Consider the following 59,282-nt stretch of genomic DNA (forward strand, 5'->3'; position numbering starts at 1 on the left):
CTAAACATTCCGTCAACATATTTGACCATCGAACAAGGTTGTGTAACGTCACCACCTCAATCAACTCAATAAAATTAAAGGGTGGAACCACACATCGAATAAAATTAAGTGAAAGAACATGCACATGTAATAAGTGGTAGAGTTATAGAATCCCCTGTTCTCACGCTATGGCTGCGTGTAAGACCATTGGGTTAGACTACTTTTACTACATTAAAGACTATTACAAAATTCCCACTTATCCGGCATGTTATTCACCCCAATTCGAGCCCATCCCCAATAAAAAGTGTTGGTCTGATCCTAACTTCTCCACTATTTATCCGGACAAATCACGAGTTAGAAAAGTTGGCAGATATTATACTTCTCGCATGCAAAACGAGATGGATTGGAGGGAACGTTACAAGACACGGTGCACAATTTGCAAACAAAAAGGGCATAATACACGGATTTGTCTCGATCGAGCTCGTGATGCGATTTAGTTATTTATTTTTAATTGTCCTTATTGATTGTAACTTTTTTTACTTATTTATTTATTGACTCATTCTTGTAACTTTTTTTGTAATTAGTAACAATAAAGGGTGTATTCCTTATTAATTGTCATTATATTTATTGATGTAATCACATTGATTTTTAGTAAATATTTAAGTTAAATTTAATATTGTTTTTATGGGATCAGATGGACAAGGATGTTACCACAAGGCCATACAACGACTTGGTTTTGTACTTATAGTGCAACCATAGATCTGAAGCTGTTTGGGAAGATGAAGACGAGCAGAAATACACGTCATCTTACACATTTTATTCAGAATTATGAGGGCTGTTAAGCAGAATATGCCGCAATTATGTTAGGAATTCATGAGAAAATGATTTTGCATCGTTCAACATTAAGAATCTCGGCTAACCTACTATTATGCGTTATTATGCGTTCAATTGTTTATCTTTATAGCTAACGCAGAAAGCAGATACATACGCGGAAGCTGGGCTACCGCATAAACGACCGCATGCAGAGAATTTCTCCATCGCAAAGGCGAATGCATACATTCAACGCATGGATGTTGCGGTAATCGACCGCATGCGTCCATTACATAAGAATTGCAATCGTCAAGCGATTGCGGTCATCGCGTAGAAGTTGTGGTCATCAAGCGAATGCGGTCATCGCAAGATTGCAGCTACACGATGATAACCATAATAGAGGGATGAACGCAAGGTTAGTGGAATGGAAGCATCAACGCATATCTTGGGAAAATCAAAAGATGATGTTGAAATTTCACCTACCACAGCGTTAGCAGCAGAGATCAGAAAAGGACCATCGCGTCGCGAATATCAGAATCAGAGCAGGTCCATTAATGTTGTCGGCGATCAACCTCTATAAATAGAAGCCGGTGAGTAGAATTTCATTTTATCCAAGTTTCTACCTTCGGGTGGATCCTTGTGATCCAGACCAAAGCGTTAGAAGAAAGCTTGAGAGTTCTTCATCTCCTTCATCCATTCTGAGTGACGACCGGAGCCTTCGCCGGAGTTAGATCTCGAGAGAGTCAGCTCCACTGCCCTTCCATGGCATCACCGGCAGCCTTGACACATATTTGCTAGAAGCAAGACATTGCTTCCAGCTAGCCTTTTCCATTTCTCTTTTTTTCTTATATTGTATTGTATTACACTTTGGCTTAAGAAATTAATACATTTTATGATCAATGCATTTCTATATTTCCTTCGATTCCGTCTCCATCTTCCTTTACTTAGCATCCTTAATCTTCATTGCATCACTTAGTAAGATTGTTAGAGTATTGCATACTTAATCATGCGACATAGGAATATGAAGCATGTAGCAAACCATCGGAAGGTGTGCGTTGCGTGAGTGTTGTGAGAAAACCTTATTTACTTAGTGTGAAGCTGTAGCAACGCCTGTCTATAGGCGGACACAATGCTTGTCTATGAGTAAAGTCAGCAACAACTAACTGCCCGGGAGGGTAAGTGGTTGGTCGCATTAAGCAATGTAAGCAAGTATTCATTAGAGATAGGAATAATCTTACGTCAGTCAAGTTTATGCGGTAACCTTGTCTTATGAGCGCATCATTCATCATTTAGGCATACTTGGGAGAGTAGTCTAAAAACCAAATCTAAGACTCAAGAGAGCAGATTGGAATGCATAAGCAAGAATGGAGAACTTAGAGATAAGCTCTGTTTGCTATTACACAGCGTATGCACCCTACGGAGAGGATATTGCATACGTCCAAGAAGTAGGATACGGTGGTATGCAGTCATCTTGTTTATGTGTGGAAGCACATGAGTAGGAATAGAGACTTAGAAATAAGGCCTCTCGACACGTCGCATATACATCGCATGCGTCCTAGAATTAGGCTCAAGTGTGTGTAGCATGATCGCATAGCTTGCGTTGGCTGAGGTTGCCCTTGCGTCAAGCCTAGGGTTGTGATGAAGACATCCTCACATTTTATCTATTTTTCCATGCATTTCTTACACGTCAATAGTTGCCGTGTCTCTACCTCTCATTCATACTTTCAATGCTTTGTCTGTTAGTTAGGAGTAGTTATTAGCCTATACCCTCCATCATTCTTTTATTCATCCGCAAAAAACACATCACCGCATACGTTTAGCTACAAGTCCCTGAGTTCGACCTCAGATCACCTGAGAAACTTGCGTTCGCGTTATACTTGCCATGAGCGCAAGAAAACTTGTGACAGGAACGCAAGGTCATCGCATATAAGAGTAACGCATATTTTGATTCTAATGCATGACCACTGACGCATGATAATAAACGCATGACTTAAGACATGCATCGCGTATTGCGTCCACATAATTTTAGTCATCGTCTTTGACGCCTAATTTCACGTCATCAAGTTTTTGGCGCCGTTATCGGGGACTTGGCAGCTAATTGTTTATTGAGTTTTGTGTTTTCACAGGCAACCTTTTTATCTTGGGAGTATTGCAGCTTTTGCGATCAAGTTGCAACCAATATTGAAGTGTAGGCGATGCACCGAAAGCCAGTATTGACCCCAAGATAGAAGGGCAAGCAGTCACATGAGCTAAAGGCAGTTCTAAGCACATGGTGGCCAACATGCGCTCAACAATTTTCGGAAGTTCCAATGGTCAAGGCAAGCCCCTTGACCTAAGCAGTTAAGAGCAATCTCCTGCATGGGAGACTCCTTGCGGTGACATCACTCCAATCTCTCTAGGGACATCTTCTACTCTATCTTTACCTTACTTTCTTAGTTAAGTTTATTTTTATTTTTATTGTTTTTTGGATATACAGCTACTTCCTTGGTTGTGGTGCATTTGCTCCTTGTAGGTGCGACAATAATTCTCCTCGGTGTGCAGTTACAACGGAAGAATTCCCTCCATCTTTTAACGCATTGCTTCGATCACATGAACTACAAAGCATGGTCGCATGCATTATTCCGCTTAAGGTTATTTTCTTGTTATCTTTTATGCATTATCCTTTTGAAATTCTCCTTGTTTGATTGTGTTTTTTTGCGATGCATCTATGATGGTACGTATAATTTACCGCATCCTCTAACTAAGCATCACAAGGCTCTCCTTACTTTTAATAGCTTCTTCAAATTTGAAAGTCTTAAGTTTTATTATGTGTAAACCTTTGCTCAAATATTTATTTACCGTATTCCTGTTGAGTTTGTTTTTATCTTTGCGATGAGAGCGCTGCCAACCTCTAAGTTTGGGGGTGGTAGCGATCCCGGAGAATTGCGTTCATTACATTGCGATCATTTCCAAAAGAGAGAGAGAGAGAGAGAGAAAGACCCATGTTGATAAGAGTTAAGTTGTGAAAAGCACTTACCCGTAGTTGGATGTCCACATGACACACGTAGGGGCAAGCCAAAATGAAGGTAAGTCGCCAGGATCAACGCATAAGCGCAACTCCTCTGTCGGACGCAAGCCAAATTAAGCAAGACAAGAGTTGAGTTGAATATGAAACACAATCAAAGTTGGATGCCCGCATGACACACGTGGGAGTAAGCCAAAACGAAGAGCGTAACCAGGTTCAATGCCGCATTCGAATAAGTAATCGCAAAGTCTTGAATTGTTTTGAATGAACGCATTCTCAAAAGCTAAACGCAAAGTTGCGAAGAATGAATAAAATGTTTTCGAGCAAAGGCTTGCCGGATTTAAACTTAGAAAAGATCTTTTTGAAGAAGCAGCCGAAGTGGAGGAGAGCGTTGTAGCCATGGTCAGAGGTATGAGTAGATTATATTATGAGAGACTAGTCATCGCAAAGGAAAGCCAGAAGGTGAGTTAAAATTTCTTGAGTATAACACATGCTTGAGGACAAGCATGATTCTAAGTTTGAGGGCGTGATGACGGGCATAAATGCACGTCATCTTAGGTCTTTTATTTAGAATTATGAGGGCTATTAAGTAGAATATGCAGCAATTATGTTAGGAATTCATGAGAAAATGAGTTTGCATCGTTCAACATTAAGAATCTCGGCTAACCCACTATTATGCGTTCAATTGTTTATCTTTGTAGCTAACGCAGGAAGCAGACACATATGTGAAAGATGGGCTACTGCATAGACGACCGCATGCGGAGAATTTCTCCCTCGCAAAGGCGAATGCATACGTTCAACGCATGAGTGTTGCGGTAATCGACCGCATGCGTCCATCGCATAGGAGTTACGATCGTCGAGCGATTACGGTCATCGCGTAGAAGTTGCGGTCATCAAGCGAATGCGGTCATCGCAAGATTGTGGCTACATGATGATAACCATAATAGAGGGATGAACGCAAGGTTGGTAGAATGGAAGCATCAACGCATATCTCGGAAAAATCAAAAGATGATGTTGACATTTCACCTACCATGCCGTTAGCAGCAGAGATTCAGAAAAGGACCATCGCGCCGCGAATGTCAGAATCAGAGCAGATCCATTAATGCTGTCGACGATCAACCTCTATAAATAGAAGTCGATGAGCAGAATTTCATTTTATCTAAGTTTCTACCTTCGGGTGGATCCTTGTGATCTATACCAAAGTGTTAGAAAAAAGCTTGAGAGTTCTTCATCTCCTTCATCCATTCCGAGTGACGGCCGGAGCCTTCGCCGGAGTTAGATCTCGAGAGAGTCACCTCCATCGCCCTTCCATGGCACCACCGGCAGCCTTGACACACATTTGCTGGAAGCAAGACATTGCTTCCAGCTAGCCTTTTCCATTTCTCTTCTTTTCTTATATTGTATTGTATTGCATTTTGGCTTAAGAAATTAATACATTTTGTGATCAATGCATTTCTATATTTCTTTCGATTCCATCTCCATCTTCCTTTACTTAGCATCCTTAATCTTCATTACATCACTTAGTGAGATTGTTAGAGTATCGCATACTTAATCATGCGACATAGGAATATGAAGCATGTAGCAAACCACCGGGAGGTGTGCGTTGCATGAGTGTTGTGAGAAAACCTTATTTGCTTAGTGTCGTGAGAAAACCTTATTTGCTTAGTGTGAAGCTGTAGCAATACCTATTTATAGGCGGACAAAACGCTTGTCTATGAGTAAAGTCAGCAACAACTAACTGCTCGGGAGGGTAAGTGGTTGGTCGCATTAAGCAATGTAAGCAAGTATTCACTAGAGATAGGAATAATCTTACGTCAGCCAAGTTTATGCGGTTACCTTGTCTTATGAGTGCATCATTCATCATTTAGGCATACTTCGGAGAGTAGTCTAAAAACCAAATCTAAGACTCGAGAGAGCGAATTAGAACGCATAAGCAAAAATGGGGAAATTAGAGAACGCAAGCTCTGTTTGCTATTACACAGCGTATGCACCTTACGGAGAGGATATTGCATGCGTCCAAGAAGTAGGATACGGTGGTATGCGGTCATCTTGTTTATGTGTGGAAGCACATGAGTAGGAATAGAGACTTAGAATCGACACATCGCATGCGTCCTAAAATTAGGCTCAGGTGTGTGTAGCATGATCGCATAGCTTGCATTGGCTAAGGTTGCCCTGCGGTCAAGCCTAGGGTTGCGATGAAGACATCCTCACATTTTATCTATTTTTTCATGCATTTATTACGTGTCAACAGTTTCCGTGTCTCTACCTCTCATTCATACTTCCAATGCTTTGTCTGTTAGTTAAAAGTAGTTATTAGCTTATACCCTCCATCATTCTTTTATTCATCCGCAAAAAACACATCACCACATACTTTTAGCTACAAGTCCCTGAGTTCGACCTCGGATCACCAAAGAAACTTACGTTCACGTTATATTTGGTGTGAGCGCAAGAAAACTTTTGTCAGGAACACAAGGCCATCGCATATAAGAGTAATGCATATTTTCATTCTAACGCATGACCACCGACACATGATAATAAACGCATAACTTAAGACATGCATCGCGTATTGCGTCCATATAATTTTTGTCATCAAGTCTTTGACGGCTAATTTCACGTCATCAGAAGACGAGCATATTGATGTTATACATTGTTGGTGACGAGAGGCTGTTATTCGAAGGCAAGAGGACCCAGACCCTCGTATATTGATTTATCTACGAGCTGTAGGATTCTACGGAGTCTCCTGTATCAAATTTATACAACTAGACTGGTATTTGATAACGATATTAGTGGAACGATGGCGGCAGGAGACACACACTTTCCACATATTGCATGGAGAGTGTATGATTACACTTCAAGATGTAGCTATCCAATTTGAAGTCCCGATTAATGGAAGACCATTGATCGGGTCACTAAATTATGACTGGGAACAACTTTGTACCTTTTTTTAGGCATAACCACGAATGACGTTGTTCTTAAGGGAGGTCATCTTAGCATGTCATGGTTAGCTGATCAATTCAACAACTTTGCCCATCTACCAGATAATGCAGATGAAGAGGACTTTCAACGATATGCTCGAACATATATTCTCACGTTTATTGGAGGATTGGTATTTCCCGACAAATCTAACATTAGAGTGCACCTAATGTATCTTATTCTCTTAGTAGATTTTGATGTTGTGGGGACATACAGTTGGGGGGCTGGATGTCTTGCATGGTTATATAGGCAACTATACAAGGGTGCAGTTATAGATGGTAAAAACATTATAGGCTCACTTCTATTGCTGCAGAATTGGGCATGGAATTAATTTCCTCTTTTAGCGCCTTGACAACTCCATCGATATGAGAACAACTTAGGTGACAGACCACTTGCAGTACGGTAGGCACATTTACCTCATTATTGTTGTGTTCATTATGAAATACTAATAGCTAAAATTCAACTTGTGATTGTTGTAGATGGAATGACAACTATTCTGTAATTAGAGCACCGACGCATGTTCTACCACAACATAGGTACATACTGGATACACATGCTTGACTAGGTAATATTTTATTCATTCATATATCATATATTGATAATGTTTCAATCTTCTTGTTCATTCATATTTTGACACATATGCATGCAAATTATTTGGGAGCCATACAATCATCTCATCCAACTATTGCCGTCATATTGTCTCGATGGTATTGAGATATGGACATTCAGATGTCCACTCATATGTTTTTTCGTTGTGGAGTGACATTATCCAGATCGTATGATGCATCAATTTGGGATGTTGCAACAAATTCCTCAACCTTGCAATACAGACGCCCAACTCTATTCACACGAACTAAGGGGTAGGCATAAGCGAGACTGGATTGCATATTTGGCTCATCAAGTTTCAATATGGGAAAATCGTCAAAGTTTGATTGTTAATGGATCTCATATTAACAAAGTTGTAGATACTGGGCTTGGATATATTGAATGGTATTCCACTGTGAGCAGAAGATACATAACAAAAGCATGAGCATTATATCACTTATTAGTATGAGTTTATTATTTACTAGGATTGTTTGATTTTATTTCTTCATTACATATCAAAATAAATTTTAAAGTCATTAACTTGTTATTCAATTCTTTTTCAGGCCGAGCTTCCAAATTTGACATTATCTACTAAAAGAGTCTTGCGTAGACTCACCTCTATATATCGAGTGCGATATTTTGATGATGATGTTCCAATGGAAGAATAAGGTGATCCAGCAAGACATCCGGATGTTCCTATTCGACCTAATGTTCAGAATGAATATCCAGCAACCCCATTTGATCATTTTACACACACTTCAATGATGCCCTCTCCTTCAACATTTGAATTTTTCGAGCAACCCTTAATACACTAAGTATGGAAGAAGGACAAACTTCACACGTTCATCCAAATGTCCATGACCAGTGTGTGACATACCGACATCGTGGTGAGGGTATACACATTACAGAGGAAAGCCAACCATCAAGTGTAAGATTTTGTAGCGATCGTGGACACTATTGACTCAACATGATCGATCTAGGCGTAATAGAGGATCTTCTTTTAGTCGTGAATAAAGAAAATTGTACATATAATTAAATTTATTAATAAAATTCAAATACGAAAATGCACTTGCAGCTACAACACATCCTAAAAAACCTTGAATATTATTTACAATAGTCGAAAGTTAATATATATTTTTGCATAAGTTTCTAACAACTTTAAACAAAAACAATGATTTGAAATTAAACTAAGAATACTATTAAAATTAATATTAACTATATCAAATCAATCATAGAAATTTCTTAATTCTCAAAGTAACATTATTGTTTATATTATTAAAAATTAGTAATATTACTATTACAATAAAAAACGAGATTAGTGAGATAGTTGATTTTAGGTAACAATGATTTATAATTAAACAAATGAAATATTATGAATTGGAAAAAAACATAAGTTGTTAAAAGAATATAAAAATATATATATATATATATATTTTACCCAAATTGTATACGTCTCTTTAATTTTTTAATTATTATTTATGAATGCGTCTCTTCAAGAGACACATTCTTAATTTTTTTTTTTTTTTTTTTTAATGAATGCATCTCTTAGAGATGCGTTCAAGTCCGAAAAAAATAATAATATATTTCAAAATGTGTCTAAATAAGTTGAAAAGTATCCTTTTTATCTAATTAAAATAAAAATTAACCCTGTTTTCACGTAATTTATGTACCCACATAATTACACACATATTTTGACCTGACCTAATTCAATAATTAATGTGAATACTGACCTAAGAGATCAAAATTTGAAACTACTAAATTATTAACCATAATAAATAAATAAATTCAATTTAAATCTATTTTTAAAATGTTTTATTAATTTATTAATTTCTTTACTTTGGCCTCACATTTTTCAAAATAAAATATAGCGAAGTTTAAAATATCCTTAAATATTTTTCTTTTTATTATTTTTTTTTAAAAAATAATGCATGAAAGTGGGTGTAGACCGTAAATTAGTCAAAACATAATTAAAATCAAGAAAAAATAAATTTAAATTATGACGTTTGATATGACATGGGGTGGAGTGGAGGCCGACCTGATATATTACTGGCACGTCAATGTCAATGTCAATGGGCTTTTAAGCGTTGTGCGCCATTCACTAAGTCAATCCTCATCATAGCCACGTCATACATAGTCAACATCTACTCAGACGACAAGCTCCACTCACACGTGGAAATTTCCGTTATTTATGCCAACACATATCCACGTCCGCCGAAAACCAACCTTTTAAAGATCCGTTTAATAACTTATTTCTCGTTTCTCGTTTTCTCTTTTTTTAGAACAATAATTATAAATATGTATAATAACTATTCGTATTATCTGTTTCTTAAAAGGAAAAAACAAAAATCAGAAACTTGTTTGATAATTATTTATTGTATTTTTTTTTTACTTTTTTTTTCATATTTTATAGTTTAAATATAACCTAATTATAAAAAATAAAATAAATTATATCATGCATTAAAATATAAAAAATAATTATCAAATATTTAAGGTCTTGTTTGATATCCATTTTATTTTTTGTTTTTTAAAATTAAGTCTATGAACACTATTTTCACCTCCCAATTTCTTTCTTTATTATCTACTTTTCACCAATGGTTTTAAAAACCAAGTCAAATTTTGAAAACTAAAAAAGTAGTTTTCAAAAAGTAGTTTTTGTTTTTTGAATTTGGTTAAGAATTCAACTATTTTATTTAATAAATTGTAAGAATTGAGTATGAAATGCGCTTAATTTTCAAAAAAAAAAAAACAAAATGTTTATCAAATGAGACCTAAACTATCAAATACACATGAGCCTCGATGTAAAATTAACATCAATACAATTGTTTGTATCATTCATATGTTACTACAATTTGATTTACAACATTATTTCTCACTAAGTCATTTGTTTTAAATTTTAAATGATGTAGATTCAAATCTAACTCAATTATATTATTATGTAAAGGTCGTGATTGTAAAAATATTAAAATGAACTTAAATGAATATCTTAGTAAATAAAATTTATATTATTCTAAAATTATAATTAGTTTCGAATTTAAAAAATAAATAAAAATGCAGATTACAAAATTTAAAATTCAAAATAAAAAAATATTTATACATACATATTGAAAAGGAAAATTATTTTAAATGACAAAAATATTGATAATATTTATAAATAATAGCAAAATATCACTGTTTATCGAAATTTTGCTATATTTGTAAATATTTTAGTTCATTTTTCTATATTTAAAAACAACCCTATTGAAAATTTGAAATTTAGAAATCAAAATAATATATAAATCTAAATATTTGAAAATTAAAAATTAAATTTACTATATTTGTATATATTTTTGTTCATTTTTCTATATTTAAAAACAATCCTGTTAAAAATTTGAATTTTAAAATATTTAAAAATTCAAAATTAAATTGAATTAACATATATATACATATAAGAGAAAGAAATATAAAAAGAAATATAGAGAAAAATGAAATATAATAAAGAAAGAAGAAAATAAATATAAATAAGAGATATAACTATAAAAAATATATATAAAAAAAGAAAGAAAAAAGAAAATAAAAGATATAAATAGTTCTAAAAAATATAAAAATATATATAGAGAGAAAAAAGAAATTTAGAAGAAGAACCTGCCTTCAAAACATATTTTAAACATTAAAAATAAAACTATTTTAATCAAATACTTTCAAGTTTGTTAATTCTGGTTCATCCACTTTTAAATTCAATCTTAGCTCATAATCTTTCAGCAAACAATTTTAAATATAGTCTCTATTATTAGTTTATTATAAAATAAAATTTGTTATTCATAGTGATTTGTCTAAAATGTTCCAACATAATATTCACACAAAAATTATTATTATTGTTTAGCAAATTTTGAAAAAAAAATCAGGGCAAGATGCAAAATCTTCTAAAATATTAAGGTAGTTGTAATTATATTATGAAATTTTCAATTATTAACAATGAACTTTAAGAATGTGTTTGGGACACATTTTCAAGTGTTTAATTTAAAAAAATAAGGGTGTGTTTTGGAATACATTTTAATTTAAAAAAGAAATCATTTTGAAATAAACTAAAATATTTGATAACCACTCAAAATAGCATTTTGATGTGTATTTTCAACCATTTTTGTCAAAAATATTTAAATAAAAATAAGATTTTGAAAAATGTTTTTTATCAGGTTAATCCAAACGAACTCCAAGTCATTTTTTAAGAACTTGAAGTATTGATAACGACTTAAAATAGCAAATATGTCTTAATTAGTTTTTATCAAAAGTATTCAAATAAAAATGATTCTTTTAAAAAAATATCTTTTTCTCAAATCGTCCTAAAACTTATATTGTACTCAAATTGGATTCTTAAAAACTTTAAAAATATAGAAATTAAAATAAAAAAATTAAGATGAAATCAAAATAATATTTTAATCTATTTTACAATTTTGGAAAGCTCGAGAAAGCACGATCATACAGGAACAAAAAGTAAGTCAACTTTTAAATGATTGATAATTTGAAAAAGGGTATTAATAATTTATTTGCTGTCTTTGGTTAAAAATTAAAAAGGCCGTAATTGTGGAACGTGAAACTTAAAGAATGTTCTAAATTCGAGGCGGCTTAATTTTTTTAAAATTTTGATACAACTTTCTCTTATTTTATTCCTTTCCAAATATAAATATATTTTTATGAAACATTTCCATCACTGTTCAAGATGTAGATGAATCGGGGGCGAAATCAATCAGGAGAATTTATGCAATTTTAAATAAAATTTCCGCTGTTTCCCACCAACCAATTCAGCTTGTCTTCTTCTTTTCCTTCCTTTTTCATTTTTCTTCTGTTCAATAATCTCTTAAACAACTAGAGACTAATGGGGTCTATAAATTTGGTGGCACTGGTTTGATTTTTGAAATGTATAAAGCCTTCACGTTGAAAAAATTCCCTCTCCAACTTCCGAATTCAACCGATTTCATCAGATTTCGTTACCCATTTTCGCCAAATCTTCATTTTCAACTTCATCGTCTTCCATTTACCTTTCCTCTGTGTGTTTCCAGGCTAAATTTTGGGGGTAATTTTAGAAGGTTTTCCAGTTTCAATTCGAAGATGACGATCACGACCTTGCCCAGCATCAAAGATGGGCGCCTCATCGTCGGCGATAAGGTGGTTCTGACAGCCGTACCGGCGAATGTTGGTGTCTCTCCGGTGACCCACCGGTCAGCTTTCATCGGCGCCACTTCTTCTACTTCAAGCTCTCGTCATTTGTTTTCCGTCGGTGTTCTTGAGTGAGTATTTTTCTCTCCCTCTTTCTGTTTGCGATTTAAGTCTATGGTAGTCAAATCCCCTTTTCCCGCATCCTCTTGCTTTTGATGTTTTGATATGATATCTGAAAAACAGAGATTTTTCTACGGATGATCCAATCCCAACGGCGTTAACATTGAATGACTCAATCCAACTAATGAAAACTAGCATTCTGCTAACATCATAGAACACTTCACCGTCGCTTGAAAATGGTCGGAGCCCTAAAGTGATTTTTATTTTAAACCGTCGGTTTGTCAACAGTTGATTTTAAAAAATCTGGATTCAAATGAATATCACATCAGGCCTCCTAACACGATAGTGCAATGCAATGTCAGTATAATGTTAATTTTCATTCATTTTTAGGATTGGATCATTTCACATTAATACATCTAGAGATGAGTCATCCGTTCAAAAACCTCTAAAAACGAATAGAGAAGCAGAACTATGCATTTACCGGCATTGACTAGACGTTAATTTTTCCTTTTGGGGTTTTGGGGGTGGGTTTTTTCAATGCAGAAGGCACGAATTTTTATGCCTATATAGATTCAAAATGTGGTGGATGATACCAAGACTTGGGAAATCAGGCAGTGAAGTTCCGGTGGAAACCCAAATGCTTCTTTTAAAAGTGGCAGAAGAATCTGCTTTGAATGATGAAAGTTCAGCTGATTCAGATACTGAGAGATCACTTTACATCCTTTTTTTGCCAGTCTTGGATGGAGTATTCCGTGCAACTTTGCAAGGAACCTCAGAAAATGAGCTTCAATTATGCATTGAAAGTGGTCAGTTCTGTTTGCTTTTTTTAGTTCAAGCTTCAGGTGTTCCTTTTGTATATGTTTGAATTGGATCTGATGTTGGTGTTTTCATTTAGGGGATGTTAATGTTCAAACTTCAAAAGCAATGGAAGCTTTATTTATAAACTCAGGAGATAATCCTTTTGAGGTCATTACAGATTCTATGAAGTAAGGCTCTCTCTTTTTCTTGTGATTTCTAAAACAAGTTAATAGCATGGCCAAAATTCTCTAATTTCACCGTGCATTCTGGTGTAGGGTATTGGAAAAGGTCAAAAGAACTTTTAGTCGTATCGACAACAAGAAGGTGATCAAAGTCTAAAAGTATTCTTCTTAGCTGTATTGTTATTGCAGGAATTAATGCTAAAACCTCGAATCGTATCCTGTTTTTCTTTTGATAGATGCCTTCACATCTAGACTGTTTTGGTTGGTGCACTTGGGATGCATTTTACACTGATGTTAATCCACAGGGAATCAAGGAAGGTCTCCAAAGGTAAAATAAAAGATGTGAAACTTTGTACATATCCTGACGACTATCCCTTCTACATGATCCATTTAAGAGATGAACTTTTCGAATTATGTTTTCGGCTTTGTGTATCTTTTTAGTTTCTCGGCTGGAGGTCTTTCACCGAAATTTCTGATTATTGATGATGGATGGCAAGAGACTGTAAATGAATACCGCAAGGAAGGTGAACCGGATATTGAAGGGATACAGTAAGCATACGCCTTTCTGCTGAAACTTAACAACCTCTTGTCAAGTAAAATTTTTGGTCTCAGCCACTCTCTTAATACGAATCTCTCTTAATACGAATTTTACTTCTTGAACTTGAACTGTAGGTTTGCTACAAGACTAGTGGACATCAAAGAGAACAAGAAATTCAGGGGTTCTGGTTCAGATGATTCTCTAAAGAAGCTTGTTCATAGCATCAAAGAACAATATGGGCTTAAGTGAGCTTACTTACAATCATGATAACTCTCTTCATTCGTTTATGGTAAAATGAATGTTTCCAAAATATTCTTGAGGATGGTATTATTGATATCTGCACTATTTGCTTTATAACATTGTAGATATGTCTATGTATGGCATGCTTTAGCTGGTTACTGGGGAGGAGTGCTCCCATCTTCTGAATCAATGAAGAAGTACAACCCTAAGATTGAATATCCCATCCAATCACCGGGCAACGTTAGCAATCTCAGAGATATCGTCGTCGATGTCTTGGAGAAATATGGACTTGGGGTGATCAACCCTGAGAAAATTTATGAGTTCTACAATGATCTCCATGGTTATCTTGCAAGCAGTGGTGTTGATGGCGTCAAGGTGGATGTCCAAAACATAATGGAGACCTTAGGTACAGGGTATGGTGGACGTGTGTCAATCACTAGACAGTATCAAGAAGCGTTAGAACAATCAGTTGTAAGAAACTTCAAAGAAACTAATCTGATTTGTTGTATGAGTCACAACTCAGACTCAATATACAGGTTTGTCAATTTGTTTATTCCTAGACGCTTCGAACAAGCTTGCAAGTTTTTCGACATACATTTTCTGATTTGTTAATTTCTGTTATCAGTTCAAAGAAGAGTGCAGTTGCTAGAGTATCAGAGGACTTCATGCCCAGAGAGCCAACATTTCAGACTTTACATGTTGCTGCTGTGGCTTTTAATAGTCTTCTATTGGGGGAGATTGTTGTGCCAGATTGGGACATGTTTCAAGTAAGTTGTCCAATCCTACCCTGTTTTTTTTAGTAAAAAACTGCAGCATGTTTTACTTCCAAAGTCACATTTGCTTATCTTTAATATTCATTGGAAAGCAACACTTCTAACTGGAAGATAGGAATGGAAAATTTTTGGTACTGTTTGATAAACATCTAGTTTTTGGTTTTTTTTTGTTTTTGAAAATTAAGCCTATAACACTTATTCCACCTCTATATTTCTTGTTTTGTTATCTGCCTTTTATCAATGTTTTAAAAAACCAAACCAGTTTTTGAAAACCAAAAAAATAGTTTTAAAATTAGTTTTTGTTTTTTAAATTTAGCTAAGAACTAAACTCTTTTACTTGATAAAGATGAAAATCATTTTAGGAAACTAGGAGGAACTAGACTTAATTTTCAAAAACTAAATACCAAAAACAAAATGGTTGCCAAACAAGGCCTTAGTGAAACAAGGAAAGTATAAAGCTCCTGTGCAATCATCCACAATATGTCTTAACACTATGATATCTAAAATGTTGCATTTTTCAATTTATAGAGCAAACATGAAACAGCCGAATTCCATGGTGCAGCAAGAGCGTTGGGTGGTTGCGCTGTGTATGTAAGGTAGTACACTTGTTTATGACAAATTTCTAATCTGTATTAGCCAATCTCTTCAAAAGTGTTTCTTACCGAAACTAACATCATAACAGTGACAAGCCCGGGAATCACGATTTCAAAATACTAAGGAAGCTAGTGTTGCCTGATGGATCAGTCCTAAGGGCAAGACATGCAGGTCGGCCTACTCGAGACTGCTTATTTCGGGACACAGTGATGGATGGAAAAAGGTATGGAAAAAATGTCTGTAATCGATCTCATTAGAACCAGTGCACAGAATTTCCAACCCAAGCATGATTCATGTCAAATATATTACCTTTTCGCATTGGCTTCCTGCAGTGTGCTGAAAATATGGAACTTGAATAAGTTTACTGGGATCGTTGGCGTCTTTAATTGCCAAGGAGCAGGACATTGGCCATTGATGAAAGTAGCTCAGAATGAACATACCTCAACTTGTACAAAATTAACTATCACAGGTAGTGTCTGTCCAGATGATGTAGAATTTCTTGAAGATGTTGCAGGTGAAAACTGGGATGGAGATTGTGCAGTTTATGCCTTCAACTCAGGTTTGATTTCCACTTCATTTGAATATTTTTTCCCCATTTCTCTCTGATAAACCAGGCATTTAAGCTGAAAAAAGTTCCAACTTATGTTTGTAGGATCTCTTTCTAAATTGAAACGAAAAGAAAGTCTTGAAGTTGGATTGAGAACTTTAGAGTGTGAGATATATACTATTACTCCAATCAGGGTCAGTAAAGCTCATACATATTAGATTTCAGTAAGTTATGAATATCATCACTTCAAGACTAATTCTTGATTTATTTTATGTGATCAGGTTTTCAGTAACGATGTTCACTTCGCACCGATAGGATTGCTCGACATGTATAATTCAGGAGGAGCCATTGAAACTTTAAGTCATAGTATGGAGGATCTTTCACAATGCACCATCAGAATGACAGGACGATTCTGTGGCCGATTTGGAGCCTACTTGAGCACGAAACCAAGCCGATGTGTAGTTGACATGAAAGAAGAGGAGTTTATCTATGAATCTGGAAGTGGACTATTAACAGTCAAACTTGAAAATGGTTCCATTTCAAGAGAGATAGAGTTCGTATATTGATATGACAGACCATGTAGAGTGATTGTGAGGATGTTCTGCTTGCGGCATGATGGAAATATGAATCTCAGTCATTACTTTTGGCTCAATTTTATAAAAGAATCACACTATTTCATTGAAAAAGTTATTTTTGACATCATTCCAAAATAATACAGACAGTCATATTTTGACTAGAAATCCTTTTAACTTCGCAGTCATAGGTTTACATCTCGCATTAATATCATATTACAAAATTGCTCAACTATTTTAACCACTGATTACACATTAAAATATCAATCCAAAGGATAAGGCATCAATTAGTAAGTTTCATAGTTTAATCTCCTACCCTCACGATTAGATTAAAACAAGATCTATTGAGCTTTCAAAATTTCTATCAATTTTTTTTTTCTTTTGGAAGTTTAATAGTTTGAAAATGTATTATTATTCTTAATAAAGTTGAAGTGTGAGTGATCAAATTATGAACTTCGAGATGATGATAAATGTTATATCAAACTGACTTTTTCAAATTATTTAATACTTGCACATTTTTCACTTGAATCCCCATAAAATTTAGTTAAAATTTCAATTTATATCTCAGGTTTTATCAATTTAAACCCTAAATTAATAATTATATCAATTTAAACTCTAACTTTTTATAAGTATATCGATTTACGCTCTAAAATTTTGTAAGCATATCGGTTTACGCCATCCATTACGTTTCGTTTGGAAAACAATGTGAAACTTATAATTGTATCAATTAAGCCTCTGAACTTTCATAAACGAATCAATTTAGACTCTTAAATAAAATTTTCTTTTAAAACCGGATATACATTTACTCTAATCGTTTACATGTCTTACTAACTTTAATGCATGACTGACTTTCGAAGGTAAATTGATATTTGGCCGAGAATTTCACAGTAATGGGATTGTTCGTCCTGCCCGGATTACAATCCTAATTGGAATGTTGAGAGAGCACTAGGGACTAGGCAACTGAGCCTGTGGTGTGGCCCAAAGAAAAATTTGGGCCCAAACTCATGTAAATGGGCCTTGTGCAAAGCCCAAAAATTTCAGCCTTCTTTATGCTTTCAAGTCGAGTCGCTGCGATATTTTGTTTGGCGATAAGGAGGAGACAGGCCATCTCTTTCTTCACTGCCCCTTATCCTCACCTCTTGGGTGTTAAGGCCTTTCCTCTAAAACCCTTCTTCCTCCTCCTCCTCCTCCTCCTCCTCCTCCTCTTCTTGAATCTCTTCCTTTCATCTCCTTGAGATTCAGTAATGGCTTCTACTTCAGCAACTTCCATTTTGAAGCCTTTATCCAAGCCAGATTCCTGCTTTCTCTCTTTGCCTTCTCTATTCACCGGCAGACCCCCACACACTTTCCTCTCTTTCCCTTCAAAATTCATCCCCTTCAATCTTTCCTCTTCTCATACTTCACTCTTTTCCTCTTCAAAGAAGAAAACCCATCTTCCCTCTGTAGCTCAGACTTCCGACTGGGCTCAAGAAGACGACACCATCACCATTGACCCAAAACTCGGCGACGACGAAGCAGCCGAAGAAGGTCCTCATTGGGAAAATCAAGAGCTCAGTGAAACTGAGTCTCGTATTTCTGATTGGGAAGGTGAAGCTGAAGGTGAAGATGATGGAGGAAGTGAGGCCGAAGGAGATGAGGAAGAAGGCCCTTATGAAGAGCCAAATGAAGATGCTAAATTGTTTGTTGGGAATTTGCCTTATGATGTTGATAGTCAAAAGTTAGCAATGCTTTTTGAGAAGGCTGGGACTGTGGAAATTGCTGAGGTGAGCTTTAAAACTTAGCTAAATTTACAATGTTGTGTCTTCTTTTTTGGTTATGGATTTGGTTTAAGGTTTTAATCTGCTTGTGGTTGTGAGGAGTGTAGGTTATTTACAACAGAGAAACAGATCAGAGTCGTGGTTTTGGCTTCGTGACAATGAGTACTGTTGAAGAAGCTGAAAAAGCTGTGGATACATTCAACCGTTATGTAAGCTTTTGATGTTCAACCTTAATTAACTTTTTTCGTAGACATGATTCAGCCATATTTGATTATCATGAATGAAACCTTATCCTCATTCTTACTTTTCAGTGGAAGCATTTACCACCATACTTATCTCTGCATTTAACCATTTTATTTTATTCTGAAGAGTTTAAATAATCTGTTTTTCATGAATCTGAGGGCTTATTAGTCTAGGAGTTAGCCATTAAGAGTTAAGACCAACTTCTGACTGGTGAGTTTGTGGAATTGAATTGTAACATCTTCTGTAATAATTTGCTTGTTTGAATGTTTGAGGATGAGATTAACTGCTTGTTTGAATGTTTGAGGATGAGATTGATTTTGTTAGCAGGATAAGCTAAGGTTCCCCTAGAGGCCATGTTCTTGTGTGGGCTGTTACTAGAGTATCTCAAACATATGTAATTGTTTGTTTTCATTTATTGAGATGCCTCTTGACTTTTGCCTGGTACTTAGTTAAATTTTTTATAGCATCTTTTTCATTGTCAGTTCATTTCTGGGAATAAAATGTATTTTCTGGGTTTATAGGAGTTATCAGGGAGGCTGTTGACTGTTAATAAGGCTGCCCCGAGAGGTTCAAGGCCAGAACGACAACCTCGAACATTTCAACCCGCTTTCAGAATCTATGTGGGCAATCTTCCATGGGATGTGGACAATGCACGCCTGGAGCAGGTCTTTAGTGAACATGGTAAAGTAGTAGAGGCCCGGGTTCTTTACGACCGGGACAGTGGCCGTTCTCGTGGCTTTGGCTTTGTGACCATGGCTGATGAAACTGGAATGAATGATGCCATTGCTGCTCTGGATGGACAGGTATGTTCGAGTTAACCCTCATTGTAGAATCTGAATTGGATAACACTTTTAGGAACAGCACAACACAAATGATGAAGTTTTTTTTTAGATGGAAACGGTGATTGAATCTTGTCAACTGCTAACAAAACATGCTGAAATTTGAAATGTGCAGAGTCTAGAAGGAAGGGCGATCAGAGTAAACGTTGCAGAGGAAAGACCAAGGCGCAACTTCTGAACTGAACCAAGATGAATTCAAGGCCCTTTTTTTCCTCTTGTTCTATGTTACTTTCATTTTTCCTTTTTGTTTCCCAGAAAATGTAGGTGAGTTTTGTAGTGCAATTGTTTAGCCACCTTATTACAGTGTAATTTGATGTCTTTTATGCTTCTAAAATTTCAAGTCTGTTATTAATTTGGATGATGTGTGAGTTACAAGTTCCGCAAGTACTATACCCTTATTTTTTTACCCTTCCCCAAATCAACTTTAACCGTGTCAATCTTTTGATACTAGCAAAATGATTGAAAGCAAAGGATATAACATCCTTATTTGTACTAAATATCCACGTCGAGGAGGAATTTACAAGGCTGACGTTCGAAGCACAAACAGTGTCTAAAAGTTTCTATACAACATTCTTGATAATAGAAGCAAAGCATCTGAAAGTGATGCCCAAAGCAGATCAATTGTCACGTAACTGAGCTTCTCGACTTGTAAGAGGCACGTAACGAACAGAAGTCTCATCGTGGATGTTAACAGAGCCATCACTATCTTTGTCCACAACCTTCAAATCCTGGAATATGTTCCCAACAGGAATCACCATTCTCCCGCCTGGCTTTAACTGGTCGATGAGAGCCGGTGGAATTTCAGCAGCTGCTGCTCCAACATGAATGGCATCGTACGGCGCACACTCGGGCCAACCCTGCCTCCCATCTGCAACATCCAATTGGTTGACAGTGAACTTTCATTAAAACCATCCTATTTTTGGCAAGTTAGATTCTCTGACCCTTATTGACCTTGATTATTCTACTAAGAACATTGTTAGGAGGTGGCGCCTATAGATTCCTGAAGAAGAATTGATTAAATTAAATCTAAGGATTCTTCCAGAATGACGTTCAGTCATCTAGCCAAAAGTACGTTAACATTTTTTGAGAGTAACTTGAGAGAATAAATTAATGTTTTGTCGTGTTTCACTCAAAAGGTAAAGCACTACTTTTAAAAGGTCCCTTGAACTTGCCATGGCAGTTCAAAACTAAAAATGAGTGCAAGATGGTTACTTAACGATCACTTCACTACGTTCTTCTTACGGTCAACTAAACTAAGGATAATAGTTCATTTTAGATTCAAAGAGAATCTATGGCTCTAGAAAAGGGAAAGAAGACAAACGTACCACCAACATGCACAGAGAGGGAACCTTCTTTCAGTAAAGGAGCAGCAGCACTTTTTTTAATATTCTCCATTGAGGAAGCAACCAGCTCCGGAATATGTTCCACACCAACTGCACGACCTTCAGGTCCAACCATTAACGCAAAGCATGCTGTCAAATATCCCGTTCCTGCCAAGGGGATCAATCATGTAAATTCAACTCAACTATAGAGGCAGTCAGGAGTACGTCGAGGAAACAATATTTCAAACATAAAAAGGTAGTAAAATTGTATCTTCTTAGAGCAGCAGTTGCACAATCCCAGAAAAATAAACTTCAGGAGGAAGTTAGTTTGTTAGTTTGTCTTTTCGAACAAGCATATTTAACCCGATTTGGGAACCAAGTAAATGGAAAAATCACATCTTGAAGAAGAAAGACTACGACCACTAACAAGAAGTATCAAGTAATGATGGGGCAAACGTCAAATCCTTAAAGAAATGCCCAAACTGAAAGAAGATTTTTGATGAAATTAGCAGTACCAAGGGGACAAAAAACAAAAAAAACAAAAACAGGTCACATAAATTTGTTGGTTGTAAATCGAGCCATAATGTCTTAAGTTGCTCAGAACTCAAACATAGTTGGGGGCTTCTTAAGAATGGTATAATCTTAGAAACACAAATATGGGTACAAGTAAGGATATAGAACATGGACCCGGTGACACGTTATCTTATAAAAATCTAGGACACGGACACAACACTTTATAAAAAATATGTATCATTTTTATACCAGAAGAAAATTTAAAGTCGTGGAAGATTTTTTTTACATAGAAGATTTTGGTTAGATGGAAAACCTGAGCCAACGTCCAAAGCCCGCATTCCAGGTTTCAAGTGTTTCTCCAATAACTGAAGGCAAGTAGCATGCATGTGAGGAGCAGATATAGTGGCATTATATCCTATCGGCACAGGAGTATCAACATAAGGTGGAATATCATCCGGCACAAAGAAGGCCCTATCTATGCTCTCCATTACTTCTGCAACCTTCTTTGACCTGACCACTCCATAGTTGTGGAGCTTCTCCACCATTTCTTTGTTCGTACCTATCCCACTTCCAGTCCAGAACCTCTGCAATGTGATTAAAAGATGGCATGCTACAATCAAACATTCAACTCCCTCCTTAAAAAGATGTTAAGGAACAATACTACACACCAATAGAACAAAATTCACAAGAAATTCCTAAGGCTATGTCTGTCCCAACTCTAAGCATGGAGTTTACAAATCAATTCATCTTTGAACCGATCCTTAGTTCATTCTCATTAACACAAGAAGTACCTTATGAAGCTCCACAGCCTCAGAAGCAGGGCCGTTTAGGGACGAAACCTGTCCCGATCCGTCCAATACACTCGGACATGTATGCCGTCGAATATCATAATCAAAAGATTGCATATCCCAAGGTAAACATACCAGAATAGAATAAACTAACCATACCACTCGAAATAAAACCCCCTGAAACTACATATATTGAATAATTAAGAAGAACATTCGAGAATTTATCAAGCAGTTCCAAAACGATGCTTCTCTAAGGAACAATTTCGCATATACATCAGATTGACAGAATTATCCAAAATCCAGAGGAAAAGACAAATTAGAAACTCCGATTAGAGGAATCCAATATTAGCAGTTAACGATAATTAAACCCTTCTAAAATCCTAATACGATAATATCAAAAGCTGGATTGTCGAAGCACATACAAACAAACAAACACGAAATACCTTCAGCATCGGACATGAACGGGGGGGCAATTTATCCATTTTGGGAAACCCGAGTATCTTCCAAATTCAAATAACGAAAAATCTTCGAAAGAAGAAGAGAGAATCAGTGGGAATTAGCGGAAGATGAAGAGAGAGGGAGAGGGTACCTCCATCCTGGAAAGATGACAATTACCCGTGACGAAATGAGGGCCTAGAAATCGAGGTAAGAAGGAGATGATAGTGGTGGTGGTGGTTTTAGGTGGAGAAGAAGTGGTCGGAGGTAGGGCAGTGGGAAGGCGGCGGCGGGGGCGGGGGCGGCGGAGGCGGAGGTTGAAGTAGAGTCCAAGAGAAGGCGCACAATAGCGGCAAGCATAAGCTGATGGGAATGATGATGATATTTGTTGAGTTATACTCATTTCTCTCTCCGCCTTTCCCAATTAATCTCTCTCTCTCTAGAAAAATACAAATTATTCCGTAAAATAATTAAATACAATGACACCTGTCAACTGTATACGCATTTACACCGACTTAGTATTTTTTTCACACGTGTGAGAGCACTCCAACTCGATCATTTTTATTATTGAAACAAATCAAAGCCGTACGTTGATATTAAGTTTATATTTGGAAGCGTTTGCCTCACCCGCAGTTGTGGTAGTATAACATATCAATTTAATATTTGGCCTACTAATTTTAAATATTAGTCGAGTTAAGTTAGTATATTATATCAATTCATCTCAATCCCTCTTTCTTTCAATATTTTCATTGGATTCATTCATCGGCCATCATTGATGACTACTATTGCCACACTTCAAGAACCAACTTCAACGACCCTTTCACACGACCAACTCCAAACTCCGACGACCACCTTTGCATGACCAACTCTGATGACCAATTCTAGATTCAGGTAACCACCTCTAACAATAAACTCTAACGAAAATCATCTTGACGATCAACTTTAATGGTCACCTTCGCGCGATCAACTCTAGGCTCCAATGATAAACTCCTACGACCAACTCCAAGATCACTTTCGTAAGACCAATTTTTTACTTCAACAACCATCTACGACTCTAAACTCTGATGATCACCTTTGATAATCAACTTCGACGACCACCTTCAATTTTGGACTCCAATGACCACCTTCGACGATAAACTCTAACGAAAATCACCTTTGATGATCAACTCCAATGTCAATTACCTCTAACGATCAATACCACATTCACCTAAGGCAATCAACTCCAGTAAAGAACACCTCTAACAATCAAGTTTAGTGACAATCTCATTTAGCGACCAACTCCGATGATCACCTTGAGCAACTAACTCCAACCACCAACTTTGTTGTTCATCTCCAATGACCAACTCTATCGATCAACTCAACCAATATTATACTATAAAAAGGAAAAAAAATGGCTCACGAAAGTGTATTCAAATACAAATTTGAAAATTATTAATTCATAGTGTTTAGTAGTCGTCTTTTATAGTAATTTAATATTGAGAGATTGTCTAAGGATGATTAGGTCATCCTTATAGACCTATTTGTCACAAACATCTAGAAGACTCATTGATTCTTAATAACTCCATCACAGTCAAGGAAGAGGTATTGTTTGGGTCTACTGGGTAGGACTAACTAACTTAACAATTTTAACAAACAATATATATATATATATATATATATATATATATATATATTGTATACATGAAATTGGCTTATTGTTGACCATGATTATATATATATACACACACCCTATTATAATTTTATTTAATTGAATTCACATATCTAATGAGTATTAAGAATTTGGAAAAGTATGTATGTAGTTGAATGGTGAAACTAAAAGTTAAGCAAAAACAATAACAAATAACAAAAAAAAAAAAAATGGAGATTTGTTTCTTGAGACATTTTATGGCAAGAATTGAAAAATGAAGGTATGTTCTCTAATGATCCTCCAAATTTGGAGGAATTGAATGCAAAATTATGGAAAAAATGTGGTGGCATTCCATGGACTACTAAGATGATGAGAGAGATTCAATTTAAAAAATTTCATGACAGAGGAAAATACAAAGCAACAATCAGAAGAAGATGACGATGATGAAAAATTCATGGAGAAAAATTATGAATTAATTTTTTTCTCTTTTGTTTCCATTTTATTTAGCAATGTTCATGCAAGAAATGTAGTGAGTTAATTATTGTTTATTTTCAAAAAGAGAAAAAAGAAAAACCTTAAAAAAAATAAAAGAAAATAATGTAATCTATATTTTATTCAAACAAGAATAGGTAGAATTATTGAAAAAAAAAATTAAAAACAAAAATAGTTATCATAAAAGCAGATTATTTAGAATTAAAAAAACTGCACTAGATACCCGTGACACATGAACTCAACTATACACCTCAAACACAGACATATGAGCTCAAACAACATAATTTTGTACTCCAAACACAGACATATGAACTCTCTATGAAGAGATTGAATCTCACAGCGGAAGCGATTTATCACTTTTATCTTGAAAGTGGGAGAATGAAAATATATAATGAAAAATAAACTCCAGATTAAGCATACGTTCAAGAACAAAAGTTGGGATGAGAGGAATTAACTTTGAAGAACACTGTTTTCTTTAAAAAATTCTTTGTTATAAATAAATCAATATAGTACTTTCGAGGACACATTCAATTGATCTTTCCTATTATATCTCTAACAAGGACCGGATAATGGGATCCTCTTTTGAAAAAAATAAAGGGAAGTGTTGTTTTTTTGAGAGATTTTACATAGAACTCATTTCTTATCTAGAGAGAAGAAAGGGAGATGGGAAGTCATTTCTCTGCCATCACCAACCCATTTGAAAACTTTCCTCCCCTTTTCTTGTTTAACGTGAGGTGGGATGGTTACTTCACATTTTAATTAAATTAAATTAATCATATTTAATTTAATTAAATCAATTATTAATTACAATCATTAATAATTAAATTAATTAATTAATTTACCAAATTAAATATCTTATATTTAGTTTATTAAATATTTGAATCTTCAAATATTTATCTCTTTCATATAGTTTCAATATGAATCTCATTCACACTAAATTTTAACCTATAATATTAATATGAGTCCTATCATATTAATTATTTGAATCATTCAAATAATAAATCTCTTTCCATTATAAAGTTTAATTTTGGATCTCACTAAAAATTGACTGTATATTATAATGTATCTATATACATGATATTAATTATATCATATACAATTAATGTTATTCCCTTATTTAATTTGAACAATTCATATTCTTTCAAAATTATCGGTCTTTGTTCATATTCTTTCAAAATTATTGGTCTTTGTTTATCTGTTGTGAGCTAGTAGAGGAATCTAATGGACCTACAAATTAGAAGTTACAATGATTCGACATTAACTAATTAAACTATTTAATTATGTTAATGAACATTCATTAACTATGGATCATTCCACTAAAGACTCATAACTACACTCTTCGTATTGTAGAATATTTCTGCGTCCACAAATTTAACCATTACAAGAAGTCAATCTGTTCGTAATTACAGATGGGTCAGATTAACGTTTTACTCATATAATTACCTCTTACTCCTTAAGTACCACCGATCCTTTTAATGAACAATCTGTTTATGGTCCTATGATAAACCAAGCCTCTCTCGGATCAGAAAGAGAGCGAGTACCCTTTGTTCAAGACTCAAAACCAGCACTTAAGGGAACTACTCCTCTACTAACCCTAAAGACGAGAAGGAGCGAATTCCATCTTGTGTAACTATGTTCCTAGCTCCTTAATCGGACAAGTCCTCAAAATGTTAGGCTTATTAAATCGGCAACTTGGGTCACTCTCACCCATATAAATCAAAGGACTGCCCTCATAGATAGAGTCCATAACTCACTCAAAATTGAGATCAAGTTATATGGTTATCCTATGAAATAGTAATATTTTTAATTAACAGTGTTACAATGAAAGATTAAGCATTTCGCGCTCCGGTCTTATTCAAACTCATCGTATAGGATACTCCCACTCGCATGTATTTACATGAACGATTTGTATCAAATCGTCTGTAACAATTACAAAGTGGGTCATATCTATAGCATTACCAGGATAAGGCACCCAACCTTGATCCATATACTATAGACCCTTTAAGTTATTGCTTGAAACATGATCCACCTGTATGTCCACTATATATTGTTTCAAGTCTCATGAAATAATCTTAGATTTTTCCCGTAATGAATAACTAATTATTGCATATATAAAATAATTAGTTGTTATATCAAATAACTAATTAATTACAAGGCTTATGCTATGAGGCTTTGGGGCATAAAGCCTAATACTTTAGACATATGAATTTCACAGACATATGGACTCTAGATATCATATCTCAACTACAATTTTTATTGCATTCCATAAATTTTTTTTGGGCTTAATTATACAAAATATCCTTAAATTCTTTGTTTTGTATAAAAAATATCTTGAACTTTTCAGATATCTTAAAACTATTTAAAAGAGTTCAGAAATATCTGTTTCGAATGGAAACCGTTAATACTTTGTGTAAAAAACACCCATAAATTTTCGAAAATTTCAAAAATGTCCTTAAACTAAAAACAAAAAGTTCATAAATACCCTTACGGTTAGAATATGAATAGGAGTCTTAACACCCTCTTACTTCTCTATTTTCCCTCTATTTTCTTCTCCATCTTCTTTAATGTCCTCTTACTATTTGACATTTGTTTATATAAAAATAAATAAATATAAACTGCCCACTTCAGTTAGGGTATGTAGAAAGTAATGAAAGCACAAAGATATCTTAGGACTTAAATGTTATAATAAGGATGTACGTTAGTAGCTGAGTGTGTGTTAATAGGTAAAAACATTTTTTTTTCTTTTTTTTCTTTTTCTTTTTTTTTTTGTATTTGGCTATTTATTGTTTTGGTATGTTTTAAGGGAAGATTTTGATTTTGGATTTTTGTGTGATCTGGTGGAATTTTATTTTTAACTTAAAGTTTTTATTTTTATTTTGATTACTGAAAAAATTGGTGTAAGAATTGGACAAATAGGAGAAAAAATGAGTGTATCTATATGAAGGATTTATATATATATATATAATTTGTTTTAAATTGATTCTTTTCAAACTCAAGAAAACATCAAACAAAGTGAACGACGTGTCATTGACAGTCAATTTTGAAACTAAAAATACAGAGAAATAAAACAGAGAAACTGGGATAAACATTCATAATTATACAAAATGCTTTACTAGAGAGGAAGAGGAAGAGAAGAATTTACCCTTGTAGATCTCTTCTTCACGTATTTTCTTTCCACGAATCGCGAACAAAAAACTTCTCTACACGAACATAAAACTCTTTCCTTGAACTGAAATGAACACGAACACAACACGTCACGTACTCAAGGACACAACCACTTGAATTCCTCGCTATTCTCAAGCAAGGAATGAAATTGTGGGATTTCTTTTGTGTTTTGGAAGAGGTAAGGAATATAGAAAATTTTGAGAGTAAATCTTTTGAGAGAATTATGTATTCTCACATCTCTGTCTTTTGATTACAAATATAAAGATGAGGGAGGGGAGTTACAATAACTACCACCCACGTGAACAAAATAAAATTAATTAAATTAAATTAAATATAATATAACTAATAAATAAATAATTAACTAATCATTAATTATTAATCATATATTATATATTTTAATCATATTAAAATGCAAATCTCTTTCATTACCTACAGTTTTAATATAAATCTCATTTACATTAATTTTAATCTATAGTATTTATATGAATCTCATTCATATGATTAATATTTGAATCTGGTCAAATATATTACTCTCATGTATAGTTTTAATATAAATAATATTTATAATTAACTATATACTATAATGTATCAATATATATTATACTTTATATTAATCATATGAATATGATTAATACCTTTATTTTCCTTAAATAATTTGAACAATTTAAATTATTCTAAAACTATTTATTCCTTGTTTTATCCTTAATGAACTAGCAATGGGACCTTATGGACCTACATTTAGAAGCTTTAATGATACAAGATTAATTAATTAAACTCTATGATTAAATTAATCAACATTCATTAATTACATGCACTCCACTGAAGACCCACAACTGCTATCACAACCTCTCCCAAATTACCTTCTTAATCAAAGAGAGAATGTGATGGCAGTAGTCACCAACCCTTTTATGGTACTTGCTGTCTGTCTAGACTCCCTTAACCTGCTTAGATCACCCTGGATACAAGATAACACTATATACAACTCTTAACATCGCTTTATATAATAACCTGAGTAACCAGGGTTCAGCACACACTACATATATAAAATAATTACATATATTGAAACCTAGTGGGTTCCAAAAACTCTTTACAAATCCCTAAACATGACCATAACATCATTACAGACATAACCAGGATAAACACTTAGTTTTTCTTTAATCTCTAACTTGTACTTTGAGTGGCAGAGCAGTAGCGCAGTTATCTTCTAGGAGTTTGACCGCTACCTGAGGAAAAAAAACAATTGAAAAGAATGAGCTACTAGCCCAATGAGCGACTATTTTTTAAAACATATGTACTGAAAACTACCAAGCAAATCCATACTTAAAACTTTAAAACATAAGAGTACTGGAAATCTTTTAAACATCATAAACCTCGGTTGAGAGAGATCCCTTTTGCTCAATCTCTCAATGTCAATCCTTGGTTGGTGTGGAGTAATATTAACACAATCAATGTCAACTCTACCTATGTACACGTGGTAATATCTAAATACCGTCATACCTTAGGTACTAGAGGGCCCAGATACCTTCTTAAGAGTTCTTTAGTATCGAGTTCAACATTAAAACATCTACTCTGGATACCTTCTCAAAGTCCTTTGATATTGGGTCCATTTTCATAGCATCATAACACTTATGCCTTTGAATAAAACATACATTTAAACTAGAATCATAGGTTTAAACACCATAAAACATAAGGCATCAATCAACGCATGCTTCATGAACATACTGGTGGAAATAATTTAAATCATGCTTTCATTAACTCTTCTTTAAACTAAGCATGAATTAAAGAAAACTAGTTTTCTTGGAAATCCCTTTTGCAATGGTAACATTCAAAGCATGTATCAATAAATTTAATAAAAAAACATGTGTCCATTAAAGCATTTGTAAAACACTTAAACTTTGTCACTCACAGTCTTGGGCGTTTTTCCTAGGGTTGATAGGCCTTCCCTATTGTCGTTAACCCTGTAGAAATGATAAACACTCGTGGTCCATACTAATGGCTTCCTAATGAGCCTAACTCATTTAGCCGTGAGTGTCAATCTTTTTCTCAATGCATGACTACTTACTCATGGCACACTTAGGAGATACCTTAGGTCAAATGGCTAGGTGATAAGGCAGCAAGCGCTCACTTCTTGCGCTAGACCTTGCTTACAAGCCCATGCATTGTGTGCCCTGTTCAAGCGTCAACGCCCGTTCATCAATGCAACTGCACTCGTCTCTTTGCACACCACAACGCCTTGCACCCTACACTGCAACCCTTGTGTGCACACTTGACGCAATGGCTCATCCTCACGCGCACGTCCATAGCACCTCCGCTTGGCTAGCCAAGTTGCCTACTTACTCAACTAAAGCAGCTGCCTGTTTAATCAACTAAAATTTCCATATTCAAGTTTGAGCTTAAATAACTCTTTTTTTCAGACTTTATTTTGGAAAATTTCCTTCTCAAAACTTGTTTATAAATGTCTTAACTTGCTTACCTTAAAATTTGAGCTTCAAATTCTTCTTGGTCTGCCCGAAAATCTTCAATCTTTACTCCTAGCTCAAATTACTCGAGAGCTTGGACTACCTAGGTAAATCTTTAGATTTCAACTCGAATTCTTAGGATATTCCTTCCGGCAACCCAAGAGCTTCATCAGCACTCATCAAACTTCAAATGAGCTTTGGAATTTCTTCTTTAACCCAAGTAAAATGACTAAATTGAGAGCCTCATCAGCTTTCTTCTTTTTATAGTTGAAAATGTATTGCCTCAACTCAAGATTAAGATGCCAGGTAGTCCACTAAGTGGGTTTGATTTGCTTAACCTCAACAGCTGGCCCATTTAGGTTGGTGATTAAGCTGAGAGCTTCCTCTAATCCCCAATGCATGGCTCTTTCAAACAATTCTCACCAGTGCATTGTTCACTCGACCACACGCCCATGCTTGACCAATGCATGCTTTAGCACTTTTTCACACCAGCGCCTAGGCCAGTGTCGCATGGCTTCACTTACTCGCAAGCATCACGCTCGACTATCACACACACAAGTTGCACCAACGCTTAAGACATCCTCGCCTGTTGCTACGTGCGGCCAACACCTCGCTAACCTCAACACCTTGCTCAGCCAATGCATAAGCAATGCTCACCGCTTGGCATCCCTCTTGGCCCTTGCTAGCCAGCGAATGCCTAGACCTTGCCTCCATCAGTGCATACCTTGTGCCACATCTTCCTACCTTAGATGCACATGGTTGTCCTTTGGTCATCAACGCATCAGGTCTTCAATACAAGGTTCAACATTTAGGCACATTCCTTCTTCCTACTAGGCGCACAAGCAAGTTCTTACCCGAGAGCCTTATGCTTTCAACACTTAAAATAATTTCTTCTTCCTTTATCATTCTCAAGCCTTTTGCCTACAATCATAGTATTATCATGAGTTAATCATAACATACTAATCAACATACTTAAGTAGGAAAATCAATGCACAGGGCTTACAACTACACTATAGATATATTCTGTGTCCATTGATATAACCAATCAACAGTAAGTCAACCTTCACGAATTGCTCGTAACTATAACTGTGTCAAATTACCATTTTACCCTTGTAGTTACATCTAACTCCTTAAGTACCATTAATCCCTCTAATGAACAAACGGTTTATAGTCCAATTATAAACTAATTCATCTCGGGCCTGAGAGAGTGAAGCCTCATTGTTCAAGACCCAGAATCAACAATTAAGGAAACAATTCATCTACTTACCCTAAAGGCGGGAAAGAGTGAATTCTATCTTGTGTAGCTGTGTTCTCAATTCCCTACTCGGACAAATCCTCAAAATGACAAGCTTATTGAATCAGCGATTTTGGTCATTCTCACCCATACGGATCGAAGGATCACTTTCATACACAAGAGTTCACAACTTACTTAGCACTACGGTCGAGTCACCTGTGGTCATCCTATTGAAATATTAATCTCTTTAAGTAACACCGTTATAAAGAGAGGCTAATCATTTCGCGATTCAATCTTATACAAACTCTTTGTATAGGTGACCTCCACTCATATGTCTCCACACAAGTGATTAAGACCACATCATTTGTAACACTTTACAACTATTGTAAATTACAAAGTGGGTCGTATCCATAGTGTCACCAGGATAAGGTACTCAACCTTATCCATATACTACAGACTATTTAGGTTATTACTTAAACACGATCTACTTGTATGTCAACTACATACATATTTAAGTTACATAAAATAACCTTGGATCATTGTTTATTGGAATGGGTTGATGCAAACTAAATGTCAAATGAAATAACTTCTTATTTTATTAAATAAATAATTCGTGTACAAAAAATTACAAACTACGAGACCTACAAGATTTAAGGCACCAACTCCAACAAATTTTGCATCGAGGTATTCAAAGTTTTTGTTCATATACTAATCGTAAGAGTATTTTTAACTTTTTTTTAAATTTAAGAGTTTTTTAAAATATAATTTTGAAAGTTTGAGGGTATTTTTAAAACAAAATAGTTAGGGTCCATTTGGATCACAAAATTGTTTCATTGGTATAAATATTAAATACATGGGGTTTGAATGTTTGAGTTTCTAATGTCTAAGATAATTAATGTATATGTTTGGATATACAGAATAATTAATGTCTAGAAGTAAAATATCTAAGTTCAATTTACCTATTTTGAAACCAAAATTAAATAATTACTTAATTAAATGTAAGAGACCAATTAATGTAGTTATCAAGTAAATTTAGTCTTATTTAGTTTATTGTTAAATTAATTAATTAAAATAAAAATAAATTAATATTTTTTTATTAAACATAATTAAGATATTTAAATTAATTACTAAAAATAATTAAATTAATATAAATTAATTAGAATATTGTTAATTAATAATAATAATTTATATAGCATTGTTAATTGTAAAGGTATTAGTTGAAATTTATTAAGTCTAATATAATTATATTTAATAATTGATTAAAAATTAATAGTAATGAACAATCGATATTAATTTATGAATTAGGATATATTTTTATTATTCATCTCTCAGACATAAAAATTCCACCATTATACAGAATATCCTGAGTTTTAAAAAGTGAAATTTTGTGAAACAAAGATATTAAATATTTGTCTAAAATCTCATGGAAAACTTGTGAAATAAAATGGCCCTAATGATTTCCAATGATAAGAGTATTTTTTAATTGTTGAAAGTTTAAAGGTATTTTTGAAACTTTTGAAAGTTCAAATGTGACAAAAATTAAATTACAAAGTGGTATTTTTTATATAGGTTAAAAGTCACCTTGAAATTTGAAAGTACATGAACTAAATTATTAACGCTATATAAGAAATAACGATCTAGTCACCACTCTGCTCATTAGCCTTAACAATAAAGGAAGGGACTTCGAAAATATTGACAATATCATCATTTAGCAAATTAACTACCTTCAAACAAATTGAATCAATCAAAATATCTGAAATATGGAGTGATGTAATACTCTTGAGCCCATAATATATAGTCATCATTTCAAGAATCTTCACCTTCTTGGAGAGGGACGAACTTCAAACCAGTAAGATGAACATCCCCAAGTGATCTCGAAGCACCCAACCCAGTCTGCTTAAGTTGGTAACAGGGCTCCAAGCAGCATCACTGTTCAACTTCCAAAAAGATGTTGCAAGAGGTTGTCATCTGGTCAGCGACGGGATATTGACAGGAAGGGTCATCTCCTTGCCTTACATCTGATCCCACTCCAACATGTCGAATCTCAAGAATATGTCTATCAATCGAATCACTAATAGCCTCAGCATCAACTTGCTTCATCTAAAACACCAATTTGTTCCTTACCTACCAAATATGCCCAATGATGATCACGAGTTGTAACAATTTAGTCCATGCCGTTATAAATTGCAAAATACAAAGGTTAAAAATAATACTTATTAAAGTGTAGGATTAAATTGTTACAAATTTAGAAGTATAAAGATTATATAGTTAAAGTTCCGGAACTAAATTGTTACTTCTATTAAAGTTTAGGAACTAGAAGTTATTTTTAACCTATATAATATAATGAAAATACAATTATCTCTTCTTTTCGATATTGAACTTATAGACCTACGAAAATGTCGAAATGTTGACGAAAATTTTGAACAAAAACTATAAATACAAATCTGGATGGAATAGCTTCCAAATTGGGGTCTGCAAGCAGACCATCTAGATTGGAGTCCTCATATTAACCCTCCCTAACTTTTTTCTTTCTTTTTTTTTTTTTTTTGTGATATATATATATAAAGAGAGTAGGACCATACATTGCTTGATGGCATTGTCTTTGGAGAATTTAGCAGCATCCAAAATTTATTAATGTCACCTAAAGAACACTATAGCTAGCCATGAATCTCTTTTCATTATTACTGTTTTATAGCTTTCTCTTTTCATGCAACACACTGCTTCCTTTCTTCTAATTAGCACATTTATCCACAAACCAATTTTAAAATTGTTCTTTCCTAAAAGTGATAAAGTATAACCCTTCACATCTGGATGAAGATTATTCCAACTTTAACAACCAATTCCAAAGCTTCTTTTGGCTCAAACTAACAACAACAAACACTACTTAAAGTTCCCATCAGTTTCCTCACAGATCATCGCCACTTCAGGCTGCATAATATGAACCAGACAATCCATATCCCTTTATGAATATATATAATCCATGGGGTAACTAGCTTTAGCTTTTGTTTCAACTCTACTTGCAAGCAAGGAACTACTTCTACAATGCTTTATTCCATCGTACAATCCTATATAAACCTCTACCACCTAAATTTTAAATCACAAAACTAAGTTTCTACTTGTTCTTTTCAGCAAAACTCGTGTTTACTTTGTTATGGCAGCCTACACTCGCCCTGTTCCAAAAACGCATCAGCTGGCCAAAAATGACAGAAGAATGTTATCTGCCTCTGATGACAATGCAATGACGAAGCAAGTTGTAGCAACTCATGCTCCGGATGGCCGCGAGGTCAATGTCAAGCCCATTCTGCTTATCGTCGAGGAAGTTATCCGTCGTGCAACTCCCGATATTGGAAAAGTGGTTGATATGAAACCTTCCTGATTTACTCCATTTGGCTTTCTTTCTTACTTACTTAAGACTGATATAGTGATGAAATGATGTAGGGCAATGGCCAGCATGAGGATATGTTTGAGGACCAAATCAGTTCAGCAGAGATGGATGGTGTGCTTGAACCGCTGGCTCATGTCATACAAAAAGTCGGTGCCGAGGTCGAATATATATACATTTGCTCTTTGGAACATTTTGAATTTGAACTCTATCACCAGTTCTGTTATGTTTAAGATGTAAAGGCCTTTTCATTCTTTTTTAACTTTTTTAACACTGAGATACTTGAACTCTTGGTGGTTCTGTTGCTTCAGCTAGCTTGCAAGTGCTCAGGTGGAGATGCACACGCGACAACTATGGCTATACTGAACTTACTATCAAATTACTCATGGGATGCAAAAGTGGTGATTACAATGGCTGCCTTTGCTGTGAACTATGGACAGTATTGGCTTTTGTCTCAACTTTACACAACCAATATGTTAGCCAAGGCTCTAGCTCTGCTTAAGCAATTGCCTGATGTTATAGAGCATTCCAATTCACTGAAACCCCAGTTCGATGCGCTTAGCAAACTCATCACGGCTGTATTGAACGTAACGAAGTGCATTGTCAAGTTCACCGAACTGCCATCTCACTACATTTCACCAGACACACCTGCAATGTCGGTTGCCCTTGCTCATTTTCCTACAGCTGCCTATTGGACCATCAAAAGTGTGGTCGCCTGTACGTCACTGATTGAAAGTTTTGTCAGCTTGAGCCACGAGTGAGTAACATCATTGTAAAGCTTGAGCCTAAATCATACACAAGAATCAACTCTTTTACACATATGTTTCAGGCTAATTATTTCGACCACCGAAGTGTGGGAACTTTCGAGCTTGGCTCACAAGGAAACAAATATACACGAGCATCTCCAAACGCAGCTGGATCTTTGCTTACAACACATAGGTGAGAAAGCAAACATTTGATAGAAATTTGCAAACCTTTAAGTTTGTGCTGAAATGATAAACAAGCTACTTGATGCAGATGAGAAAAGGCATTTGGAGGCCTATCAGAATCTTGTGAGAATTTCAGAAACTCTTCACCTAGACAATATGAAGTTTATAAGGGCCTTAATTTCTGCAAGAGAAGACATACAGCCTCTCTATGATGGCACCTCCAAATTGACGGTTTGTTAAAAGTTCCAATATTCTTCTACTACTACACTATTGAATCTAACTTCAAACTGAAGAAGGTCTCATTTTCCTTGTGGCACAAGCAGGTTCACCTAGAAATACTGAAGAGAAAACATGTCTTACTGTTGATATCAGATCTTGATATCTCCCATGAAGAAGTTATGATTGTTGACAACCTATTCAAAGAATCGCAGCAGCGACCAGAAATTCGATACGAGATAGTGTGGATTCCGATTATTGATCGATCGATCCAACAGCACAGCAAGAATAAACACAAGTTTGAGGAGCTGAAACAGCTGATGCCATGGTACAGTGTTTATGACCCTTCAATAATTGAGCAATCAGTCATAAGATACATCAAAGAGAAATGGAACTTCAAAAAGAAAACCATTTTAGTGGCTTTGGATCCACAAGGAAAAGTTTCTTCCACGAATGCCCTTCACATGCTTTGGATATGGGGAAATCTAGCCTTCCCTTTCACTTCAGAAAGAGAAGAAGCACTCTGGAAAACAGAAAGCTGGAGGCTCGAACTTCTCATCGATGGCATAGATTTATCCATTCTCGATTGGGTATATCTCCATTTCCCTAAATCTTTCACCACATTCTCGAGAACCCCATTTAATAAAACTTTGAACATTTTCAAGAACATTAGACAAAAAAAAAAGGGGTTGTTTCTTATTCTGTTTCTTGTTCATCAGGCTGCAGAAGGAAGATACATATGTATATTTGGAGGGGAAGACACAGAGTGGATCAAGGAATTCACAAGCAAAACAAAACAAGTAGCAGAAGCAGCAAACGTAGACTTACAAATGGCGTATGTAGGGAAGAACAATGCCAAAGAACGCGTGAGGAAAATCAGCATCATGATAGCAGACAACAAACTAAGCCATTACTGGCCAGATTCAACATTGGTTTGGTTCTTCTGGGCAAGATTAGAGAGCATGATGTATTCAAAACTAAACTATGGAAAAACAGTTGAAAATGACCAAATAATGCAAGAGATTATGACCCTTTTGAGCTTCGATGGAAGTGATAAAGGATGGGCCATTTTCTTTGGAAGAGGAGGGGAAATGGCAAGAGCAAAAGGGGAAACTGCTCTGAGTTGCATATTGGCATTCGATCAGTGGAAAGAAGAAGTGGAAGAGAAGGGTTTCTTGAAAGCATTGGCTGAGTATTTGCAGCAACTTAGAACCCCACATCACTGCAACCGCCTGATTCTGCCGGGACTGACCGGAAACATACCGGAAAATGTGGTGTGTGCAGAGTGTGGAAGGGCAATGGAGAAGTATCTGATGTACCGATGCTGTGTTGAATGAATGAGTTTAAGCTATAAGCAGGGGATTTTATATTATGTTTGTTATGTTTAATTGTTTGTTTTTTGAGTTTTTCTTAATGCTGAGTTGAAAGAGAATTGTCTTTTGGTTGTGGGATTACATGTTACTTTACTTCTAACAACAAATCATAAATAAAGTTTTATCCTTTCTCTGAGACCTGCAAAAGACACACATTCTGCAGATTCTCTGTTTATCTTTCTCTCACAAATTGGGATTAAAAAAAATAATAATAAAACTGGTCCTAACACCTAAGTTCTAAATTTAGTTTTTAATTGAAGCTTCGCATTTTTTACTCTAACCTTTTCAGTTTTATTTCAATTTAATTTTTGAATCTCTAAAGTCCAATCATTTGATTTTTGAATATTTTTATTTTAAAAATTATGTCTATACTTCTATTTTCAAATTTTCTTTATTTGTTATCTATTTTTTAAAAAATTAAATGTACATCTGAAAATTAAAAAAAGTAGCTTTTGAAAAGCAAAAACAAAAAATGAAATTGTTACCAAATGGGGTCGAAATGATTATCAAATGTAGGCTAAATATTCTGTTTCAATTTGGTCCCTATGTTTTAACTTTTATATTTTTAACCAAAATTTTTCACTAAATAATCATTCCAATCTTTAGGATTTAATTCTATTAATTTTTTAAAATATAATTATGAAGTGAAAATTTTAATTTTACTTATAATGGTGGGATAAAAATAGTGAAACCTAATTAATAAATTTTTAATTCTTTTAAATGGTTATTATTATTATTATTATTATTATTACATAATATAATCTGTTCAAGTTTCTAAAAAACGTTAGAATCTTGCTTTCAAGATTCAGTAGAAATTACCACCTATGCTTATGTTTTACCTTTTTCTTAATCTCATGACGTGTTTTTTTTACTAGTATATTAGATAGATGAATCAAACATTTGACTTCAAAGTTGATAACACAAGTTTTATGGCAGTTAAACTATATTTGTGTTGTTGTCCCTAACGTGTTAAAACATTTTTTTTATTAAAAAAAATAACAACAACAATAATTTTTTTAAAGAGAAAAAGTGAAAAAAAAAAAAAAACAAAAAGAATGAATGTATAGAGAGGAATTGATTTTTCACGGCAAGATAAAAAAGCAATAAAGATGACACTAGAATCGATAAAGAGAGAAAGCTCTTTTTCAGTCTTTCATTCAATATAATCACTGTAGCTATAAGGGTACATTTATACAAAAAGGAAAAGGGAACCCTAGAAGGCATAATGGACAAAATAGGTGGGCCCTAAAAATATTATTCACCAATGAAAAGAATATGACAGTATATAAAGGGTATTTAATTAATTTGTGAAGCTATATCCTCTAATTGAGGTTTTTCCTTCACATCCCCCCTCAAACGAGAGATTAAGTTAATTATTTCAAGTTTGGATCTGAGATACATAAATTGTGAGTGAGAGAAAGGTTTGGTGAGACTGTCAGCAACTTGATCTGTTGTTGGAACATACCTGATTTCAAGAGCACCCTGAAGGACTTTATCACGCACAAAATGCATATCAATCTCAATGTTAAGGGTGGAAGTGGTTCGGTTCGGTTCGTTTGGAGGCTAAACCGAACCGAACCTCTTTTATTTATATATGAAACCGAATTGGTTCTATTCGGTTTGGTTTCATGAATCGGTTTCATTTTTCTAATGAATCGGTTTCACGAACGAGCGGTGGACGAACGAGCACGAACGAAGAACTCCGGTTCACTGGACGAACGAGCACGAACGAAGAACTCTAGTTCACTGGTTCACTGGCACGAACTCAGACGAAAAACTCTGGTTCACTGGCGGTCTCGAACGAGCACGAACGAAGAACGGCGAAAGAAGTCGTGCGTCCTGCATCGGACTCGGACCGGCGGCGGTGGCAACAAAAAACCATAGAAGTTCTAAAGGAAGCAATCGAAAGCAGAAGGAAAGGAAGAAGAGAAGTCGTGTGGTGCTTACTGATGTAATCGAAAGCAGAACAAAAAAACCCTAGGGTCTTTACTAGTGTAATTTACTCTTTAGTTTTAAATTTAAGTTATTTATTATTAAATAAATATTATATATATATATATATATATATATATATATATATATATATATTTAAACGGTTGAAACCGGTTTTCAAGCTTTGAACTGAATCGAACCGTTTAAATTCGGTTTCAACAGCCCAACGAACCGCATCGAACCGAAAAATTCGATTTTGCTTATAAATTGGTTCGGTTCGGTTCAGTTTTGTAATTCAGTTCGGTTTGAGCAGTTTTGCTGTCCACCCTTAATGTGTTTTATGCGGGCATGGAATACCGGGTTCGTGGTGAGAGGTCTGGTACTTATATTATCACATCAGATAACTAGGGTTTAAGGGGTGCGAAGACCGAGTTCATGGAGGAGCTGGGTGAGCCAAGTTATTTCAGCAGATGTATGTATAAGCTAGAGCTCTATACTCAGATTTTGTGCTTGAGCGAGCAATAGTTGTTTGCTTCTTTGAGGATAAAGAGACAAGAGAGTTACTGAGATACACACAGTAAGCCGCAACAGATTTTCGATCATTGATATCTGAAGCCCAATCAATATTAGAGAATGTAATGATGGCAAAGTCATCAGAAGGTTGAATTAGTAACCCCATGTCTTTTGTTCCACTTAGGTACTGTAAGACACGTTTGACTCCCTGCCAGTGAATATCAGTTGGTTGTTGAAGGAATTGGCTAAGATGATTGACAATGTAGGCTATATCCGATCGTGTATTGGTCAGATACTGCAGAACCCCAATGGTACTTCTATAGATGAACATATCTGACATGGGAATGCCTCTAGTTACAGAGAAACACCACTCAACAATAAAGGGAGTGGGAGACGACTTGAGAGAAGTAAGTTTGAGCTTGTGGAGTAAGTCATCAATGTATTTGGATTGTGTCAAAAGAAGCCCTGAGTCAGTCTGAGAAACTTGAATCCCTAGGAAGAAGTTAATGGAGCCAAAATCTTTAAGAGAAAATTTCTTTCCTAGGGCTATAACAACTCTGTTTATTAGATTCAAAGTGTTTCCAATGAGTATCACATCATTAACATAAACTAAGAGTAACATAATAGAGGTCCCTTGTTTGTAGATGAATAATGAAGTATCTATCCAACTGTTGACGAATCCCCATGATGTCAAGGTGGATTTCAGCATACTGTTCCAGGCTCAAGGAACCTATTTTAACCCATAGATAGTCTTCTCTAACTTGCAGACATGATTAGGGAATAGAGGATCAATGTATCCAGGTGGTTATGACATGTAGACTGTTTCATCAAGCTTCCCATTAAGGACAACATTGTTCAAGGCAAGTTGCCTAAGTTCCTAATTGTGAGAGACAACATTAGAAAATATAACCCAAATAGTTAGAGCTTTAACAACAGAGCTGTAAGTCTCAAAGAAATCTACGCCAAGATGTTGGTGAAAGCCTTTGGTTACAAGTCTAGCTTTGTGACATTAGATCGACCCATCAGAATTTCTTTTGATCCAAAACACCCATTTACATCCAACAATATTCTGACCAGTAGCAGGTGGATCAAGGATCCAAGTTCTATTCTGATGTAAAGCTTGATATTCATGATCCATGGCTTCTTTCCAAACTAGTGTGGACAGTGCATAGGCTCAGAGTTATGCCAGTTTGTTATGGAAGAGGATAGCCACACCTTGGGCTTGAAGATGTCTGCCTTGGCTCTCGTTATCATGGGATGACCAGTTGAGGGTTGAGGATGGTTGATGGTTGTATGTGAAGGTATCCGTGAAGTGGAGAGGGGCAGTTGGGTGGTGGGAGATGGAGAAGCAGACTAGCTTGGGGAAGACAATGAGTCAGTCGAGACTTAACTTGAGGAAGGATCCCCTCGGGTTGGAGAAAAAGCTGACACATAAGAAGGGGAAGTGGAACCAGATGGGCTGGGTGATGGTATATATGTGGCAGGTGAATGTTCTTGTGTTGGCTTGTTACAAGGAAGTGCTAAGGGTTTAGGACGGTCCATTTGTGTTGGGCATAGGTTGAGAAGATGTTGGGCTAGATTGGGTTATTAGTAATGGATTGGACCATTTGATAGACTGAAGGCCCCAAGAAGCACTCAGAACATGGCCTGTGGTGCCTGGACTGAAGAAGTTCAATGATTCACCTGATAGCCCAAAACCTGTTTCACAAGGAAAGGAATTTTCATCAAAATCAACATGTCTTAAAATGTAAATTTTACCTACCGAGTTGAGGCATTTACGTCCTTTATGGACTGGACTAGGGCCCAAGTAAATACACTTATTTTTATTTGTATTGAAACTTTTGAGAGTTATATGGTCTAAGGCATGGGTAGTAGGCACAACTAAAAGTTCTGAGATTAGAGAAGTTCAACTGTCTTTGTATTAATTTTTCCATTGGGGTCTGCCCTCTTAACACCATAGATGGAAGCCCATTGATGATTAACGTGGCAGTCATGAAAGCCTCCCACCAGAACTTTAAAGGCATTGAAGCTTGGGCTAGTAAAGTTAGTCCTATTTCAACTATGTGTCTATGCTTTCTTTCAGCTCTTCCATTCTAAGATGATGTATAAGGACAAGAGAATCTAGATTTAATCCCCTGGTCAGCACATATTTGATGTACCTTTGTATTCACCTCCATTGTCAGATTAAAAGGCTTTAGTAAATTTTCCAAATTGACTTTTCACTATTTTTAAGAAGTGATTGAAGACAGCCACTGCATCACTTTTTAACTTCAAGGGTTATATCTAGACAAGCCTTCTAAAATCATGAATCAAATGTACATAATATCTATAATCGTTAGTAGACATGACAAGGGCAGGACCCAACAAATCTGAATGAACTAAATCAAATGGAGCAAGGGCATAAGATAAAGAGTATGAGAAAGGAAGAACATGAGATTTGCCAAACTTACAAGCTTCACAGAAATTGAAATTTTCATTGGCTTTCACTGGTAGATTACATTGTTTAATGACATCATATAAAACTTTTAAGGATGGATGTCCAATTCTCCTATGTAAAACAGTTTTTAACATAACAATATTAACACAACTATTCTGAACGACTGCAAAGCAAGCCTTTATCTTATCTTCCGACATCAAGCAAGAATCAACCAAACCTAAAGCACTACCAGTGGCTCTTGTTGTTCCAACCTTGTAAAGCCCATCTTTAAGTTCCCCCTTCAACACCACTCTGCTCGTATGAATATCCTTGATAAGACAATAACCATCATGAAATTCAATAAACACCTTGTTATCTTGAGCCAATTTAGAAACACTAATGAGGTTTTTAGCAATTTCAGGAACACACGAGACATTTTTCAGATTCAACATCCCATCAACAATAGCTAAAGAGCATGAACCGATATGAGAAATAGATAAGGCACTACCATTACCAATTGTTACTTTCTCATTACCTCAATACTCAGATGAATGTGTCATGCCAAAAAAGTCTGAGGTCACATGATTCAAGGCCCCGCTGTCCATATACCAGCCAGGATCAATGACTGATTCAGGTATGGCAATGAATGGGTTGTTATTTTAAACAGCCAGAAATGCTTGATTAGACTGTTGTGTTTGATTGTAAGGTCCATTTTGTTGAACATTCCCTGAAAATGGCTGTCTCCGAGAGACTTTATTGTTATTCTGATTTGAGGGAAAGCGATAGCCAGTTAGTTTGAAGTAGGTCAACGCAGTATGACCTTGTTTGAAGCACACTTAACAAGTAGGATGATAGTTTCCACAACCGCATCCTCTTCCTCGATTGTTCCCTCTTGATCCAATGTTCTGTTGGGGAGGTCTGCTACTTGTGAAGGACTGTTGTTGTTTGTTTCCACCATTGCTTGTGGTGAGATTCATTGAGGATGTGCTACCAAATGATGTTGTTTTATGAGTGTTTTGCATATCAAAACGTTTTTCAAAACTCAACAACTCCAGTTGCATATCGGACCACTTAATGTTCTCCCTTACATGGATTGTTGCGACCACTGGATTATACTCCTCATCAAGTCCAATAAGGACCTGTAAATTCAAGATCGAGTTGGGATAAAACTACCAACTAACTCCAAGTTATCAACATGATTCTTCATAACATGTAAATAGTCATTCATTTTCATAGATCCCTTACGAGTAGATTGAAATACTTGACAAAGATAATCTTCTTAAGCACAAAACTGGATGTCGAAAAGCTCTTGAATCGCATCCCAAAGGCTCTTGGAAATTTTGTGACCCATTACTGAGTTGTAACTTCAGCTACCATGTAAAGCCATCCTAAAATGAGTTGATCTGTAGTTATCCACGATTCATATAGAGGACTCACAGTGGGAGAAGATGTTGTTGAGGAGCTTGAAGTGATAGCACCAAAAATGTGCTATTTTCCTCTTCTTAATTCTAGGTCGTTACTATGTTTAATGTGTTTATTTGACGATTTTGTAGGTATTGAGCATCTTGGAGGTAGAATCAATCATTACGAGCTATTTAGGATTAATTTGGAGTAATTAGGAGCTACTTTGAGCAACCGAGCTTCAAAAGGATGTGAACAGACGAAAACACCCCCGAACGGAGCGTTGCACAACGCTATAAGGCAATAGCTACCTATTTTGGGCAAAACAGGGTAGCATTGCAATGTTGAATGTAGCATTGCAACACTATGAACACCATGTGGACATGCGTACATGGTAGGGCAACATTGCAATGCTGCTTGCAGCATTACGATGCTACAACCAACTCCTATATATATATATATATATATATATATATCTTTTCGCTTTAGGTCAGAAATACACGCCCACCTTCGGCCTCCAGCCGATTTCTTCTTCTCTCTTCCCTCTTCCACTTGTTATTTGGGCGTTTCTTTAGTAATTTATCGAGTAGATGTCGGATTGTAGCTTTTCATCCTCCATGAGAAGGTAAGATTTTGGTCTCTTAGTTTAGGGATTCGAAGGAACTCAATGTAATTTTGTGAGATTTCAATTTAATGATGTATACAAACTTGTTTATGGATTTTGATCCAAATTTATATTTATGAATTGCATGATTTTAATTGTTGATTGAGCCCCAATAGTTTTGTCGTGTGATTACCTTGTAATATCTGAAACATATTTATAAGTTAATCTCATTGGAAGCAATAGGTTAGTTAGGCAAAAAAGGATTGCTCCTAGCTACCTAGAGAAAAACCGTATTGATTGTTTGATTAGACGTTGAAAGTTAAACACTCATCTTAGCGTAATCTCTAGAACTTAATGCTATTCGTTAATTTGTATAGAGTGGATTCGTTTTCTATGCATTTTGATTAATTAGATAATTAGGACCATTAGTTGGGATTCCAATCAATTGGGCTAAACATGAACAATAAGTTTAAGTCATAAATTGGGTCAATGATCTAAATTACATTGGGAAAATCCATTCCTCTAAGCTAAGATATCTCAACTAATTGCACTTCTATCTTTTATTTTCTTGTACTTTATGCAATTTCAATTATACATCCACATCAACCCCCTCCATCCCCTCTCATTTATCACTTTAACTGAAAATAAGCTTTGATGAACTAATCTTCTACACTTCTCTGAGATTCAACCCCAGACTTGTCACTTGTACTACCATTTAGTATAAGTAGTTCGTTTGGTGATTTATAAATATTATTTATGTAGGCGCGGGTTTACGGGCAACGGTAAACTCGATCCTACCAAATTGACGTCGTTGTCGGGGAGGACAATTAGTTCTTCTTAGTTAGTTTTTAGTTAAAGTTTCTTTTGCTTTGATTTGTTTTCCTTTTGTGTCAGTTAAGCATGACAGGATTTCCGAATCAATCTTGGACGTCCGAAGGTCAAGTTGCAAATTTTGATGACGAGGTAAGTGGCCTTCACCATGAGCTTGCCGAGTTGACTTCCTTGGTTGATCATTTGGTGAAAAGGAGATCGCAACAAGTAGAGTTGTGCAAGAATTGCCTACTTGAGGGGCATCCCATGAAGCATGTCCGAGGTTGCAGTGGATGCCAGCACCATGTGGATTCGCTGAGGAGGGATATTATGGTCCTTGGGACTACGAGCCTTACCATTCTTGGTGGGAGGATTCCTTTGACCATAGATACTCAAAATGGCAACAGAGCTTTGGCGACCAAGATTTCACCGTACCACACCAGTTGACTCATGCTCAGTCTTTAGGGTTAGGTATGTCTTTAAAGGCTTTGGTTATGGAGCTTGCTGACATATCTTTTTAAGTTTGAGTAGAACAACTTCCGTAGGTAGCAAGAATTTGAGTGCATCCAATAGAAAAGTCTTCGCCCTGAGGCCGAGGGTAGGACTGGCTTGCAAAGTCTGAGTGACCTTGTTGCTCGACTTGCAACTTCAGTTGGGAGGCCAAATGAGTCATTGCCAGACCATTCCTTTAATTTTCTAGAGGCCTGGAGGCATGAGGTAGTCCATGTCGACACGGTGGAGGAGCAGGAACCACTTCCTGGAGATTCGAGTCTAGGTATGACTTTGGAGATTTTAATTTTTGAACTTGCTAATAGCACTTCTCAGTTTCAACAAGATACAAAGAACTTTCAGCAGGATTTTCAAGCTCGACTACAAGGATTGATCACCCAGGTTGCCCAGTTGACTAAGGCCATGTAGACACTTGAAAGCACACTAGAGCAGTCCATCGTCTATACCTCGAAGGCCGACTTCCTTGCGGAGTGCTACTACTTCAGTGATAAGGAGGACGTCACTCCATGCTTGCTAGTTTGTGAGGTTTAAGGAGAATTTTGAGCCTAAATCTGACGAGATCCAGGTGATAGAGTTAGAGGTCAAAAGACCTCACCCTATTCTTACTCCTAGTATTTCATATATTTTCGAGTTTTGTTCCCCTAGTCCTCACGAGCCTTTTGTGTCTTTTCTTTCTTTCGACTCTTTTGAGTCACTTGAGTCTTTTGATTCTTTCTTTTTACCTTTTTTTACCGTATTCTAAAAAATCCAAATTTGACCTGTCTGGTTCTCTTTAAAAGATGAGAAGCCTTATAGTCTTACAGGGTTATATTGACTCATCCAAGAAGGGACCAGAGAAATACAAGAATTTCTTTGTACCTTGACAAAGGACAGATCACGTCGAGCAATCAACGTTAAAAATTTGTCCTTCCTGGAGGGAGCTAGGTGAAAAATTTATTGCTTTCATTTACTGATTTCTAGTTTAACTTCTTGTTTTTCTTTAATAGGATCTTTCCCTTTGTCTTAAAGACGAAGAAGATCAATTTAGCACAGCCCTCTTACTACCATCCCGTGTGCAGAAACGTCATTAGGGGAGGTTTTCTATTCCCTTGACTATTTTATTTTATTGGGCTTAGAGATACATTGGGGACAATGTATTATTTTAAGTTGGGGGTGGGGTATTGTGGTGGTTGTTGGGGTCCTTGAGCGTTATGCTTGGACGATGTTTGTATGCTTAATTTGTTTGCTTGCTCTCTTTCTTGGTTGGTTACAATGAAGTAGTTGATGACGCACCCATTTTGTTGTTAGGTTTGCATGAAACTATGTTTAAAGAGCATGATCATGATTTTTAGCTCTTTTTTTTTTAAAAAAAAAAAAAAAAAAAATCTTATCTCTCATGCATCTTTAAGTCCCTTGTCCAACAAAATTAGGACTTGCATGCTTAGAGTGGTGTTATGGGGCTTATATTTTTGTTCACACCGAAAGGCCTAGTTGATACGTGTTAAGTGACTGAAGCTCAACCTAGTAATGCATGACTAAGTTTTTGTCAAACTCTTGTTTTGTATTGTAAAAGCCAAGTGTAGAATATATAAAAAGCAAGTTTGTAAAAGACTGAGTGTGTTGTAAAGTAAAAGCAAGTTTGTATGTTATTTTTTAAGGGGATGACTCCTCTTTCTTGAGATATGATTAACCTGGGGCGACTATGACACCCGTAGTTTCCCTCTGAGCTAAAGTATCTCGAGAAATGAGTAAGCTTCGACACCTTGTTAAGAGACATTGCTTGTAGTTGGATGACTCGTATGACACTCGTGTGGACAAGCCAAAACGAAGGTGATGTGTCTAGATAAGGCTTCTTTTTTTTTAGTAAAAAAAATAATAAAATAAAAATAAAAGTTTGGTTTCCTTAAGTGTGCCATTATAAAGTTGGGTCTAGGAAGCTTGGCTCTTGAACCTTCGAGCTAGTGTAGGGGAAAACAAATTGAGGGCCTTATAAAACCATTATGGGCTTTGCGAGCTTAATTAATAGGGTTTTTGACTCACTCATGCATGAAAAGTTTAGAATCATTTTTAAATGTGCTTCATTGATTGGTTGTAATTTGATTACATTTTTTTATTTATTATAAATCTCATCCTTATAGACTGTTGAAACTAGAGTAACGACCTTTGTGATGGAACAAGCATAATTTTCTGTGTGAATGTGTGATTCTATCTTGCTCGAGGACGATCGAGAATTAAGTTGGGGGTATATGATAGCACCAAAAATGTGCTATTTTTCTCTTCTTCATTCTAGGTCGTTACTATATCTATTATGTTTATTTGATGATTTTGTAGGTATTGAGCATCTTGGAGGTAGAATCAGTCATTACGAGCTATTTAGGGTTAATTTGGAGTAATTAGAAGCTAATTTGAGTAATTGGACTTCAAAGGAACGTGAACATATGAAAACGCCCTCGAATGGAGCGTTGTGCAATGCTATAAGGCAATAGCTACCTATTTTGGGCAAAACAGGGTAGTGTTGCAACGCTGAATGTGTTACAAACACCAAGCGGACGCGCGTACAAGATAGGCCAGCGTTGCAACGCTGCTTGCAGCATTACGATGCTGAGACCAACTCCTATATATATGTCTCTTTGTTTTAGGTCAAAAATACACGCCCACCTTCGACCTCCAGCCAATTTCTTCCTCTCTCTTCCCTCTTCCACTTGTTATTTGTGTGTTTCTTTAGTAATTTATCCAATAAATGCCGGATTGTAGCTTCTCATCCTCCATGGGAAGGTAAGCTTTTGGTTTCTTAGTTTAGGGATTTGGAAGATCTCGATATAATTTTGTAGATTTCAATTTAATGATGTATACAAACTTATTTATGGGTTTTGATCCGAATTTATATTTATGAATTGCATGATTTTAATTGTTAATTGACGCTCAATAATTTTGTCATGTGATTCTAATGTTTTGTGATTACCTTGTAATATCTAGCACACATTTATAAGTTAATCCAATTTAAAGCAATAGGTTAGTTAGGCAAAAAGGACTGCTCTTAGCAACCTAGAGAAAAATTGTATTGTTTGTTTAATTAGACGTTAGAAGTTAAACACTCATCTTAGTGTAATCCTTAGAACTTAATGCGATTCATTAATTTGTATGGAGCGGATTCGTTTTTTATGCATTTTGATTAATTAGATAATAGGACTACTGGTTAGGATTCCAATCAATTGGGCTAAGCATGAACAAGAAGTTTAAGTCATAAATTGGGTCAATGATCTAAATTACATTCGGGAAATCCATTCCTCTAAGCTAAGACATCTCGATTAATTGTGTTTCTATCTTTTATTTTCTCGCACTTTATTTTGTGCAATTTTAATTATATATCCACACCAACCCTCCCCCCCTATCATTTTAACTAAAAACAAGCTTTGATGAACTAATCTTCTACGCTTCCCTGAGGTTCGACCCCGGACTTATCGCTTGTACTACCATTTAGTATAAAGTAGTTCGTTCAATGATTTATAAATATTATTTGCGTAGGCGCGGGTTTACAGGTGACGGTAAACTCGATCCTACCATGATGCTCTTGTGTCGATTTGTACAAATGGGGTGCCTAGCCCAGCAGTAGTGACAGTTGCGAAGGTTGAAGCTACCAAAGTTACGGGTGAAGTTGCAGCGGTTTTAGATTCGATGAACATAGGTGGGCAAACATTTTCACCAGTGAGATGCCCCTCAATGCGATAACTCCTCAAAATTAGGAGGACAAGTTCTTCCATAGCAAAAAATTGCTCATGTCCAGCTTGTAATCTAATTTAAAAGTTGATTTAATGGTGGGTTGCTGTAGGTAAGACTGCTGAAGGATCCACAGGCATTAGCAGAGGCGTAGGCCATCGAGCTCTGATACAAAAAAGCAATAAAAATGACACCAAAATCAATAAAGGAAGAAAGCCCTTTTTCCGTCTTTCATTCAAGACAATCACTGTAGCTATAAGGGTACCTTTATACAAGAAGGGAAAGGGAATCCTAGAAGGCATAATGGACAAAATAGGTGGACCCTACAAATATTATTCACCAATGAAAAGAATATGTAAGTGTACAAAAGATATTTAATTAATTTATGGCTCTAATTGAGATTTTTCCCTCACATGTATAAGCTTCGGTCTATTCTCACACTCCAAAACCAAACTTCATAACCGGTAGAATGGTTTTATACAATTTGAGTCTCATGGAATTGACAACCATGTTGATCAATCACTCTGTGGTTTTTCTCTAAAAAAAAATATTAATAAAATAAAAAAAATAATAATAATAATAAATCAGTGTTAGATGTAAATTAATAACTAAACCTAAACTATGACCAAATCTTTTTTTTTTTTTAATTTTTTTGAAGAAAATGACCTGAAAAATTCAGTCCACTCAATGAGTTGAATTATAAATTTTTTTATTGAATCCTCTCAAAATCAATTTAAATTCGGCAGTTCCAATTCAATTTGTGCATGACGCATTAAATTAATTTTATAAGTTAATCTGATTGTAACTCAAATTATTTAGGCTTTTTATGTTTACTTTCCGACGACGACGACCCATCTTTCTTTATCAATCGTGTTTGAAGGTGCAACGTTATCTTTCTGGATTTAAAAAAAAAGCAAAAAATAGAATATATGGTTTTGGAAATTAAGCGGATATTTTCTTAAAATAATCTAATAAAAGTATTTTTTTTATTTTTAAAATAATCTAATAAAAGTATTGTTTTCTTCTTTATTTACTAAATAAAAGGATTGCTTTTTTTTTTTTATGGGGCACATAGTCCTCTCTCATATTTATTTGTATTTATTATGTGTAATGAAATTACCAAGTTATCCTCCCAATCACTATCTCACTCAAAACATTTTAGAAATAAACATCTCTGGTTAATTGTATTTTAGAAAAACTAATTTGTTCTTCCTCAATTTTGTTTTTAGAAAATTTGTCAAACAATTGCATCAAAATAATAGCTTAAACTCATATATTCATATTAATATATTATTGTCTAATTCATAATTTAATTAAGATTAGCCTTGTTGTAGGGAAGAGGGAGGTGAGAAACTAATGGGTAAATAAAGATTAAAAAGGAGTTAAAATAAAAGGGAAATATTATAATTTAAAAAGTTATGGAATAAATGAGGGGCGATCAATTTAGTAGCTTAGACCTCGTTTGGTAACAATTTTGTCTTTTGTTTTTTTTGTTCTTTAATATTAAGCCAATTTTCTCCTCATTTATCTTTATGATTTGCATCTTTTTTAAATACAATTCTTGAATTTTTAGTCAAATTCCAAAAATAAAAGGAAATTTTTAAAAACTACTTTTCTTAGTTTTCAAAATTTGATTTGATTTTTTAAATCATGGAAAAATGTAGATAATTAGGTTTCACAATTGTTCATCATCATTAAAATTTAATTTAATTTTTCACTTCATAATTATTTTAAATAAATTAATAGAATTAAATGTTGGCTTTTTTTGCCATTAATCTCAAATTAATTAATTGATTAATTAATATTTTGATGATAACAAACCTACTTTTATTCATTAACAATTTGAATTTGAGTATTTTGAAGTGTCCATTGCGTAGAACTCGAAACAATGATTTCAAAAAAAAAAAAAATTGAACCACTCAAATCAGAGTTCAAAACGAAGAAAATATGATCAAAACAAGCCTAACAAAAAAATATCGAGCTGATGACATGACATAATTTTTCTCAATCAAAGTGGACTTATTGAAAGGTGCTATTTGGAGCAATGGATGAGTTAAACATAGTAGATCTTTTTATTTTTGGATTGATCTTTTTATTTTTGGATTGATTTTAAAAAGAAAATGAATTAAAAATTATTTTATTTTTGTATCTAACGGCTAGTTTGGACACACGGTGGACATTGATTTTTGTTGGATTTTTAAAAGATATATATTGTTATACTATTTTTTTTTATTTGTGTCTAACTGTAAGTTGAGTTTAACATCTCCACCATTAATTTTACTTTTCCAAGATTTAATGGTCCAAATTAAATGTGGTTTTCAACAATTTTTCCTCTTTGTTTAAACTAATTTTCTTCTCCAAATCATGATAACAATTTTTGTTATTTTCAATCCTCCATAACTCATTAAGCCACCATGATTGCTCTCCATTGTTGTTCTATCTCCAAGCTTCAATTTTCTTTTTTTCATCTTCTTATTGAGAGAGATATTTTATGTTGTGAGGATTGGTTCGTTGAGTGTTAAATTTGTAAATTCACTCTTTTAGAAAGTTTTTCGAGTGTGCTCTCTATTTTTCCAAACTATTGTAAGGATTGCTCTTGGTCTCGAAAAAATAGCCATTGTAATGGTTTGATCCTCAACCATAGGGTTTGTTCTTGGGCCCGAAAAAATAAAGTTGTACGGTCGGACTCTAAGCCGTAAAAAGAGTCAAGTTCGTAGTGACATACCCAAGAGGAGCTTGAGAAGTGGAGGTAGGCCGGTTGCACCGAACCACTATAAAATTTTCGGTGTCAATTTCTCTATCCCTCTCCTATTTAATTTTACATTTAATTTGTTATTATATTTTATTACTTTAAATTAATTACAATTTTTGTTCTTGAAATTAATTGCTTATATTGGATTATTTTGATTGGTTGTTCTTGAATTTCTACATCCATTATCAATCTTGTTACTAGAATCAAATTGGGTGCTTTAAAGTAGTATTATTAATGATGAAATGTACAAGCAAGCAACGGAAGCAATTAGAATCAATAGGTACTCCAAATATACTTAATTTGAGTTCTAAAGGCATGTTACATAATAATTTATCAAAGTAAAGGGTTTCAGAATGGATACCTTTGATGAATCTTCTAAATCCAAGCTCCTCTACCCGAATCTGAGCTTCAAATCAACAGTAGATCACTAAGAGTGTATTCTCTACTATTCTTAATCTTGGATTTGAGCAGTGGAACTCAGAAATTCAGTGAATTGAGAAGGATAAAGGAGAGGGTTTGAGAGAGATGGAGAATTTCTACCAAAAAAAACATTTTTTCAGCATTCATCATCCTTCCATAGGAGAAATCAAGTACTTTTATGTAATAATTACATGCAAGCACTTGACATTCAACTCAATCCACTTCAAATTGCACTCAACATTATGGCTAGGTGTACAATTAGCAATTAATCCACCACATCACTATTAAAAGTGGATTTTTCCACTAAACCAAATTTGATTTTCAATTTTTTTTTTATTTAATTCAAAATTAAACAAAATCCAAAATTCAATTTCTAAAATTGAATTGTAAATTGGATTGAAAATTCAAATATAATTTAATTCTAATTAATTAAACAAATTTAATCAATTAAATAATTTAATATCAAATATTAAATTAATTAAACACATATTTCATATATGAATCATGTTCATGTAATTTAATATTTAAATCAACATTTAAATATTTTAAACTCTCCAATTTCGTTTAATTTCGACAAATTAAACGTCTAATTATATCAAATATAATTATTCAAACCCTAATTTGAAATTGAACATTTCAATTCAAACCCTAATTAGAAATTTGAACACTTCAAATTGCAATCCTAAATTCAATTTGGACATTTCAAATTAAAGATCAATTTGAACACTTCAAATTGAAAACTCAATTTAGATTTTGAATATTAAAAAAAAAACACTCAATTCACTAATCCACGGTGTTCATGTTTTACGAGCTAGTAGAAAGACCTTATGGACCTACAGATCATGAACTCCAACAATTTGAGATCAGTCGGACTCTTTAGATCGATTTAATCATATTCATTAACTACCGAGACACACCACTATAGCTCGATGGTTGCACCCTCCTCACTGTAGATATATTTCTGTCTACTTGATTTAATCATAATTAGCAAGTTGATCCTGCACAAGTTGTTCCTAATAACGGTTGGGTCAAATGTTGTTTTATCCCCGAAATTATAGTTTGCTCCTTAAGTTCCACTGATCTTCTAATGAACAATTGGTTTGTGATCCAATCACTAAACCAAATCCCTCTCAGACCAATGAGAGGATGGGCCCCTCATTCAAAATTTGGATCCAGTACTTAAGATGACAACCTTTCTCCTCCCTTAATTAGGTAGGTATAAATTTCGTTTTGCACCCTATTGTTGGGTGATGCCCTAGATCTCGTAGGGTCCTATAGTTTGTAAACATTGTTGAACAAACTCATTATGTATTTAATAAAATATATGATATTTTATTCATTGTCTATAAAATATATGATATTTTAGTTGCATTAACCACAAACCAATAAACTAACACCCAAGGTTATCTTTGTAACTTAAACATGCATGTAGAGACATGCGGGTGGATCATGTTTAAGTGATAACTTAAATGGTATGTAGTAGATGGATAAGGTTGGGTACTTTATCCTGGTGATACTACGAGTATGACCCACTTTGTAGGTGTTACAATTGTTGTAAAGTGCTATGTATAGACATGCAAACGAGGATATTCTATACAGAGGAGTATGTATAAGACCGGACCACGAAATGTTTAGTCCCATTATATAACGTCATTCATAATAGAGACTTAATTTTCACCAGGATGACCATAGGTAACGTGACCTGAATCCTGGATGAGTTGTGAACTCCTGCCTATGAGGGTGGTCCTTTGATTTGTATGTGTTAGAAATGTCCTAGAACTCGCAGTACGTAAATTTTGTGTTAAACATTCTATTTGTCAATAAAATATTATTGAGTATTTTTATAAAGTTGTTGATATTGCATTCAATTATACAAATCCAATAAACATATCAATGGCTACAGTATGAATACTTTAACTTTATGTGGTGACATAAACAGGATCAAGTTAATAGTATATAGCTCGAATAGTCTATAAGTATATGGATGAAATTGAGTATCTCATCTTGGTAACACTATTGGATACGGCTCATTTTGTATAGGTAATACAAATTATGTGACCCACAGATCATTCATGTAGAGACATATGAGTGGGGACATCCTATGCAATGAGTTTGCATATAGACTAGATCACGAAATAGTCACTTTTCTTTATAACGACTGTTTACTGTTAAAATTGACTATTTCATACTAAAGTAACCTAGGATAACTCGATCTTAATCTTGAACTAGCTATGAACTCTTGTTTGTTTTGGATTATCCTTTGATCTGCATGGGTGAGAGTAGTCCAACAACACTGCTCAATAAGCTTTCCATTTTGGGATAAGACCGGATAGATAGCTGGGACATAGCTCTGCAAGATGAAATTCACTCCTACCCATTTTAGGGTTAGCAGATAGGTTGTTCTCTTAAGTACTGATTCCTGGTCTTAAACAATCGGGGCCCCGCCTTCTCATAATAGAGAGAGACATGATTCATAAGTAGTATTATGAATCAATTGTTCATTAGAGAGTCAGTGAGAACTTGAGAAACAAGATGTATTTACAAGGGTAAAATGGTACTTTTGATCTAATTGTAATTACGCGACCTGTTAAGGATCGATTTACTGGTTATGGTTTACATGGACAGAAATATATCTACAGGGAGGAGAGTGCAACTATCGAGCTATAGTGGCGTGCCTTGATAGTTAACGAATGTAATTAATTCGATTAGAGAGTTTAACGAATTAATTACAAATCATTGGAGCTCATCATCTGTAGATCCACTAGATCCCTCTACTAGCTCTTAAATTGGAAAAACAAATTAAGTGTTGGTGTATGAAATTAGGGTTATGAATTTGAAATGTTCAAATTCAATTTTAGGGTTTTCAATTGATTGTATATGATACAATTAAAAACGTTTAATTTAATTAAAATTAAACAAAATTGGAAAATCAATTAATATTTAAATTATGATTTAAATATGAAATTGATTTATATTGGTGAAATTGGTATTGTATTAATTTAATATTAAGATATTAAATTAATATTCTTTTAATTAAAAATTAAAATTAGTTTTATTTAAATTAATTATTTTTTGAATTAATTATATAAAAGTAATTTAAAAGTAATATGAAATGATCATGTTAGTGTATTTTTCCAAATTTTGGGAAAAATCCACTAACTTCATTTTAATGGTTTTTCACCAAAATCCAATTGAATTTTGCAATAATCACCAAGTAAGTGGTGTCATCCATGAAGTCCTATTGGTTTGCATGATTTTTATCTATATATAAAAGCTCTACGCAAAAAGATGATAGAGAATTCTGAGTTACTTACTGAAGTGGAAAAACTGAAAACCTTACCCAACCCTCACTAGTTCATCCTCAATTCAGCTTGATTTGAGTGTTTCCACCGCACATTCATTCAAACAATAAGATCCTACGAGATTTAAGGCGTCAACCCCAACATCAACATTATTGTCTGGCTCTTCAAGCTGCTTGCTTGTTCAACCTAAACAACTGCTTGCTTGTTCAAAAGTTTCAGATTCAACTTACAATTTGAATAACTAATTTTCTAGGCCTGTTCTCAAGAAATTTCCTTCTACAAACTTTCTCTAAATTGTCTTAGCAAGATTACTTTAAAATTTCAGCTTATAAATCCTCATGGTTTGGCTGGAATCCTCAAATCATCAAGATTGGCTCGAGCTTACCCGAGAGCTCGACCTTCAACCAGATTCTTTAATCTTCAGCCCGATTCCTCTAGAATTCTCTTCTAGAAATTCAACCTCAGAAACTAGACACACTCAGGGTTTGAATGGCTCTGGAACCACTCCATTTGCAGGAGTAAATTGTTCAAACCCTTTCTTCAAAGCCAAGCTTCTCTTCTATACTAGCAGCTGCATGCTAATCCTTCATTGATAAGCTGCCACCTCATCCTTAAAGAGATAACAACAAACCTGAGCATGACAGTTGGCTTAGCTAATCGTTCACTAAGCCGATCCTTTCCCCTTGGTCATCAATGCAAGGGTCAACTCTCAAGCCAATGCTTGCAACCACTTGGTCGCATGCCTCTTTCAAACAATGCATCGTCCAAACTTGGCCAACGTAGAGCTCACTTTGAGGCTATCGTGTCCCTCCTATGGTCACGTACTTTAGACCAACACATGTCCTAGCCCACGCATGGCTTAGTCTTAACACATCATCAACCAAGCATTAAGCATTCCTCAACGCACAACCACCAGGCATCGCATGCCTTATGTACCTTGCGCCAAGACTGCCAACGCTTTCCAAGTAATCGCACAGTCTTCTAGCGCAATCGCATACCTCATCGTATACTTCCTCACTTCATCGCATAGCTGCAACACGCATCAAGTATCCAGCGCCTTGCACTCATCACCACACACTAGTTAGCGCGCACGCCCAGCCTCTACGCTCAGCCTTGTACTTATCGTCTACTTCATCACCACACACTAGTTAATACGCACGCCCAGCCTCTACCCTAGCGCACATCATCTACTTCATCATCTTGCGCTCATCATCTAGCGTTTATCGTCTAATAGTTATCGTGCAGCCCTGTATGCACTATGCGATCACCCTTGTGCAGCGCCCCAACGCCCAGTGCCCACGCTCGCGCCTGGCCCATACTTGTTGCAAGATGGTTCTTCCTTGTTACACGATCACGCAAGCCTCTTGGCTGCCGCATGCCTTGTCAACGCATAGGGTTGCAAGCGCTCAACAAGACCACCTTAACGTGCACAAATCCTAGATTCCTCCATACTCGGCCATACTTGGCTTCCACAAGAGCTCGTCTAACCTTCAAAGGTAAGGTCAACACATACAAACTCTCCTCCAATGCCAACGCAAGGCTAATGCATATGCTACACCATACCAACACTTAGCCATTTTATGGCTTGCCTAACCTCCAAGGCAAAACCGACAGCTATTCTTCCAAACCAACGCCATCAATTCCTTGGCCTATACCTAGCCAATTTGTCACTTGTTAGACGATCTAAAACTCACCCGAGACTAGGTTTTTCCCACACTTAGAATTTTCTTCCTCTATCTTCCTACTTTCTTACTTCCTTTTACAACTTTACCTTAACATATCTTTAGTCTTTGCTTAGGATTCTTATTACTCACTTATGTAGGGAAAAATGGAGTAGGGGGTTTACAACATTGCTAATTCATTTACAAAGGTCCTCACAGCTATGGTGTTTAATGGTCACCTACAGAGTATGGGTCTACGGGACAGGCCACGTCTGGACTAGGGCAAGTGGGAGATATTGTACTGGACACGTGTTATGCCCTGGTTTATTATTTGTGTACTTTGTATTTTGATTATATTGTACACCCCACTAGCGAGTTGATGTCCTAAATCTCGTAGGGTCTTATAGCATCTTTCTCAAAGTACGACTGTTGAATTCTTAGTCAAATTTCAAAAACAAAAATAAGTTTTTAAAAGCTACTTTTTATAGTTTTCAAGAATTGACTTGGTTTTTTATACCACCGGTAAAAAGTAGATAATAAAGGAAGAAATTTGAAGGTAGAAATAATATCTATAAGCTTAATTTTAAAAAACTAAAAACTAAGGCCTATTTGGTAGCGATTTTATTTTTTGTTTTTGTTTTTAAAAATTAAGCCTATTGACACTACTTCTACCTCTAAATTTCTTCATTTGTTTTCTACTTTTCACCAATAGTTTAAAAAATCAAGCCAAATTTTAGACTTAATTTTATGGTTGTCCAAAGAGAGCGTTTAGGGCAAAGAGTTGTTATTATATTCCTCAGTTATTATAGTTGGGTTATAATAGTATGTGTTTGGGGTGTAGGTTATTTTAGTTTGAGTTATAATACTCCGCGTTTGGAGCGGAAATAGTAAACATTGTAGTAAATATTAAAAAAATGATGAATGTAAAATAGTAAAAACTGTAGTAAATATAACATGGGTTTTGAAATATTGTTGACTGTAACTAATTGGAGATTATAAAATAATATGTACTATAGCAAGATGTGGTTATTATAGTCATAGAATAATTTTTGCCCCAAATGTCTCTCAAAAGATTATCAAACGAGCCTTAATTTATATCATTTCACTTTTTTAAAACCTTGAAAAGGTAAGGAAGCTCATGTAATGAGGTGGGATCTCTCTTGATTATTAGACAATATTTTCCTACAAAGTAGGCAGATGTTTGTAGGCAGATGTTTGCAGGCAGATGGAACATTTTTCTAAACATATTATTCAATTTGATGAAATTAATAGTGTTCATGATAGCTTTTGTAAAACCCAAAAAAAAAAAAAAAAAACAATTTTTTTTTAGGGAATTATTAAATATAAGATATTTTTTTTATATAGCTTCTAGATGGATTTTAGATGATAAGGTATTATTTTAATCTCAAAAAATATAAATTATTTAAAAAGTAGATTAATGTGAGAATTAGTAAAATGACTAAAAATCTTCCAAATATATACTAAGAAAATAAAATATTTATAATTAACCTAATCATTTTAGTGCAATAAAAATATATTTTAAGGAAATGTAAAGATGGAAAGGATTTTAAGAAAAAAAACAATGAGACTAAAATGTATATTAAATTATAGGCAACAGTATAAGAATTCGCTAAAATGAGCATAGT

General features: G+C 34.9%; 4 protein-coding genes across 9 annotated transcripts; 3 read left to right on the top strand and 1 right to left on the bottom strand.

Moving 5' to 3' along the window:
* Nucleotides 1-12,034: 12,034 nt before the first annotated feature.
* On the top strand, nucleotides 12,035-17,013 carry LOC120070608 (putative galactinol--sucrose galactosyltransferase 2). The gene is made up of 14 exons (XM_039022422.2): nucleotides 12,035-12,612; nucleotides 13,145-13,407; nucleotides 13,497-13,587; nucleotides 13,675-13,723; nucleotides 13,818-13,909; nucleotides 14,023-14,130; nucleotides 14,254-14,364; nucleotides 14,485-14,895; nucleotides 14,985-15,126; nucleotides 15,661-15,728; nucleotides 15,815-15,949; nucleotides 16,059-16,285; nucleotides 16,379-16,467; nucleotides 16,555-17,013. Exons 1-14 carry the CDS (start codon nucleotides 12,242-12,244, stop codon nucleotides 16,837-16,839), a joined length of 2,442 nt encoding a protein of 813 aa, XP_038878350.1. The 5' UTR covers nucleotides 12,035-12,241; the 3' UTR covers nucleotides 16,840-17,013.
* An 894-nt stretch (nucleotides 17,014-17,907) lies between these two features.
* LOC120071061 (28 kDa ribonucleoprotein, chloroplastic-like) lies at nucleotides 17,908-20,036 on the top strand. Its single transcript, XM_039023069.2, has 4 exons — nucleotides 17,908-18,608; nucleotides 18,710-18,811; nucleotides 19,367-19,648; nucleotides 19,800-20,036. Exons 1-4 carry the CDS (start codon nucleotides 18,090-18,092, stop codon nucleotides 19,860-19,862), a joined length of 966 nt encoding a protein of 321 aa, XP_038878997.1. The 5' UTR covers nucleotides 17,908-18,089; the 3' UTR covers nucleotides 19,863-20,036.
* A 107-nt stretch (nucleotides 20,037-20,143) lies between these two features.
* On the bottom strand, nucleotides 20,144-23,370 carry PIMT2 (protein-l-isoaspartate methyltransferase 2). Of its 3 annotated transcripts, XM_090310739.1 has the most exons (5): nucleotides 22,897-23,192; nucleotides 22,751-22,807; nucleotides 21,833-22,103; nucleotides 21,010-21,174; nucleotides 20,144-20,552 (listed from the first exon to the last, which is right to left on the bottom strand). In XM_090310739.1, exons 1-5 carry the CDS (start codon nucleotides 23,143-23,145, stop codon nucleotides 20,302-20,304), a joined length of 993 nt encoding a protein of 330 aa, XP_090166865.1. In that variant the 5' UTR covers nucleotides 23,146-23,192; the 3' UTR covers nucleotides 20,144-20,301. The 3 variants fall into 3 exon arrangements, with proteins under 3 accessions (XP_090166865.1, XP_038878998.1, XP_038878999.1); XM_039023070.2 differs by lacking the exon at nucleotides 22,751-22,807 and having other exon boundaries at nucleotides 22,897-23,370; XM_039023071.2 differs by having other exon boundaries at nucleotides 22,751-23,220.
* An 11,366-nt stretch (nucleotides 23,371-34,736) lies between these two features.
* On the top strand, nucleotides 34,737-37,755 carry LOC120071828 (protein SIEVE ELEMENT OCCLUSION B-like). 4 transcript variants are annotated; one of them, XM_039024220.2, is made up of 7 exons: nucleotides 34,737-35,074; nucleotides 35,158-35,262; nucleotides 35,413-35,858; nucleotides 35,931-36,040; nucleotides 36,119-36,261; nucleotides 36,354-36,836; nucleotides 36,966-37,755. In XM_039024220.2, the coding sequence occupies exons 1-7, from the start codon at nucleotides 34,871-34,873 to the stop codon at nucleotides 37,581-37,583; spliced, it is 2,109 nt and encodes a 702-aa protein (XP_038880148.1). In that variant the 5' UTR covers nucleotides 34,737-34,870; the 3' UTR covers nucleotides 37,584-37,755. The 4 variants fall into 4 exon arrangements, with proteins under 4 accessions (XP_038880148.1, XP_038880149.1, XP_038880146.1 ...); XM_039024221.2 differs by having other exon boundaries at nucleotides 34,737-35,071; XM_039024218.2 differs by having other exon boundaries at nucleotides 36,354-37,755.
* Nucleotides 37,756-59,282: the final 21,527 nt, after the last annotated feature.

Source organism: Benincasa hispida, chromosome 2 (genome assembly GCF_027475165.1).
Source record: "Benincasa hispida cultivar pf3 chromosome 2, pf3_genome.v1.1, whole genome shotgun sequence".
NCBI lineage: Eukaryota > Viridiplantae > Streptophyta > Magnoliopsida > Cucurbitales > Cucurbitaceae > Benincasa > Benincasa hispida.

Excerpts from the sequence above, each read along its gene's own strand:
- LOC120070608 (XM_039022422.2), top strand. The coding sequence starts at position 12,242 with ATGTATAAAGCCTTCACGTTGAAAAAATTCCCTCTCCAACTTCCGAAT. Across the intron at positions 15,127-15,660 it reads CAGATTGGGACATGTTTCAA|AGCAAACATGAAACAGCCGA; the intron begins GTAAGTTGTCCA and ends TTCAATTTATAG. Across the intron at positions 15,950-16,058 it reads ACAGTGATGGATGGAAAAAG|TGTGCTGAAAATATGGAACT; the intron begins GTATGGAAAAAA and ends GGCTTCCTGCAG.
- PIMT2 (XM_090310739.1), bottom strand. The coding sequence starts at position 23,145 with ATGAGTATAACTCAACAAATATCATCATCATTCCCATCAGCTTATGCT. Across the intron at positions 22,104-22,750 it reads GTTCATGTCCGATGCTGAAG|AGGTTCTGGACTGGAAGTGG; the intron begins GTATTTCGTGTT and ends ATCACATTGCAG. Across the intron at positions 20,553-21,009 it reads CCTCTCTGTGCATGTTGGTG|ATGGGAGGCAGGGTTGGCCC; the intron begins GTACGTTTGTCT and ends TGGATGTTGCAG.
- LOC120071061 (XM_039023069.2), top strand. The coding sequence starts at position 18,090 with ATGGCTTCTACTTCAGCAACTTCCATTTTGAAGCCTTTATCCAAGCCA. Across the intron at positions 18,609-18,709 it reads GGACTGTGGAAATTGCTGAG|GTTATTTACAACAGAGAAAC; the intron begins GTGAGCTTTAAA and ends TGAGGAGTGTAG. Across the intron at positions 19,649-19,799 it reads TTGCTGCTCTGGATGGACAG|AGTCTAGAAGGAAGGGCGAT; the intron begins GTATGTTCGAGT and ends TGAAATGTGCAG.
- LOC120071828 (XM_039024218.2), top strand. The coding sequence starts at position 34,871 with ATGGCAGCCTACACTCGCCCTGTTCCAAAAACGCATCAGCTGGCCAAA. Across the intron at positions 35,859-35,930 it reads TTTGTCAGCTTGAGCCACGA|GCTAATTATTTCGACCACCG; the intron begins GTGAGTAACATC and ends CATATGTTTCAG. Across the intron at positions 36,041-36,118 it reads TCTTTGCTTACAACACATAG|ATGAGAAAAGGCATTTGGAG; the intron begins GTGAGAAAGCAA and ends TACTTGATGCAG.